Source organism: Scleropages formosus, chromosome 8, assembly GCF_900964775.1.
Source record: "Scleropages formosus chromosome 8, fSclFor1.1, whole genome shotgun sequence".
NCBI classification, from domain to species: domain Eukaryota; kingdom Metazoa; phylum Chordata; class Actinopteri; order Osteoglossiformes; family Osteoglossidae; genus Scleropages; species Scleropages formosus.
Genome location: NC_041813.1, coordinates 30,947,282 through 31,018,331, shown reverse-complemented (window position 1 = coordinate 31,018,331; position 71,050 = coordinate 30,947,282). Strand labels below are relative to the sequence as shown.

General features: G+C 47.0%; 3 protein-coding genes across 4 annotated transcripts; 1 reads left to right on the top strand and 2 right to left on the bottom strand.

Moving 5' to 3' along the window:
- Positions 1–16,282: 16,282 nt before the first annotated feature.
- On the bottom strand, positions 16,283–32,693 carry LOC108941604 (mucin-5AC-like). Its single transcript, XM_029254340.1, has 11 exons — positions 32,490–32,693; positions 23,497–25,089; positions 23,133–23,321; positions 22,322–22,435; positions 21,143–21,252; positions 20,992–21,050; positions 20,642–20,784; positions 19,909–20,046; positions 18,299–18,386; positions 17,909–18,095; positions 16,283–16,774 (listed from the first exon to the last, which is right to left on the bottom strand). The coding sequence occupies exons 1-11, from the start codon at positions 32,551–32,553 to the stop codon at positions 16,646–16,648; spliced, it is 2,814 nt and encodes a 937-aa protein (XP_029110173.1). The 5' UTR covers positions 32,554–32,693; the 3' UTR covers positions 16,283–16,645.
- Positions 32,694–39,597: 6,904 nt separating this feature from the next.
- On the bottom strand, positions 39,598–49,752 carry LOC108941730 (zinc finger protein 281-like). Of its 2 annotated transcripts, none has more exons than XM_018764527.2 (7): positions 49,645–49,752; positions 45,969–46,380; positions 44,298–44,402; positions 43,622–43,745; positions 43,002–43,085; positions 41,987–42,105; positions 39,598–41,274 (listed from the first exon to the last, which is right to left on the bottom strand). In XM_018764527.2, exons 2-7 carry the CDS (start codon positions 46,329–46,331, stop codon positions 39,784–39,786), a joined length of 2,286 nt encoding a protein of 761 aa, XP_018620043.1. In that variant the 5' UTR covers positions 46,332–46,380; positions 49,645–49,752; the 3' UTR covers positions 39,598–39,783. The 2 variants fall into 2 exon arrangements, with proteins under 2 accessions (XP_018620043.1, XP_018620044.1); XM_018764528.2 differs by having other exon boundaries at positions 46,071–46,380.
- Positions 49,753–54,863: 5,111 nt separating this feature from the next.
- LOC108941603 (G protein-activated inward rectifier potassium channel 1-like) lies at positions 54,864–68,971 on the top strand. The gene is made up of 3 exons (XM_029254237.1): positions 54,864–55,880; positions 63,489–63,705; positions 66,862–68,971. The coding sequence occupies exons 1-3, from the start codon at positions 55,215–55,217 to the stop codon at positions 67,458–67,460; spliced, it is 1,482 nt and encodes a 493-aa protein (XP_029110070.1). The 5' UTR covers positions 54,864–55,214; the 3' UTR covers positions 67,461–68,971.
- The last annotated feature ends 2,079 nt before the right edge of the window (positions 68,972–71,050 follow it).

Here is a 71,050-nt window from a genome sequence, read left to right as displayed (position 1 = left end):
CGACATAAATTCATCATTAGTAATGGTAGTAGAAATACATTGTTTATCTTTGTGTTTACCAGTTAAGTAAGCGATGGTACTAAAACAGGAAGCGAGGGTTCTTGTGATTTTCATCAATTTAACTTTGCGTAGTATATTCGGATCTGGCATGAAAAAGTGCCTTTTTATATATTTTTTTTTTTTTAGACAATCGAACCAGGCTACATAATAAACGTTTACTTGAGCGCCATTTACGCTCTAATTTACGACATTCTAACTTTATTGCGCGAGTTGATTCGTTGAACCACGGCGAGTTTCTTACAGTTCGAATAAGTTTAGTTTTTGGCGGAGCCGCAGAGTCTAGAGCGAATTTTACCACCGAATTATGATCTAAAGCCATTCGATCAATATCTACGCTCGTTCCAAAATCAGAGCTTCTGATATAATCAACAGTTTTAGCAGTAGTATTTATTTTCATCAATATGCCGCACGATTTTGGTCTTACTATTGTCCGACGGCAGGGGCAGGTATAGATCGAAGGTTACTAAATGATGATCAGAAATGGCCTCGTTTAAAGGAATAATATTAACACGATGAACATCTACGCCGTAGGTTATGACGAGATCGAGCGTATGGTTACGGGAATGAGTAGGACCAGTAACAACTTGGGTAAAACCAACGGAGCTTAGAGACAGAAAACTATTAGCGAGACTACCCCCGACGACACGTCTACATGAATATTGAAATCACGCATCAGGATTATTTTGTCATGATTAATGCCTAATTCGGTTATAAAGTTACTAAATTCCTCAAGAAAAGAGGAGTACGATCCAGGTGGACGATAGATAAGGAATATAATTATATTGGGTTTTGACTTGAAATCTAACTGTAGAACGTCAAACGAGGTAAAATGATCACTATTTCTCAGTGTTATTTGTAATCTATTATCGGAAAGAATGCTGACGCCACCTCCACGACGTAGAGAACGAGATTTATGGAAATAATCATATCCGTCCGGGGCGGCTTCTATCAGCGGAATCGTACGACAGACCTTAACATTTCCGCTCCCTTTTCTCTCTTTTCTTATAAAGTCCATTAACATCACCCGAAATATCAGTGTACATAGTCTTTTTAAGTACTGAGGTGTCTCTACTATTCAACCAGCCCTTGTGACAACAGTTGACTGTGTTGTCAGTCTGCATGGCTCTCTGCATCTGCTTGGCCATGGATGTAGTGACTGCTGGTTTGCAGACTAACATCTGTGTGTTCGGTACCATCCGAAGTGACGGCTTCTGTGCTCATAGTCACCGTAGGGGTCCCGCCGTGCGCTTTCCTGAGGTGTCTATGGTTTCTCCCGATAACACCACCAGAGTCAAACTGGATTCTATATGATCTCGCGTCGATCGGATGCACCCCGGTGCCCTTCCTCCGGGTCGTACGAGGCTCAAATGGTTGTATTCTGACCGACTAAGTCACCTTGTCGTAATATGTCCAAGTCCTTAGCTGATATGTTAAAGTAGGTCTGTTGTCGATGCTGCTTGGCTTTCAACTCTCCCAGTGAACGTTGAGCTTTTGGTTGCAGAAGACCGGTTTTATTTTGTAGGTAACAATGTTCTAGTCCGACAGCTAAGCAGTCTCTGGGCTGGGCTAGGCGATGGTCCTTGCGTTGGCGTGTTGGCTAAATAAGGATCCTGTTTTGCCGCCTGTGCTTTAAACATCAGTCTCTTGGCAGTTTCAACAGCTGATTCCGCCTTGACGTTGCTCTGTGGATAGCCCGGTGATGAAGTCTTATGTCAAAATTTCCAGCAATGACTGAATTTCTGAAATTCCCGGGATGTGAACTGTGGGCCGTTCTCTGAAATGACAGCGTCTGCGATGCCCTGTCGCGCAACACGAGCCTTCGGGTTCCTGATCACAGTGGCCGATTTGGTGTCGGGCAAAAATCTATTTCCCAGAAATTAGAATAGTAGTCTACTGTAATAAGCTAATCCTTATTATCAAAGGTAAAGAAGTCGGTGCCTGCCTTGGCCCATGGCCTCTTCGGAATTTCGTGTGGCTTCAACGTTTCCCTCTGTTGGTTACAGTCCACCGACAGGCAGGTGTCCCATTTTTGTATACATGTCTTGATTTGGTCATTCATTTCCTGCCAGTAGACACACTCTCTGGCCCTCCTGAGGCATCCTTCCACACCTACATGAGACAAATGGATGCGCTGGGTTATCTCTTCCCTTAGCTCATCAGGAATAACAGCCCTTTCACCCCTGAAGATGATTCCATCCTGGTAACTCAGCTGGTCTGGTTTGTGACCACTTTGTACAGTTACTCTACATCCATACGTGTATTGATTAAACTTTTCCATACTGAAAACTAGAGCCAAGAATTCTTTCTCTATTTGGGCGTAACCCCGTTCTGTTTGCGTTAACGCTCTGCTTGCGAATGCTACTGGCATACCTGCCCTGCATGAGTGCTGCACCAAGACCTGTGTCAGAGGCATCACGCTGGATTGTAACTTCCTCATCTGCACTGTAGTATTTCAGCACTGGCGCAGTTGTGATGAGTTCTTTTATTTTGCGTAGTTCCTCTTCTGAAACATACTGCAGCATACTGAAGCATCTGACGATGTGGAAGCTCCCCGAAGATGCTTCCAACAAGGGAAGCGAAACCTTGGAACCAGTTTCCGACACGACGCGGTCTCATCCAGAAGACTTGAAACCCCAGTCACTTGTCTGGGTCCATCTTCAGGCCATCTAATGTCAGGAGGTGTCCGATGTAGGCGTCTCACACACACACACACACACACACACACACACACACACACACACACACACACACACACACACACACACACACACACACACACACACACACACACACACACACACACACACACACGCCAAAACATTAAAACCCATCTGGCTGATGTTGCGTAGCAGCAGATCCTTCAAGTCCTGCAAGTTGCGAGGTGTGACCTCCATGGATCGGCGGTGTCTTTTTCCAGCAGGTCCCACAGATGCGGAACCGGATTTGGGGAACGTGGAGGTCGAGTTAACATCTTGAACTCTGTCATGTTCCTCAAACCATTCCTGAGCAATTTTTTGCAGTGGCAAGGCTACTGCCATCAGGGAATAACATTACCACGAAGGGGTGTACATGGTTTGTACCACGGACCATAATCTTTAGGTAGGTGGTACGTATCAAAGCGACAGCCACGCGAACCCAAGATTTCCCAGCGGAAAATCATCCAGAGCATCACGCTCTCTCCGCCGACTTGCCTTCTTCCCATAGTGCATCCTGCCGCAATCTCTTCCCCAGGCGAAGGACGCGCACGCGCCCGAGCGTCCATGCGATCTAAAAGAAAACGCGATTCAGCAGACCAGGTCGGAGCACACCTCGACACCTTCCAATTTCGAGATGCTTTGACCCACTCGTCCAGCCCTCACACTTTGGCCCCTCTCAAAGTCACTCAGATTCTCACTCTACCCACTTCTCCTGCTTCCAACACCTCAAACTGAAGAAGCAACTGCTCGCTCGCTGCCCAATATATCCCAGCCCCGACGACAGGTGACATTGTAACGACATCATCAAGTGTCATTCGCTTCAGCTGTCAGAGGTTTGAATGTTCTGCCTCATCGGTGTATTTACATCACTTGTAATTGATGAAACTGTTTGAGGGATAGGAGGACAGAGAGTTTAAAATGAAAAACATCGCTGGTGAAACAAAGAAAAGTTGAGGTAATTATGGTGAAGAATGCAGGAGTTAATGTTTGAGTTCCAGCTGCGACTGAAGTTCCCGATCCCTCCGTTCGCAGCTCTCCGCTCCTTTACCTCCTCGATAATGTATTTCATCTCTTCTTTTTGTTCCTTTTTGTTTTAAGGCAAAGTGACTCTTACCTTTGGCTGCGGGTGTAATGCGGAGCAGAGAGCTTCGGTAGCACGATGCTGGCTTACGAGTGCCTCCCCTCTGAGGGTCGCGTGTTCGAGCCCTGCCTCGTTCCCTTGTGGGTAGGGTGTTTTTTTTTTTTCAGTCATGTGGCTCCTGTTCTTCTCCATAAGTACAAAGCCAGAGAAAGGAAAAATCCACCAGAGCTCTGTAGAGTGGTGTGTAAGCACAGGCGGGTTCCCTTCTGACGTTGTTGGTTCAAATCTCAGGAGTTTGTTTCTTTAAGTCCGAGACGCCCTGACATACCTTTCTTTCCGTTTAACGCTTGGAGCTGTGGAGGAACAACAGGGATATTAGAAGGTCTAACTTCCGGGCAGTGGTGTGGCGTAACAGGTAAGGAGCTTGACTCCTAACTGCGAGGTCCTTGGTTCGGTTCCCCGGGGAAGGTAAGTATGGACCGTACACCTGAGTCGGCCACTGCCCGCGGCGCCAGCGCTTGAGGATCCGTTGGTGTGAGTGATGGAGGTGTGAGGTGTTTTGGAGTGAATGTGTGAAGGAAAAAAAAAAAAAAAACTGCCCTTGTGGTGGGGGCCTTGTTACATCATTTATAATTAAATGACTACTTATTCAAGTTTCTTTTTATGAACTTTGTGTTACAGTTTCTTCTTGTACCTGATGTCTTGTTCTTCAGGCATTTTGCTCACACTTCACATGCCATCATTCATGTGTAGGCAGGATGGATTTGTTGCACTTACCTTAAATATACCGTCTCTTGCTGGCTGGCTGGCTGGCGCGCAGGATTCGAACCGTGGGTCTCCTTCATTTGAACGCAGTGCTTTACCTCCTGGACCACAGAGCTTCTCCACTTCTTTCTTGTACTTTGTTTAGCACTTATGTTGTTAACCACGACTCTGTTGCAGGGCTGTAGAAAAAGTGTGACATCGTTACATGGGATTTGATACCGTGAGTCGAGCACCATGAGAGCAGTGCAGTAACCACTCTGCCACATCTCTACTGCTCGTTTTGTTGAAGCCTTTGAACACCTTGTGCGTCTTTGACACTCATTTCATTGAGGTTAAAAAGCACAAAGCCCTGGAAAGATGGTTTCGAACCCTAGACTTCTTCAACTGAAGGCTGTGCCTTTAACCCCTCGACTAAAGAGTCGACGGCCCCCAAAAAGCTGAAGTCTTGTATTTCAAGTAGGCATTTTCTTCCAGAAACGGCAAGAACACATCCCCCGCCCGGCCTCAAACCCCACACTTTCTGGGGGTAAAGCTAACAACTCAACCGCTGCCCCACGGGAGCCATTAGGCTTGTTGGGGCTCAATTTATATGTATTGGAAGTGAAGCAGGTCTCCTTTACTTGAACAGAGTACTTTAACTGTTTTGCCATGAGCCCAACGCTGCTAGTACAGCTCTTCGTTAAGCAGCTGGACCATTAAGGCGCATCGTCGCACCACATGCGTTTGAGCTCGAGCCAAAAGGGCACCTTCAGCGACCGCAAGGAACACCGAACAACACGCACCCACCTCGTTGCCCGTTTTTTTGCGGTGACCTTGAACGCTCAACCTCTGGCACCAAAGACAGGACCTTTAACCACTAAGCCACACACTTGGCGACATCTCTTCCCCCCCCCCCCTCACCTCTTTACCTCAGCTGTTGACTGTAACATTACCTTCCACTGCCACACTTAGATCTGTTCATGAACATCGCGAACTACAGCTACCTCATTTTACCCTGTTACTGGACTAATTAATATCTTCTAAGCATATTGTGGGAGTGATGATAATGTTGATTTTGACTTTAAAAGTATTTCAAGTGACACATGAAGCATAGTGTTTTCTCGTTCTCCCTCCCTCTCTTTCCTGTCACTGTGTGGACAAAGAAAGTTACTGCAGTTCCTTATTCACTTAAAAAAAACCACACAAAACCAACTGCAGTATCACGAGTGACCAGAAGGTGGCATAAAAAACTCCGCCGCCAAACGAAGAACATTTTGTAGCGATTTTTCGGAAAGATGAAAGAGTCCTGTAACTTTTTCGGTGTCAGCAGCAAAATGGGAATTTGTATGTCGATGTGTAAATGCCCCAAAGACCTCTGGGTAATTTTTTCCCACTATGTTTGATAAGTTATTCTTGTTTGAATTTCATATTGACACTCGTGAACAGTTACTGGATGCTTACGGAAGGGAGGAGGATGAGGCGCAGACGATGACAGAAGAGGAAAGAAATCTCCCACGAGTCGAAAGACGGTGGCACTTCTAGTGGCGCAAACTCCTCGCTTCCGCTTCTTCCGTTACCGATGCCGTCATGCGGCAGCGGCCTTAACGCTGGTCACTTTCGTCACCATTTATATTCTTTAATACGCACCGTTCACTTGGATGGGAAAAGTACTTTTGTCTCCATCTTTTTGGGTGCCGCTCATTTTGTTTGGTTCTCCAGTATTTGTTCACCGTTCCCGTGTGACTGGAGAAACGCTTCTCTTGGTTCCAACAGCCGGTAAGTTCCGAAGACGTTTGTCCCTCGTTCTTGGTACTCCGGCAGATGAGGCACAGCTCTCGCAATAAGTTGGTGTGGGTTTGAAAGTGTTTCCCTTCAACTACTCTGCTGAGTTTCCTGCAGCTGTTTGTTTAGGGCAGGTGTGCATCATGAGCCCTGGTAGTGTGTTTGTTGTGTTATGGGGACAGCCGGTAGCATAGTGATTAGAGCTGCTGCTATTGGACCCAAAGGTTGTAGTTTTTATTCCCACCTCCAGTACACTTGATCAAGGTATACACACACATTGGCTGAAGCCCCTTATCCCAATCAGGGTCACAGCAAAGTGAAGCCTAACCCAGCATCACAAGGCATGCACCCATATGTCATAAGGCACCCCAACCAGGATTTGAACCCCAGACTCCCCAGAGAGCAGGATCCTGCCAAACCTGCTGTGCCACTATGCCACTGCTCTTTTGCTTCAGCAAGGTACTTACCCTCAAACATAAATGAATACATGTATATTGCTGGTTCAAATCCCTGTATTTTTTATGGATGTTGCCTTCAATTTTCAAAGCAAGGCTGGAAACAGAGAACATTGTAAAGATCTGGAACTCTGTGTGGAAGTTCATGTCCTTGCTGTCAGGGATGTGTAATGTTTTGATGCTTTACCTTTGGGTTGTGGTGGGGCATAACGGGTGTGGAGTATGACTCCTTACTAGATGGTTGCTGCTTTGGTTGCCAGGGAAGGTCGGTATGGAGCGTATGCCCGAGTTTGCCGGTGGCCGTGGCGCCGGTGCTTGAGGATACGTTGGTGCAAGTGATGGAGCTGTGAGGACGTGATGGGACCTTTCTAGTTCTTACATTTGTCCAGTGCCTGAAAAGCACAGTTGTAGTATCCAGATGGGAAGTCACCATGGCCTGGACAAGTAGTTGAACAGAGTCAGTAGTGAGGTAGGGATGGATCCTACGAATATTATATAGGATATATCTGCAGGACCGGGTTCTGGCTTCAATGTGCTGAGAGAAAGACAGACTCACGTCAATTGTTACTCCCAGACTCTTAGCCAAGGAGGTAGGCGAAATGAGTGAGTTGTCCAGTTTGATCGACAGATCGTGACAGGAGGACGGACCAGCTGGGAGATAAAGAACCTCTGTTTTGGAGAGGTTGAGTTGGAGGTGGTGATCAGACATCCATGAAGAGATGTCTGCCAGGCAGGCAGCAATGCGTGCCGAGATACCTGACGCACCAGGTAGAAAGGAGAGGAAGAGGAGCTGGGTATCATAAGCATAGAAGTATTTGAATCCATGGGAGGCTATGACCAGACCAAGGGAGGAGAAAACAAGAAAAGAAGAGGACCCAATACCGAGCCCTGCGGAACACCGGTTGAGAGAGGTAGAGGAGAAGAACGAGAGCTCCACCAGACCACTTGATAGGATCTGTCAGATAGGTAGGACTCAAACCATCTTAGTGCTGCACCTTTGATCCCAAGCTGGCTAAGAGAGGACAGTAGAATCTGGTGGTTGACAGTGTCGAATGCTGCAGACAGATCGAGGATGATGAGGACCGAGGAGAGGGAGGCAGCTCTAGCAGCTTGGAGAGCGTCAGATACTGCCAGAAGGGCCGTCTCAGTGGAGTGACAAACTTTGAAACCAGACTGATAACCATCGAGGAGACCGTTCCGGGTGAGGAAATCAGACACTTGATCACAGGTTGCCTGCTCAAGGGTTTTGGACAGGAAGGAGAGGAGAGAGACCGGTCTGTAATTTTCAACCAGATTGGGGTCCAGGGAGGATTTTTTTTAACAGAGGTGAGATTAGAGCAGTTTTGAAGGCAGCTGGGAAACAGCCAGAGGAGAGTAAAGAGTTGATGATAGAAGAGATGAAGGAGGAGAGTTGCGGGGAAATGTTCTGAAGGAGCGATGACGGGATCAGATCAAGCGAGCAGGTGATGGCTCTGTGCAATATCAAGAGGTCAGCGACTCCAGATTCGGAGAGTGGCTTGAAGTTGGAGAGGATAGTTTTGCAGGAAGGTCCAGCGCGAACCGGGCAGGTTGGTGGTGAGAATTTATCAGTGATCACTTTGACTTTGTCTCTGAAAAACAAAACAAAGTCTTCAGCAGTGAGAGAAGAGGGAGGAGGAGGCGACGGGGGACGCAGAAGGGATGAGAAGGTGGCAAAGAGTCTGTGTGGTTTTTTAGATGCAGACTATTTTTCTGTGGTAGAAGGAGGTTTTAGCTGTTAGACAGCAGACTGAAAAGAAGCTAAAAGTGACTGATAGGCATCCTGGTCCGATGGAGTTTTGGATTTACACCATCTTCGCTCTGCAGCCCGCAGTTTGGCCCTGTTAGCACGTAACTTATCAGACAGCCATGGGGTAGCAATGGGGCATGCTGGTCTAGAAGACAGATGACAGAGAGAGTCAAGGGAGGAAGATGGGGCAGAGAGGAAAGTGTTAGTGGCATCATCTGTAGATAGATCTGAAAATTGTAGAGCAGAAGGGAGAGTGGCCAGAGTAGCAGAGGCAAAGCTGGAAGGTGAGAGAGATTTTAAGTTGCCGCGAAAGGTGACAACGGGTGCAGAAAGAGACGAGCGGTTAGCGGTGAGGGAGGATTGAAAGGAAATGAAGAAGTGGTCAGAGACATGCAGCGGCGTGACAAAGAGGACAGGACAGCCACAGTTGCGGGAAAATACAAGGTCAAGATAGTTGCCCGCTTTGTGAGTAGCAGGGGATTGGGACAGAGAGAGATCGAAGGACTGTAGGAGCAACAGAAGGCTGCTTGAATGAATGTCATCGCATGCAGGTTGAAGTCACCCAGGAGAATCAGCAAGTTAAAAACATTTGCAAAATAAAACAGAACTGGAATTAGTACTAATAACTATAAAGTAAACTACTTAATAAAAACCCAATGAGTTGTTGAAATTGGATGCTGCTTGACTTCAGCAATCACTAAGCAAATCACTCTTGATCCAAGGACATCTTTTCCTCAAGGACCTGCCCTTCAAAACAGTCTTCTTAGCATCTCTCAGACTTTCTTCCTCTTTCACTGGCCAACACACTCACCCCCGTATGTTCCATGTGTGAGATCCTACAGCGGTTGAACACTTAATTCCATTTTACCCACAATTCAACTCTTTACAATACGCCTGTTTTCCCGCTCAAACATAACACTCCCCGGTAATGCGGCTCATTACAAAATCCATTATAGAGTTTGCTGGCAGTCATTTTGTTTGGTTGTCAAATCTGTCCACCCTTCCTGTGTAACACCAATTTAGGAATACTGAAAAACGGGATTTCTTGACTCGCGAAACAGGTAACTTCCAAAGATGTCTGTCAAACGTGCCCGGTAGCCCAGTGGTTGAAACATAGCTCTTGCAATAATTTGGGACTGGGTTCAGAAGTGTCTTCTGTCAACTGCTATTTTGAATCTCTGCAGTAGTTTGATACTCTGGCACTAAAGTCCCAATTTGTGTATTTGAGAAACCATCACATGAATGTCTCACACCTCAAACTTCTGAAAGACAAGGCAAACCTCCGTACCACCCAAGCAATCACTCAGAGCCAAGCTCAGTTCATATGTATTGGAAGTGAAACAGAGCTCCTTTATTTGAACATCGTGCTTTAAAAGCTGCACCACGGAGCCAAGAGTACAACTGCTCCTCTTTGTTACATGAATCTGTTCCACTGCTGGGGAGGTGAGGGGACATTTCTTTCCTTACATGCTTCTTTATGGATAACCTCTTTAAGCAGTCAACCACCTTGCCAGTACTGCAGAACAGAGAACTTTGAACATCTTGTGTGTCTTTGACAGACCTTAGTGTTTGCAGAGGCCAAAAACTGAGGAGCCTCTGAAATAACCGTTGAGACCCAGACCTCTATAGTGCAATGCCACAACCTTAACCCCAGACCAGAATAACTGGCTGTGTCCACTCCACATTTTCACAATGTGTTTCACTGGAGCAGAAAAGTAGCCTTCCAAGAATTTGGGACAGGCCAACAAGGAGTGCGAAGCCAGCCAGGAGGCGAACCTAGAATCTACTGATCCACTGTCAGATGCATTATCCATTGCACCACTGGCCCCTGTGGCTTTAGTGTTATCTTGAAACTGCAGGTTAGCTGTGCTGAAAACAACAAGCCATTGTTTTGATTTTGTCTCAACGTGAGCTTGCCAAACAAGAAGAACAAAGTGCGAAGAGGCAGCGGCGTAGGAGTACGGTTGTACTTAGGCAGCCATTTAAAAGGGCTCCCACCGAAGCAAGAAACTCTTGCACAAGAAGATGCATGCTGAAGTGAAGCATTTTCGGCCAGATGTGGGGAAAGTTAAGCACTTGGTTACCACACCTTCCCATAGGGTGAAAACCAAGAATCCTAACCACATGGTGTTCTTTTCTCCTTTGTTGCACTTATCTTAAGTTTACTACACCTTTGAGGGTGGCACAGGATTTGAACCATGGGTCTTCTTTACTTAAGCAGAGCGCTTTACTCCCTACGCCACACAGCCTCTCCACATTTGGTTCTTCTTTGTTTGGCACTTATTTTGTTAACCATGACTCTGTTGCAGGGCTGTAGAAAAAGTGTCACGTTTTTGGATGGGATTCAATACCAGGAGAGCGGTGCACTAACCGCTCTGCCGCTCATGCAATGAAGCCTTTGAATACCTTGTGCACCTTTGATACTCGTTTCATTGAGGTTAAAAACCTAGAAGCCCTCGAAAGATGGATTCGAAGCGCAGTTTTCTTTAACTGAAAGCCGTGCTGTTAACCGCTTGACTAAAGAGCAGAGCGCTCACAGGGGCTGCTAAAAGCTAAAGTCTTGTATTTTAGGAAGGCATTTTCTTCCGGGAAGTCCAAAAAACACAACCCCACAGACTCTTATCCCAGACTTCTTAGGGGTAAAGCTTACAATTTAACTGCTGCCCCACCAGAGCCATCAGGCATGTTTGGGCTCAATTTATATGTATTGGAAGTGAAGCAGGTCTCCTTTACTTGAACACACTATTTTAACCGCTATGAGTGCAGCTCTTCGTTAAGTGGCTGTACTCTGAAGGTGTGGCACCGCCTGTGTTTGAGCTCGAGCCGAATGGGCAAATTAAACAACTGCGCAGAACATCGGACCCCATCTCATTGCCCGTTTACCATGTTTTCACACCGAACCTTTGACACCAAAAGCGGGAACTTCAACCACTAGGCCACACACTTGGCCACGCCCCTCACCTCTCTTCAATGTTCAATAGTAGTTTTAATGACTCTGCAGTGCTGGCTGTTGACTGTAACACTACCTTCCACTGTCACACACACATCTGTTCATGAACATCATGAACTCCAGCGACCTTATTTCACCCTGTTGCTGGACTAACAAATATCTTCTAAGCATTTTGTGGGCATGACAAAAAAGTTGACTTTGACTTTAAAAGTATTTCGAGTGACACATCATGGAAAAAATAACATTTTCTCTCTCTCTCTCTCTCTCTCTCTCTCTCTCTCTCTCTCTCTCTCTCTCTCTCTCTCTCTCTCTCCCTCCCTCCCTCCTCCCAGCCTCTCTCCTGACACCGTGTGGACAAATAGTTACTGCAGTTCCTTATTCACTTAAAAAAACCCATAGAACCAACTGCAGTATCACGAGTGACCAGAAGGTGACCAGAAAAAACTCCGTCGCCAAATGAAGAACATTTTCTAGCGATTTTTCGGAAAGATGAAAGAGTCCTGTAACTTTTTCGGTGTCAGCAACAAAAAGGGAATTTGTTTGTCAATCTGTGAATGCCCCAGAGACCTCTGGGTAATTTTTTCCCAGTATGTTTGATAAGTTATTCTTGTTTGAATTTCATATTGACACTTGTGAACAGTTACTGGACACTTATGGAAGGGAGGAGGATGAGTTGCAGACGATGACAGAAGGGGGAAAAAAAATCATCCACGAGTCAAAAGACGGTGGCACTGCTAGTGGCGCAAACTCCACGTTTCTGCTCCTTTTCCTACCGACGCCGTTATGTGGCAGTGGGCTTAATGTTGGTCACTTTCGTCACCATTTATATTCTTTAATATGCCCTGCTCATTGGGCTGGAAAAAGTACTTTTGTCTCCCTCTTTTTGGATACCACTCATTTTGTTTGGCTCGCCAGTATCTGTTCACTCTCTTGTGTTACACCGATTCAGTGTTACTGGAGAAACTCTTCTCTTGGCTCCAACAGCTGGTAAGTTCTGAAGATGTTTGTCCCTCATTCTTGGTACTCCTGCAGTTGAGGCCCAGCTCTCGCAATAAGTTAGTGTTGGGTTCGAAAGTGTTTTCTGTCAACCACTCGGCCGAGTCTCATACGGCTGCAACAGTTTGTTTAGGGCAGGTGTGTATCGTGAGCCGTGGTAGTGTGTTTGTTGTGTCATGGGGACAGCTGGTAGCGTAGTGATAAGAGCTGCTGCCATTGGACCTGCAGGTTGTAGTTTTTATTCCCACCTCCAGCTTTAGTCCCCTTGAGCAAGGTATTTACCCTCAAGTGCTCCGGTAAAATTACCCAGCTGTGTAAATAATTGTGACTTTAACTCTGTAAATCGCTTTGGAGAAAAGCATCAGATAAATAGATACATGTATATTGCTGGTTTAAATCCTTGTTCTTTATTATGGCTGTTGCTCTCAATTGTTAAAAGAAAGCTGGAAATACAGACCACTGGAAAGGTCTGGGATTCTGTGGGGAAGTTCATGTACTTCCTATGTCAGGGATGGGGGTTCAAGTTCCCTGAAGGTTTTTAATCCTTTGCCGACTTCACAATGTCTGTGTCCGTCATCGAGCTGTCGTGACGTAGCAGCAATGTTTTGGCGCTTTACTTTTGGGTGGTGGTGGAGCATAAGGGCTGTGGCGTTCAACTCCTAACCAGATGGTTGCCGTTCTGGTTGCCAGGGAAGGTCGGTATGGAGCGTATGCCCGAGTCTGCCGGTGGCCGTGGTGCCGGTGCTTGAGGATCCGTTGGTGCGAGTGATGGAGCTGTGAGGATGCGACGGGACCTTTCTAGTTCTTACATTTGTCCAGTGCCTGAAAAACATACCTTTCTTTCTACTTTGCGACTCACCTTTGGACGTCTAACTCGTCCGCATCCCCGACCCGATTTGAACCCGAGCGCAGCGCCGCAGAACCGCTAACTAACCGGCGTCTCTTGTTCAGTACTTGTACGATGAAAGTTAAACTGCAGCAAAGTTGGTAAAAGCTTCTAATGACACAGGATTCAACGTGCAGCTCCTCACACAAGGAAGCCAGTCTTCTCAGCACTGGACCCCATACCCAGCTGTACATGGCTAAACTGACCTTCTCGTGTTAACAGACCACAAGCATTTCAACAAGTGTGATTTTTCTTTTTTTTTTTCCCCCCCTGAGTGTTTATTTAAATATGTCCCAGATTTCACCATTGTGTCATCAGACTTTTTTTTAGTGTTTTTGTTTGTTTCCATGAGATCCCAGAAGGTGAAATTGCCTTGTTGGTGAGTCTTTCATTAGAAAAAAAGCTCTGGAAGTAGGTAAGGAAACTGTTCCGGTATTTTCTTGGTACAAACCAAGTATGTTTTTGGCCACTGCGGTCCTTTAAGATGCACACGCACCACATGCTGCACTTGATGCCCCAACAGAATAAACTCTGTGGTTTTTATGTAGCGAATCTCATGTTTGTATGTTAGATGGAACATGGATAACAAGGCTGTAAGCGGTGTAAAACTTACCCTGCGACTGAGGAAAACACCTCAGTGAAAAATGGGAAAAATTAATTTCTTACACTTGTCGACTCCTTTAGTTCTGCAAAGTTTTATTTCTTTATTCAAACCTTTCAGTCACAAAGGGCTGAATAAAACAAAGAAACTGGAATAAACTTCATGAAGAAAAGTATAAAAATTCATGCAATTCAAATACCTGCAACACATGTAACGTTCATGTATGTCATAAAATGTATATTGCTATAAAATTCCAGCTATTTATAACATTTTGAAAAATACAATCTGCAGCATAGATTTCAGATAAGAAAAAAAAATCAACAATTTTTACTGGATAATTAATTCTTAAAGTCATTCCAGTTCTGTGACATACAATATTTTATTTCTCACTAGGTAATAAATGCATTGACTTTTTTTTTTTTTTAAACCTTGTTTAAATACATATCACCTACATGGCTGATTTACCCATTCATCAACGTTAATGGAAACTTTGGAATTTTACTTCAGAAACTTTTGTGCCATTAAAGTGCAAATTCCCAAATTTAAGAGCAAAAGAGGAAATCTTGCAGTAGAGTGTTGAAGGCCTGCAGTCTGTCGAGTTGGGAAACTGGAGCGCGTTTAACAGGACAAGGACTGAATATTGCAAAGCTGAACAACTTGGGACCATCAGTATGTAGAGCGACTGAAATGGTTGCAGAACGAAGTCAGAAACGGACACCTGAAAATCAGCTCAAGTTCGGCCTTTATTTATTCCCTTTCCCCAAAAAACTCTGAATGTACATTTTAGAAAAGAGCAGCACGGTGGGGGAAGGAACACAGCGGAGGCGACACTAATTCACTTATTACATTCACTTTGGATGTTGGCACATTCAGAGGAACAGCTTCACGAGAAGCTTTTTGGAGAGAACTTCCAACCCGTTTCTCTTCCGGAAACAAAGTACGAAAAGAGGCACATGGCGATATTGCTCCAGTGTGGAATTTTGAGCCGCTTTGCTGGAGCGAGAGACAGAACCGCTTTGAATCACAAGCCTTCTATCCTCCACCTTCTCTTTCCACGGGCGCAGAGATCGGAGGAAAATGAACACGTTACAGGTGACTGAGAGACGTCGCTCATCCGGTCCGTCGTTCCTCAGTCGTCTTGCTCAGCACCAGTCCACCGCAGAGCGAAAGTTCGTGGCTCCAATATAAAACGATTATTTTTGAAGGATAGACAAGGAAGGGGGGCACGGTGGGTTGAACCAGGTCCTGCTCTCCGGTAAGTCTGGGGTTCGAGTCCCGCTTGGGGTGCCTTGTGATGGACTGGCGTCCCGTCCTGGGTGCGTCCCCTCCAGACTTGCGCCCTGTGTTGTTGGGTTAGGCTCTGGTTCCCCGCGACCCCGTATGGGACAAGCGGTTCAGATGGTGTGTGTGTGTGTGTGTGTGTGTGTGTGTGTGTGTGTGTGGATAAACAAGGACACAGTACAGCTGACACTTAGAAATTATATATATTTTTAAATACGTAACAATAGTGTGTGTGCAGAGCAAGAAACACAAACTGATCAAATCTGGAAAAAAGCATCTATGTTTTTACTCACCCTCCGCTGCCAGTTTTCAAGGTACATGTGACATATTTAATTTCTCACTACAGATTTATTGAGGTGTGAAGAAAATTAAAACTGAATGGGACACCAAGTTGGCACTCATCTAGAACGTTGTTATTACTTGTAGATAGACGTTAAAATTCTTTTTTCAATCTAAAATGTCCAGGTGGGATGGGGTGTGGTGGGGGAGACCCCTGGCACTTGGACCCCAGAGGGTTTTTTTTTTTTTTTTTTTCCCTCCCTTGTCTTTTAGTTGGGAGTTTTTTTTTTTTTTGGTTCCTTTCCTCCACGGCCAGTAGGGAACTTAGAGCTTTAATAAATTCACGGATGCAGTATTACTCTGGTAAAAAGCCAACTGTCTTATTTGTTTCTCTGTTTTCTTCCTTTGTTACATTCCCTTCCTATTCCTTTGTTCAACCCTCTATAAACATAAATGGAATTAAACATGAAGGGCTCCCCAATTAAGAAATAAGTTTTGAAATGGGGGGGGGGAGTACACAGTGGCACAGTGTGTTGGACTGGGTCCTCCTCTCTGGTGGGTCTAGGGTTCGAGTCCCGCTTGGGGTGCCTTGTGGCAGACTGGTGTCCCGTCCTCGGTGTGTGCCCCCCCATGCCCCGAGTTGCCAGGTAGGCTCCGGTTCCCCGCGACCCCGTCTGGGACAAGCGGTTCAGAAAGAGTGTGTGTGTTTGTTTGTTTGTTTGTTTGTTTCATTTGCTCATTTCAAAAGAAACAATCTTCAGGCCAACTGATATTTTTGGGATTTTTCTCCGAAATCCAGCCTCCGTTACGAATTACTAGTAATGCCGAGCGGGTCAGTTTGTTCCTCGAGTTTGCAGACGGTGCTTCTGACTTTGGTAGGAAATAAAGCACAGATTTTACAGTCGTGCGGTACATTTTGCAGGCTTGCTTTTCCACTGCACTCTTTCACAAAAAAAGAAAAAAAAAAAAAAAAAAAAAGTTTTCACCTGCAGGATGCTGTACAAAATGGGCCCGGGAGCAAAGTCTCTGTTCTCCCACTTCTCCAAACTCCACGTTACGAGGCGTTTCATTTGGTCCTGCGATCTTCCGCGAGGAAGTACGGGTTCTCGTGGCCCTGGATCAGGTAGGAGTATCGCGTCGTGTTTTTCCCTTTGAAGGTCCTCATGTCCTCTGGGGAGACTTCATAGGGTTCCACCTGCGAGGAAGGAGAGCAAAGCTGATGGACGCACACGAAGGCGGGCCTCGCGCCGCCCTCGCACCCGGCCACTGACGGGTAACGAAAGCCCATAAGACGACGCCGCACAAACGGACCACGAAGGACAATAACTTTGAAAAGCAGCAAATACATTTTTGAGCAGTCATAATTTTAGACTTTATGGCTGCAATGTAACTTTACAGAGCGTTCTGGGCATTTTTACAGCTACATTTTATATATTTAGCAGCCACTTTTTTCCAAAGCGACTTCCAATGACCTCTATGTAGTGTTATGAGCCCACACACCTTATTCACCGCGGTGACTTACACTGCTGGACCCACTCCTTACACTGGGTCACTCATCCGTACATCAGTGGAACACACACACACACTCTCTCTCTGTCACTCACACACTATGGGTGAACCTGAACAGCATGTCTTTGGACTGTAGGAGGAAACCAGAGCACTCGGAGGAAACCCACGCAGACACAGGGACAAGATGCAAACTCCACACAGACTGAGCGGGGATCGAACCCACGTCCTCCCGTACCACCCAGGCGCCGTGAGACAGCAGCGCTACTCACGGCAGGTCTTCGGACGTTTCAAATTTAAAAGGAAACCCGTCGTTCTCGCTTGCTGTATCAGCAACCAAGTTCGGAATTGCTTTGCCACGAAGAGCAAAGTGTAAATAAACATCCATCTTCGTGGGGGGTCTAGTGATCCTGTTCTTCTCGGATGATGGAGCTGTTCGCAAAGCTCATATTTTAAGAGTCCTAAGTTGATAATACTTATAATAAAGCTTTTTTTTTTTTTTTTTTTTTTTATTATTTAGCTTTTATTAGTCCTTTTATCCAACATGAATTATTACTGACCCGTTTGCACAGTTCGGTATTTTTACTGTATCGATTCAGGTTCAGTACCGTGATGAAAGGCTCCTGCTCCAAACGGCAGCGGGATTCAAACCACAGCTCATCACATAAGCGAATAAGCGAACGGCGCTGCTTGCTGCACCAGCAGCGTCGAAGGTCTCAGGTTTCCCACCGGACACTTTGTGCTCCACAATCTCTAAGTGTGACGCGACAGAGGAGGGAGACGGTGAAGCGGGGTGGGGGTGGGGGTGGGGGCTGTTTCTCACCAAGCCGTTGCTGTGCCACTTCTTGTCGAGCTCAGAACCAAGGTGGCTGTTCTCTACCATCTCCATCGGGGCGGGATCCCAGTTGGTAGCGGCACGCGGGATGTGGGTGAATTCCTGGCTTGGCCACGTCGCCCGGAGCTCCTCGCCAGGCGGCGGGCTGCTGTATCCGGCCTTTCTCGGCGGCCCCCTGCAAACAGGCAGCGCTTGTTAACGCCACAAACGAGAGACTCGCCTGAGCTGGACGTGCCCTGGAGGGGGGGGGGGGCTGGACGGTGCCGAAAGGGCCGACGTTACGCGCGGATCCCCGCAGGGCGGGAGCCCGCCGTTCCCGCTTCGGCACCGCTGCGAGACCTACTGGGAGGAAATCCACGGAACCTCTTTCGCTCCCACCTCCGGCAGTAGACGACGAAGGCGAGCAGCACGACGAGCAGCAGGGGAGCCAGAACGCAGGAGACGACCACCAGAGCCAGCAGGGACGCTGCGGGACGAGAGGCACAGCAAGGTCAGTCCTCCCAGCAGCGGCTTCACCTCGCAGGGGGTCACGGCTTCGCCTCTTTTTTGGCGCGCGAGCAGAGTACGGGCTATTCCGGATCACACGCGCACGGGGGTACAAATACTTGTTTCCCACGTCCTGTGACCTGAGGTTCTATGAAGAGGCACCAAAGTTTGGAGCGAAAAGGCTGGACTTGCATGAGAAACTTACAGTCGTCACAGTTAAATCCTGCATATCCAAAGGGGCACCTGCAGTGGAAATAAAGAGGAAATTGACGCCACTTTGTACAGTAACTCAATGCCCCACGTGGACAAGACAACAGAGGGGGCAACGGCACACTTTTTAAAGCCATCGAAGGTTAAAATACGCCACGAGGCGAAGAAGAACCAAACGGGGTAAAGAACCTTACTGTTGGAGTAATGGTCCGTAGCAGAAAGCAGCAGAGGCAGGGGCTCGAGTGAGAGCGCGGCCGAAACCCGCTGACTGACATCTCGTAACTATGGGCTTCATATTTCCTTTTCTCCCACGTAACACACACGTTTACGCTGAGGTGGAGCCCTAGAAGGCCGACGCTACGCTTTCTAACAATTTAGCAATTTAAAGAGAATTGAGGAATCGCACACTCACGGCACGCAGCTCCCTCCCTCGGCTCGCTCTCCGCTGGCGCAAGCTGTGGAGGTGAAACCCAGGGTGAGACTGTGACACTGGGGTCGAATCCCTCCGTACGCTGAGCCCGGAAATGTCCGAGAGGCTCCAAATTTCATTCGCTTGAGCTGCCCTTCGGAAAGGGGCGTGAGCGCAATGCAGCTTCGTCTTTAGGTTCACAGCTTCCAGGTGTTACTTCAGACAACAGTTTCCTTCAGCATTGCTGGTCCTTATGGAAACGTACTGAGAGGCGGTTCTGTGTTCAAACCAACGCACACAGCAGCTCAGAGCAACTGCTCCCCTCACCGTCATTGTTCTCCTAAAGGCATCATTAAGATGCTTCGGCATTTTTGGGAAACATCTGTTTATTCATCAGACACGTTTCTCCAAAGCAACTTCCGATGAACTCTAATGTAGTGTTATGAGCCCACATACCTTATTCAGCAAGGTGACTTACACCACTAGATACACTACTTACACTGCGTCACTCATCCACACACACACTCTCTCTGTCACTCACACACTATGGGGGGAAACTTGAACAGCATGTCTTTGGACTGTGGGAGGAAACCAGGGCACCCCAAGGAAACCCACACAGATGAACAAACAAACTTCACACAGACTGAGCGGGGATCAAACCCACGTCCTCCCGTACCACCCAGGCGCCGTGAGACGGTGGCGCTACTTGCCGCCCCACCCGCGTACGCTACTAGATACGCTGCTTCACAACGAGTTACTCAATAAAGACACCAGTGAAACACTTTCTCACATACACACTACATGCTTTGTGATGCGTACAAGTCGAAGAGGGGTTAAAGTTGACAGCTGAAAGAACAAATAAATGGACGGCCGGTGAGATCACCTGTGCAGGTGCTGCTGGAATAGAAGGAGGGGACGTAGCCCTCCCGGCAGGTGCACGCGACGGTACCATTGATCGCGAACACGCAGGCGGTGGTCTTGATGTCGCAGGGAGCCGGCTGTTGATGGCAGAGGTCGGTAGCTGTGCGTGGGGAGAGGCATGAGAACAGAACACGAAGCTAAAGGCCGTAGAAGTGATCCCTGGGTCCAACTTCACCACGAAACGAACTTTGCATGCAGCAGGTAGCAAAGTGGGTGGAGCCACTGCCTTCCAGTCAAAAAGGGGTTAAATACAGCTTTCGATCAAGGTACTCTCCCTGAATTGATAGGGTAAAAATTGAAATTATCAGCGGATGCCGTCAAGGTCGAGCTTGGGTGCTCAAAGGCCCTTTTTACAGAAAAATTCGGAGGGAAGGGCGCGAGAGCACACTCAACCTTTCCAAAATCAATCAGTTTAATTCCACAAATAATAAAAGAAACATTTTGCACTTATTTCGCCAGCCAGTGTTTAAAAACCATGATATCTGCTATGTGAAGAAATGCAAAACACATGACGCTCAGCAGTGTGCTGGTTCTCAATGGAACCCAACCCTCAGCCTCAACAGCCTCAGTGATGTTTAGGCGTCGCACGTTCACGTATTTCAGCTTGCGCCTTCCTTGAAAGTCCATCATCCATAAATTTACATCACGAGCGGAGCACAAAGGTCTCGGGCAGGGACACCGGGTGCCGGACCGACCTCTGAACTGCGCGGCGGCCAGCAGGCCGCAGGTGCCATTGCAGTTCTGGATGGCGGCGCCGATGGCGGTGGCGGTGGACTGCTGGGTGGCGTTGGAGCCAAGTGCGAACACGTTGTTCACAGAGGCCACCACACTCCCCTTCCTGGAGGTCAAAGATTCACACGGGAGGAAGGTGGACACATCAGCTTCAAACTTTTGAAAACGTCTTCAAAGAACCAGCAAAGCTAATGCTCAATCATTTTGGGTTGGGTCAGTCCAAACACTTCCCCTCCCCCTTGTCAAAAACGGTTCTGAGCCATTTTCTAGGGCACATATTAAATAAAATAGAAAAAAATTCCAAATGACTCACCTTAGCTCCAGAACAGTGGATTTCACGTACCCTGGTTGATCTTTCAGAGCCTCTCTCAGCTAAAGAAATGTGAGAATCGCGGTCTTACAAAGACGGTCCAACAGCTTTACCGCGGCCTTGTAAGTTGCGAGACCACATCTCAACGACTTACTGCATCCGAAATGCGCTTTGCCGTGTCCCGGAACACTTGAGATGTCCTGTTGCTCATTTTGGGCTCAAACGTCAGATGTGTGACACGCAGATCTCCAGGAAAGACTCTGGCTGTGATGGAGAACCTCTGCATGAGATCACCTGCGCTCTAGTCGTTCACGTCTACCAACTAAAAACAAAACCAGCGCTTTTTTCAAGTTATTCACATAGAGCGATGAGTGAGAACCAGGCATCTACAACGATGTGGAAAAAATAAACCCGGTGGAAAGTTTAAGTTCTTAAAGTGAAACATGAAGACACGTGGATGTCTGGTCCTCACTGAAACACCTTCAACAGGGTGGCTGCCGGTGTCGCAGTTCGGGCCACTGCCTTGCGCCGAAGTTCCAGTCCTACCTCCTGCTGCAGTCCCCTTGAGCCAAACACTTTCCCAAATTAGCCTGGTGTAAAAATTTAACAAGTAACCCTAGAAATACTTCCGATTCTCTCTTTAGGAAGGGTCTCAAAAGTCACCTCTTTCGGATTCGCTTCTCCCCCAATCTTCCGAGGTCTTGATAAACGCGTCCGTCTTTGTTCGTCTTTAATCGCTTTAATGAGGATTCGTTTCATTATGGAAAAGCCTTTATGCAGCTACTCGTGTGACGTACACAGGTTTATACCGCGGTACGTGAGGAACGGACCCTGCCCAGACCATCCCTTCTGCTGATGCGCTTTTCGTTTTGTTCTCTGACGATCTGCGTCGTTTTGGTGTTAAATGAGCCAATGCAATTATTTACGCAACGAAATTAAAATGTATGCAATCTCCTGGGGTAGAAGAAGTGAGTAAAGCATTGGATTAAATACTCTGTTGCTTTTTTGCCAGAAATGACCTCATGTGATTGTTTTTTGCAGCTTTTGCATGTGTCCCTTGCGTTGACCGTGCAGAATTCGGCAACTCCCTCCGACACGGAACCTCTTCGAGCGCATGATGCTTGAAGGCCTTCCGACCTGCCTGGCTCACTAAGTCCCCCCCACAAATGTTGATTTGGAGGCGAACTTCCTCTACCCACATTACAATGTAGTTGTATGAAGAAGAAGCCTCGTGTACTTCTGCACACGTCAGTAAAACCAGCTGGTCGGAGCGATGGTACCAGTGGGTTTCGGAGGACCACGTGCGATCGACAGCGTGCCTTCAGCCCTCTACCTCGTTCACAGCGGCCCGTGGAATAGAAGAACCCGGGAAGACACTGGCAGGTGAAGTTCCCGCTGAGCTCCACACAGATGCTGCTGAACGGACACGGGTTCGAGCTGCAGAATCCTGGTGAAAATTAAGGAAGAACATGACGGTTATCCGCATATAGGCGACTCGCTGTTCCCACTTTTTAAGATCCGCGTCACCGGCTTCTTTCTGCATTTCATATCGAAAATAGCACTTCCTCCTATAACATGAACTCTGCTCACTGCTTCCTCTTTTATAAAGTCATTGTTTTTGTCCCGTACACACAGGGCAACAGTGTCACAGTTTTCAGTGACCAATGAATGCGCTGGTTAAAGACACAAATAGGTTGGGTTCCCGAAGGAGTCTTCCAGTGATCTATCAGCCTTTAAAGTAAATTAATAGGGTAAGTAAAATAATGTAGATGTGTAAGCACAGTGCTATGCATCAATTTAAAAATTCATTAATTCGTTAAATGAATAAAATCATCGGATTAAAGGCGGAATGGATTCGGCAGGCCGACTGATAACGACTTGATCCCTCCCGTGTAAGTTAAGCATGTTATCTTTATTATTTGCAACACACCTTATGCTGGTTAAATTTTAGCAGAACCATTTTTACAGCTATAAATGTACTGAGGGATACAGGTACTCTTGTTCAGGGATATTACACTGGCATGATTCAAACACCCTTCCTGTCGAATCATTAAGCCACTTTGGTGCTACATCAGAAAAGACCTTCAGAACTTACGTGTGAAAATGCTGCAGGTGGGACCCTGCAGCAGAACCCCGGAACTCACCTGCGGGTTTGACGGGAACCTCTGTAGTGCCGGGGTTGGTGGTTGATGCGGTACTGGGCTCGACCGGGGCAGAACTGCTGTTCTGCTTTGGGGATGTTGTACTGGAGTCTGTCCACCATACTGTGGTGGAAGTGATGCCAGGGGATGGTGTTGAGATGCTGTTTCCAACGGTCGTGACTTGAGTGGAGCCTATTAGTCAAAAGTCAAGAGTTAAAAACTTAACTTGATATCAAGCGCTTTCAAAGATAGACATACAAGAAAGTTCAACAGCCATGAAGGCAGCTCAGAATCCTTTTCCATTTACTTTGAGATTATAAATGGAACCTCATTTGTTCAAGAATCAAAAATACTGGAAAGCATGTACCTTCATCAGACTCCGTGGGTATGGCAGAGGAAGGACTTGTTGTCAGTGTGAGCTTTGTTCCTGTATCTGGTGTTGTCATACTTTCAGGGGTACCAGACGTCTGTTCAGTAGTGTCATTTTCTTCAGGGCTACTGGTGCCACTTGAGGTGTTTTCTGATTCTGGAAGTGTATTGCGACTTTCAGAGGAAGTTGTGTAGATGTGTGTTGGTGCACTGTTTGAGCTTCTCACAAGTACACTTGTGGTGGGGGAGGTAAACATTGTAGAACTGTTAGAAGGGGATGTGCCTAACTCTGCTGTGGTACTGCTGAGGTTGGTTAAGTCCTTTGCTGGTAAGGAATGGGATGATGTGGTCTTCAAATCAGAGGTTGTGACTGTGTCCATAGTGGTATGAGCAGAAGTAGTCATGTGGTTAGTGGAGTTTTGAGGTGGTGCACCAGAGGTGATCAAGTTAGCGGTAGTGACAGAAGCAGTGGTGGTAAAGTAATTTCCTGCATATGTAGAGGAATGGAAGGGGCTGCTGGTAGGAGTTATGACTTTTTCTGTGGTGACATGGTCAGAGGTACTCGAGTGAATTTCAGGAACATTTCCTGGAAATGTCGCAGATGCCATGGAGTTATGATTAGTAGTTGAAAGCATTTCTGTAAAATAGTCTGACTCGGTCACAGGGGCCGTCTGTTCATTTCCTGAAGATGTATGGGAAGCAGTAGGGTTATAGGTAGGATTTGTGGTCATTTCTGTGGTGACTTTGTCTGAATGAGTCACATGACTGGTCGAGTAACTTTCTGGAAACGTTGGAGATGCTGTCTGGTTATGGACTAGGACTTGACTGGAGGATGTCACAAGAATCGTGGTGTCTAGTTTTGAAGATGTAGTGGATGCTGTTGGAGTTTGAGTAGCGTCTGAGACCATTTCCATTGTGACTTTGCTAGAGGTGACCATAAGATTGGTAGAGTCACTTCCTGGAGATGCTGTTTGGGTTTGGGCTGGAGTTGTGATAGTTTCCATTTGTATCTGAGTGGAGGTAGACACAATGGTAGTGGAATTCTTTTCTGAAGATGTAGTGGATGCTGTTGGTGTATGGGTAGGACTTGAGACCATTTCTGTTTTAACTTCAGTAGATGTTGTTACAGGATTGGTGGAGTCACTTTCTGGAGATGCTACTGGGTCATGCATCGGAGTTGTCACCATTTCCATAGCGACTTGACTGAAGGTGGAAACGAGGGTGGAGATGTACTTCTCTGAAGATGCAGACGACGCTACTGGGTTAGCAGCATATGTGACAGTTTCCATAGTGACTCGATCAGAGGTAGACACAGAGGTCGTCGAGTCGGTTTCTGAAGGTGCTTGTGGCGATATTGTTGTCTCTGCAGTAGTCCAGCTGGTTTCTATACCATAATTGTGGGAGGTTGTTGTAAGGGTGACTGGGACTTCTGAGACACTGGCATCCTCTACAGAAGAGGTGGCACTCGTATCTGTGGTAGGGGACCTTTCACCTCTAGAAGAAACAGAATCCACAGGCACTGCTGTAAATGTGGACGGAGTGGTTTCACTGGTGCCCTCAGATCGCATGGAAACGTCCTCAGCCAGTACACCTAGACAAAAATAAGAGGCACAGGCAGAGACTAGCGTTATACGCAGTACCATCACAACATAAGAGTCAAAATGCAAGAGAATCAGAAGAGCCCTAAGAGATCCCATTGAACTGATCCTATTGACCCATTGCTTATCTATACTATATAATCAACACTATATCTATACACTATATAATCACAGCTCTAAGCCGTTCAAAAATAATTGTACCTGTCTGCGTGCGATTCACGAGAAAGTTACTGCTACAAACACAAATGTGAGGAACACCAGAAAGGACACAAGCTGCTGAAGTATGTGCCCTTAGAGAAGCACCCAATAGTTCATACTCAGGTCTCTTGAGTGCTTTTCCGCTCCTCCCAGCCCTATCTGGAGATAAGATTACCATCACCCGAAATGCCGAGCTCGCACTGCCCGCAGAAGTCCTCCAAACCAAACTATATGTGAGAGGCCACCTCACGGATAACTGTTAAAACAGAGCAGTCCCAAAGGCATTACGGTATTTTGACCATAATTCAGCAGAAAGTTACTGACCTTAAGATCATAATAAATAGTAAATACTGACCTTAAAATTGTAATAATAAATAATATTTTATGCAGCAGGACTGATTATTATGCCGAAGAGGATTGATGTAGCTGACGCTTATTTGGAGCTCATTACTTTTATGTATTTAACAGTAAGGCATATATCCCGGGAGATCCATGCAGTGTTATGGACCTCTGACCACACATCGGCTAAGGCCACAGAAAGCAATCAATCCAAGACCCATCATTTTTGCATGCAAAGTATTAATTATCAATCCATTCATTCCCAATAACCCCCTGCCCAATCGTGGTGATCCACAGCCTATCCCAGAAGCGCAGGGCGTGAGGTACGGCGCGGTCACACCCTCGCATACATTTACTTACACGTACACAAACTAATGGCAATTTAGTCGTCATTTCAGCTGGCAGATGTTTTTGGACTGGGGGAGGAAACCAGAGCACCTGGAGGAAACCCACGCCAACGAGCAAATTCCACACAGACTGAGCCGGAATCAAACCCATATCTGAACCCGCAGCCCCGTGAGGCGCCAGGGATACCTGCTACACCACTGTAACCTATTGACATAAGATATAAATGCCCCTCCAGATTATGGTTTCAAGTGTGCCAGATTCCATGGGGGAAAATGATGTGGGCCAATCCGTTTAAATATCATAATATCCGCTTTGACCAACAACCCAGGTCTGCAAAGCTTTCACTAGTTAACTCTTATTGTTGGCGCCATGATGACTAGGGGACTACCTGTGATTTGACACATCGGAGCAGTTTCAAGAGAACATGTTTCCTAGGTACTGCCACTTCCTATTTCGTTCTTATTCTTTACTCTGAGGGTTGCTGGGGTGAAGCTAGAGACCATAGGTCGCGAACCTGTGGCATACGCCAAGCCCTTCAATGTTCTCATCCCCAGCCACTTACTCTAAAGCATCGAAGCCTAGCGATGGTCACCATGGAAACTGAGATATAGAAGCTAGGATGTTACAGTGCTGTTATCAGCGTAATGATAAACATCTCGGCAGTAGTATGCGGTGTTGACCCATCACCTCCACTTCGCTTTTCACTTCGCTCTCGCTGCGGTTGTTCAGTAACGAAAAGCAGACGCCGTTGCACGAGGTGAGCGCGTGACTCCAACACAGTGAGCAGAACGGGTCAGACGCACTACTAATACAGTAAATTTGGATCTCACGCCTCAGTACGTCGGCGACGCGTGAAAAATATTCAACGAAACGTCATCAGAAAGTGCTTGTTCAGCGTAAGGTCCTGAAGGTCTGGAGACATGGGGCTCGAAGCAGGGCGTGATGTTGGGCGCGTCAGCGCTACCTGCTCTGCCGCTGTGCTGCCCAACAACATTTCAATTATTTTAAAAAGTCACTTGCTTGTAACAATGGTCTTGTATTCCACTGTGGGTGGTCTAGGTAGTAAAGGCACACTTGTGCTAGAGAAGCACAGAAAGGCTGCAAAAAGTTATTTTTGACCTGGAGGACGCCACCAGTTTGCAAAATCATGCCTTGTATTCGAGACCCATTTCTATATCCAAATGCCTCTCCAGTGGAGGTTCTGCTGTCTTGTATCTCGGCAACGTTAAGACAACGTTGCACACTTGCCTCGGCGAACACGCTGGCCATGAACCGAATGTGTAGGTGGCGACGGACCCCAGCCTCCCCAACGCAGAGCAACTCCAGCGAGCCTCCGTCGCCGTGGCAACACAATGCTTCATCAGCGCTGCGTGACGGTGTGATGTGCTTCGTCACGGCACAGTCACCGTGGTCACCTCACAGAGTTTATTTCTGGGTATTCTGAGTATTCTGGGAACGACACACCAAACATTTCACACAGTGTATCTGGCGTGAGAAAGAATTAATCACGGGTCGGGCGTGTCCGTTCGCAAGGGTGCTCATTTTGCTGGAAAAAACCAGCAAAACATAATCAGAATTCCTCACAATGATGTATTTTTAATTCGTACTGTCATTTTTTTTGTGTATTTTCTCACGTGAACTCCGTTTCCAAAGAATACTGATACAGCGTGTTTGTTCTTGAATGGAGCGTCAGGGCAAAAGCTCATTCATCCCTGTTAAACTGTGTGCTCTTACAAAGAAAAAGGCAAAGAAAGCTCTTCTTCCCAAGTCCACGAGTCAAGAAATACACACAGACCTCTATTATTTTCACCAACTTACCAAGAAGCACATTTCTTGTTTTTTTTGTTGTAGCATTGAGGAGAGTTAATTACTCCACCAGAAGGGTGTTGGTTCGAATCACAAGACATTATGTAAATGCTATTTGTTACGAACATTGATAATGAACAAGCATTATTAGCAGCATGCTCTTTACACTTGGGACATGGAACGAAAGCACAACTGTGCCACTTTTAGGTCATTATATGATCACAATGTTTGTGTGAGAGTAACCAGCATAGCAGCTCATTAATATTCTACAACTAAGGAGAGAGGTTTGATTACTGTTACATGTTTGGCAAGGAACTATAGTGCGTAGTTATGATTGACACCTTAAGTTTCCAATAATACAGTCTACGGATGACCAAAGGGGTCAATGTTTTTCTACCGCTAGGGAAATTAACGTCTGCGCGACAATTCGGAGGAATTCTCATATGTGCGTGCTCCTTTTCGGGTTGTGTAACTCTTACAACATAGTATGTGATTGCCCCTCTCAAGTACTGCAATCTTTTGCCCTTGTCTTACATATTTGGATGTATCCTCAGCTTCTCAGGGTGCTCTGTACTCTGCGTAGTGTCTATGTGTATGAATTAAATTAATTCTTTGAAAGGACTGCATTTATGGATGAATTCTGTGCTAACCCTCCTCCACACACACACACACACACAAGTGCCCGCTCTTTTGTGCCAGCAGGAAGCTGTGAAGCCGCGTGACTCATGCTGACGCCGTCTATTCGGAGCCTTTTCTTTGGACTCTGATGAACGCCGCTCATTCTGAGGCCCCCGTGCGCAAATTCCTGCGACGGCCAAAGAAAAGGAGCGACCTTGCTACTCCTCTTCCCTTCCGTCAGGGGTGCGCTGGGGGTGGGGGTTCATCGAGGAGCCGAGAGCGTACGGGATGCGGTGGACACCTTCTGGAGTTGCCAAGGAAACATCTCCAGATTACTTGGGATTAGAGAGCATTCCCGAAATAGTCTGTCTCGCATCAAGCAGTGCGGAAGCCTTGATTAAGGGCTGCGCTGCGACACGAGCGCGTGAACCTTCAGCGCCATCGCCGAAACCCGTATTCCGGAGAGCGATCCATGGCAGCGCTCGTTGCATCAGCATCGTCGTCCCTTAAACGTGTTCCCGAGGTGTGTGACCTAACAAGGTTCGGCGGGTTGCCGATCTGTTCACAAGTGGTGGCCTCCAACAGAACACCTATTCTCACACTTGCTGTTGCTCATGCCGTTTACCACAGTACAAGCGAGCTGGCTCTCTTTCCCAACATCTCAGACGGACAGCTGAAAGACTGAAGGCTTGCTCTCCTCCGCTCCCCCGTCAGGAGATGCTTCCTTCCCTGGCTGTGGAAACGCACCCGTAGGGCTTCTATACGCATCAGAGCGGGCCATCCTGACGCGAGCTCGCCGGGGGGCACCTCGTCAATACAGGCCCGCCCTTCGTTTTTACCACCTACACGGCCGATCCCCCTACGTGGGACTTCCTCGTTCGGCCGCTGCAGGTTGGCGGCAAGTCCCTTATCGGCCCGTCGATCTCCAAATCCTCCTCTAGTTCCCTTGACAGCTGCAGACGGCTCAGAGGGAAGTAGCCGGAGATGCCACTTCTGCTCACGGAAGGGAATTCCGTGCCGACAGGGGGATCTGGATCTTATCTCGAGCCTTCAAGGTACGGACGCAAAAAGAGAACACGGCTAAATTAAGAAGTGGAGAACAATCCTCGGTCACAGATCCTACAAACCTGCACCGAGCCGAAAGCAGAGCCAGGGGTTTATTCGCTCACTCGTGTCCTCGGTGCCTTACTACCCTGAATACCCAGGGAGACAGGATCCCCCCCAGCCCACAAACACCCCATCGCACTCTAGGGACTTGAATGTGGGGTCTGCAGAAAGGTACCCGATGCAAACGAGCAGCGGCTCTTACGGGCTCCGATGTCTCACGCCGCTGCCGAGGCCCAGCGGGCGGAAACCTGTTGCTTCTCAAGGAAGCTACTCTCCCTCGAGCTTTTATAAGACCCTTAATACCTAAGCAACAGATGGCTGACAGGAGCAGTGACTGTTATGTATGTCCCTGGACCAAGACATCCTATTTATCCTCCGCCAACAAGTGCTTTTCAATTACCGTCCCAGATTAAGAGTAACTTCTAATCCTGTATAGTGGGGGAAGTGGAGGTTTCTACAATTAACGACTCGAATAAGAGTCATTGTAACAGATGTCATCATGCAAATCGGGCATTATTCATGGAGAGGGCTTATCATCGCGACGCCCACTCATTCATTGGGATTAGCTGGGGTTATGATAATGAGCAGTTGGGTCCTCGCTTCTCCACAGGCTGGCGGAGAGGGCCGGAAAGTGCCGGTCAGGTCCAGAGGGACTGTTTAGAATGACGGTTTTCCCCCCTCATTTTCGGGATCTGTCCCCCGAGCGGACCGTAGAAGACCCCAGCCGCAGGTCACAGGTTGAGATGCTGTGGATGAAAACCCGGGTGCTACGGAGGAAATTTAACAAATGTCAGCTCACCCTTGGGATGTGCTCCTTATGGTCACCCCCGGCCGAAGCAGCAGGCCATGACCGTATGCTGAATTTCAAGGCAAGGACATGACCTGCATTTCACGACCTCCAATCCACATTTCCCAGCTGGCAAAAGCACCGGAAGCAAAAAGAGCTTTTAGCAGTATTTGTCCCGAGGCTCAAGACAGCGAAGCAAAGTAATAAAAAGGACCCAAAAGAGTCCCTTTTGAAAATAAGTATGGTTCATGAATATTGCTCTCAGGTGCTCAAAGGACATACAATCTTTGAGGACCAGACATTTACTCCGAACACAGCCTTCATCCACCAGTTGCTCCAAGACTTCCTCCTGAAACTGCCATCAGTGACCAGCATCCCGGGCCACGGGACAGACTCTGTGCCTCGGAGTCATCTCGGGCCATCAAGACCGACTCGGCCTTTTGAATCGACTTGTCAAGTCGCCATGTCCATCACCTGGCTGGAGCACCTCAGCCACAGAGCGACAGCTGTGCCACAGCATCAGGGCGTGATAACGAGGGGCAGGATGGAGAGGCCTAGAGGTACACTACAACTCACCCAACAGAGTGCGGTACGGAAGAAGGGATGGGATACGGCTGGATCATTTGCCCAGAATAAAAAGGAGAGGAAAAACACCGAAGCAGAACAAGGAGGGAATTACCAGCTTTATTATTGGGAAAGGGGTAATAGGGTCATTTGAGGTGCCCTCATCTCTTCCATTGGATATGTGAACTTGCTGCGGTAGCACAAATTTACCACATTTACCTCCTAATCTGGACATATAACTGCTCCCCACCACTCGGTCAATCAAATCCATGCTTCTACACACTAACTCATCCTACAAGCACCAATTTCTTGCACGGCTGCAGGGGGCAAATTCCTCGCTCAGAAGTACTTCATACACGCTGTTATTAGTAGCGTGAACGACACCGGTCGCAATAACGTGCGTTTGGTTTCAGTCTTCTGGAAAGCAGCTGACAGAACCCACTCCCCTCACCGGTATTTTGCGAAAGAACAATCAAAAAGTGTGTTTGTGCTCTTTTATTCCATCGTGGGAAGCAGAGACAGATGGAAATAGTGCACCTCCCCAAATATTATACTTACATAGATAATGTGATTTGCCACTGGAAAGGAGAGCACCTGCTCCCTTGGATCGGCATTAAATCTCATCAGCCACACAGATCACGAAACTGTCTTGTCCAATCCTCTTGTTACACCTTATCCCCAGGGTCTGCTGATTCACACACTCGGTGCACAGCAGCGTACGAGTTTCCCCATTTTCTTTGAAATTTTGCTCTGCTATTGTTTAAACTGTCATCTTCCTTTGAAGGCCGTTTACTTGCGTCCAAGTTTTACTGCAAAATGTCACCTTGTTTAAGTCCTCCTCGGGGCTCGGCCTGCGTGTCCCCCTACGATGGGGACTTCCACCACAAGCGGTTTTTCGGAACACACGCTTACCTGACTGTCATTCTTTCATGCCTTTTCACTCCATTTAAGGCCACAAAACTAAAGTGGCAAAATTATTTAGGCTTGATGAAAATTAAACATGTCCAGCAGTTCATCATTGCTACAGTACCATCTTACCTCAAAGTGGGAATACAATGTCCACGTAATATTTACATAATTATCTCTACTATTTACTGGAAAACAATTTATTTGTGCATCAGGCCAAATTCCTATTAGAAAGTTATCATTTTGAAATCACCGATATCAGATGCACACATGAATTGAGTACTTTCTGATTCCAAGCAGCACGTTAAACTGTCACTTTGATTCATCTAAATAAACCATGATTTGCAGTAATTCCGTTGCCATGAAAACTACACTTCAAAACCACACAGAAGTTATAAAAATAGAAATATCACATTAGTCATACAATGAGTAAGTAAACAGCGCATTGATTTACTCACAGCTCTGCAAACAGCCTCAATACAAAATAAATCTGTATCCTATGTATTTTATAACAAATATATAAGTAAACAGATACATCTGTTTCTGAGCAATAATTATTAGGACAGGATGAAAACACATTTTAACCATTGCTGAGCAGCTCGAGACATGATGATATTTTAAACATTTCTGAAGCTTCAAACCCGTCACGTGGACCAGCAGAAGCCCTCTGCACGGAGACATTATGAAAAATTAAGAAATATAATACGTGCACTTACTTACCAGGTGCGGAAAGGGCATGATGAAGAACGCAAAAGAGGACACATTTATGCAAGAACGTCTGCATGTTAAAGTGAATAAAATGTAAATGTCCTTTTCGGAAAAAAAAAGGTACCTAGAAAATAAGGCAGCTTGCAGGTTTGTGCTGTTATTTCTACTATTTTTCCTATTTCTCATATATAATGACTAAGTAATAAAGCGGATCCCCAGCCCCTCACTCTATTAATGCGGCTCAGGTGTGGAGCTTCGCGCGAACTTAACGGCTCGGAGGCGCAGAGCACACGCCCACTGAGAGGGGCTTTTCTGCTACGCCACGCCCAGGGGCGGGGCTTCAGCGGTAACCACGCCCCCACAGGCCAAACACACGTTGCGCAACCGCCGGGAGAAAGGTGACCGAACCTCATCCACCAGGACTATATTTAGAAACTCGGACCACGTCTCCAGCTACGTTTTAATTACACGCATCTCACATATTTCGTCTTAAGAACAATATGACAACGAGCCGAGTTACATGACTTTCACACTTTGTCGGTCATGTTCCGCATTTATTATAATTATTGCACTTTGCTTTTCTCAGTTGTCTTATCGGATCCAAAACAAGGGGACAACACTAAATACATTACGTCATGTGCGTTTCATACATGAATTACTGTCCAAAACTCTCACTCCAGTAGATCCACAGTACAAATTTGTCAACTTCTTCCCCCTAAGTAGACGGTTACAAGCATAGCAAAAACCTTGAGACATTCAAAAGGTGTGCATAAAGAAAGATGGCAAGAGCTGGCCTGTGAACAAAGGATTTAGTGGCAGAGGACTTGGCAAGGTTGCCATGATTCTGACTGGACCCTTTTGTACTTCAGCTACCAGAGAACGTGGTAACTGATAGCCATAAACTTGCATAAACAAAAACAGGATTTGTGAAGTGAAAATGGAACTTAAATGTAATTTCATCAACCGATGCGCATTCTGGGCTTGGGCCACCTTTGCTTCTCGTGACGGGACGGGCAGGTCTGGTGCATTTCCCAGTTTTTCAAACCACAAGAAAGAAATCAGCATGTCCTCAGTGTCACCTGCATTCTTACATTGATATACAACAAATTTAAAATAAAATAAATAAAAAAAAAAAACCCTTAATGAAACAGAGTAAAACAGCACATGGTATGACAATTTTTGGGGTGAATTAATTCATCTTTAAAATGTGCTCACAATGATTTGATGATTTAATAAGCTTTACCTGCCTTTTAATCAGCACACCTCAAGAAATAAAGGCAAAAAAAATAAATGCAATTGTAGCATATTGTGAAAGAGGCAGAAAAACAGGAGTCTGTTTGCTAGCACAGGAAAAATGAACAGTCCCCTGAAATGTCTTCATCCCTTCAGGTGGAGACACATCCCACAGCGCTGCACAGAAAGGTCATGTTTTCCCACGTTGTTTTGCAACAATTTTTCATCCTCATCTAAGTTATGTCCCGCTCTATATCGCACCTGCCTATCGATCCTATGACGCATGAGGTCAATTTAACCAAACAGCTCAGTCAACTACTAGCCCGGATTCCAGCTAACTGAGTCCTCGGGATTACAGTGGTACAGTACATAGTTACCATGAATCAACATATTGAGGCAAATCGCATCACGCAGCAGACTGAAGAATACTTTTATACAAAAAAACGTAAAGGTGAAAGTCATTCTGTTGAGTGGATTAGCAAATTTTGGGATTCTCGGTTCAGTTGGAACCAAAAATGTATTCCTTATTCAATGTGTAAATCGAGTCACTTATTAATGTATAATTAAAAATTAACCTCCAGTTACACGAAAAGAAATTAAAAATGACAAAAAATGCACGGGCACAAAATTATTTAATTTGCCTCGTTGAGCGATTCATCCAGCGAACACGTGCCGTTTTGGTCACGCTGCCATTCATGAAGGACACAAAACCAGGGATGAGCTGTAAACACTGGAGAAGTGAGCTGAATGACTATGATCACAAACTTCTGAACGGTTTTGGTGCATTTCACTCGCTGGTGAGAAAGAAGTGAAGAAAGTGCCATTAAAAATAAATATCCTGAAAACACATCTTCACAAACTCGTGTGACCGTTTACTTTTGTCTATAGACACAAATGGACATTGAAGGACAGCTCAACAGTGCTGCACTAACAACGGTTGATACCATGAGATGAGCGATGAAAGTTACAGCTGAGCTTCATAGAATAAGGAACCGTCTTCTTGTTCACAGTGCCATCGGTCTCCTGCATTCAAACAGCCTTCCACGTCACTGCCTTTACCTGTCCATTTCACTTCTTCCAGCCCTTTCAACCTCGATGGTCACGTTTCATTATTTCCACCAAACTAACTGCATCCCGGCACATTTTTACTGAACTACGGCACCTAACGCCGCCCTGTTATGACCTCCGAGCATAATGCAGAAGTTTGTTCGTACCCGTTTACACGAAAGAGCTGAACAATGAGAGCTATGTTGTGACGCGCACAAACTCAAATGTGTTTATCACACCCAACTGTTCAAAGTGAACAGAAGTGAAGAAAACTCATTTTACAACTTGTACACGATCAGTGCCAAAAACAGTAACTATCACACCTAAATGCTTTATAAACACCAGGGCTTCTGGGGGTCCTTGAAGTGCAGTTGCTTTAAAAAAATTCTATTAGTAAGATGTTATTCCAGTGATTTTAGCAGTTAATTGAAGTTCCAGTATGAAACTTGTTTGCTCAAAAACTTAAGTATTTGCTCACATTTTATCTACGAACATTCTCCAGGAGGGCTCTAACTTTCATCAGATTCTTCAAGGCATCTGCTGCGCGGAAGCGGTTAAGAATCTCTAGTTTATGGTGAATAATTTAATGAGGAGGGTTAAAAATAAAAATTCTAACGAAAGCACCTGTCGAAGGCAAAGGGAGATGGCAGGGCATTGGCCTGCAGGATACAGACAAGTTCAGTTAATTGAGGAAAGTGTGTTAAAAAAATGAACATCCAGGAAGTGTAGGAGACCAGAGCTGGGCAATACGCTTTAAGCAACATGCACTGATACGAAAGAGGGAGCAGCAGTAGTCTTGTTTCACCGAAATTCTACCAGCGTCATGTATGCAAATCTCAGAAAGGCTCCAGTTCATAGACTCATTTATGACTAATCTTACTATGGTACGAGTACACTAAGGAGTTCTGTTCAGCTACTGGAAATATTACACAGTGTAGAGTACACATGTACGAACATTAACAGGGAGGTACTCCAAGTCTTGAAGGGCACAAGTCTTCATGTCCTTTGATATTTAATCAACTTTACCTAAACCGGTGGGGCTGTTATGGAAATCTGACCCCAGCAGCTTGTCTGAAGGATGACCCAAGACACATTGCCTAATAAAAACAGAGCGAGGAAAGAATAGTGCAATCCATCACCAAACCAGGCAACAAATCCGTGCCAAACACACCAACTTAGGAGGAAGGATTGTGGTTCTCTTTGGTACGACCTGTGAGCGAAAAGAAAGGCTTCAGAAAATGTTAACATATAAACTGCCGGGGGGGGGGGGGGGGGGGGGGGGGGGGAGGAAAAAAGATTACGGTTTACAAAGCACAGATTGCGCACTTACAGCAAACATTTGTCATCATGGCAGTACGTACAAATTCAGATTAATCATATTTTACTGGAGCAAAACAAATGTAGATCTTATCAAACGTGATTAAGGGGGCCCATTCTCCAGACAAATTTAACCAAGACACGCAGTCATTTATTAGAATGCTCGGCCTGCCACCTTCTCCTCAAACTTTCAGCTGTAGCTCTAGTGACTCAAATCAAACACGGCACTTGGGACTGAAGTTGAACAATTTCTGTTGTTATGGCAGACTTGCGAAAAAGGAAGAAGGAATCATTTCTCAGAAGAGTCCTGGAACCAGTCAAGCTTGGATAAATAAAACAAGATAAGAGCACCTCAAGGCTTGCTACCACCTCATTACGATGCTGAGAACATTGTTACTGTAACCATCAGGTAAGAAAGCCAACTCTTGCGAGAACAGGGCTGGATTTTATGAGATCAACATCATGATAAATTTAGGACAGCTCCATTTAAGAACCTGATTTCGTTAACGTCTGTAGCTCGAATTTCAAATTTTCAAGACAACATCTACGGAAGTTCAAAACAGATGTGATGCTAACAAATGACACATCCTGGATCTTCACAGCTCCTCTTGTCTAGCAGGTCTTGGGTATGCTAGGAAATTACAAAAAGATCAAACGCTGTGCAGAGACATGACACAGACTGCATTCAGTGAGAAAAGTAAAGTACTCACCCAGGAAGATACTTCAACTGGACCAAGTCTGGAAAGACTTTCAAGATGAGCATTACACTGGGGATGAAGGAACAAGAGCAAAGATACACAAAACACTGACATTTCAGAGCAAACAGGGCCAATGTTTCGGATCCAGTTTGGATGAGGTGTCCTTCCAGGTGCAGTGAGCAAACCATAGGAGAACCACAGAAGGCCGTAAAGGAATCAAGCCATTCATGCTGCAGATGGTGTAGGTACAGCAGTACCATGAAGTGAGAGGAGGAAGAGGTGGACAAGTCACCTTTCTCAGTCAAAGAATAGCACCTTGTGGTCTCAGGTTCTTCATTTGACAACAATGGCAAATTGACCAACCCCGGACAGGGGTCAAGTTTGAATGAGGTAGTTTCAGGTGAATGTAACGTTCCGTATTTACCAACCTGTGCCAACATTCTCCAACAGCATAAACAAACCTTGAAACCAAGGGGCAGCTCACCATGAATCAAGTAAATCAAATTAACAGTGACACATAAACAATAAAGAGCTGATGGTGTGTCAGCTGCTATACGACTTGCCTAAGCCCGTGCTCCTTCCTTATCAAACAAGTCTGACAAAAGGTGATGCTGATAACAGAATTTTTATTGGGTTTTTTTGCTAGTCAATTATAAAGTCATTTAACAGGTACAGCCCTGCAACTCATATCACAATAATCCAGAATAAGCAAATGACAAAAATTAGAGAAAAGGAAAAACTTCTGCTACAAATTTGGTGTTGTGATGATAAGACAAAAAAAGTTTATAAAAATTCATATCATGCGGGTTTGAGAAAATACATGTAGTGTTTTTTGTACTTTTTGTAAACAATATGTCTACCTCAATAAAAACACAATATGGCAAGTAACAGAAAAAAACACAAACAAGAAATTCAAGGTGGCAATGACGGACTAAAACACTGCATGGCATTTAATGCTTTACTAAGCCAAAAAATAAACATATGTTGAATTAACCCATTTCTTTCCATAGTTGTAAACACTGTTTACATACAGATGTAATATGGTTATACCATGTTTAATACACACTACAGTTTAGCCGCTACATACATGAACACATGTCCCTGGCTATGCTTGAACAGTGATATGAGGTATTTAAAAGGGCAATTTTTTTCCCCCCATGTTTATATTCCAAAAAAAGAAAAAGAAATAAAGAAAGAAAATAAAAGAAGTAAAACTGGTTGGAGTGGTCTGTCCTTACTCTCTATGACATCGAGAGCTTTGCCATTCTTAGCTAGGAGTTGGGACCAAAATGGAGAAGGGTCGGGGGGGGGGCAAACAAACTACTGAATTTCCAGTAAAGAGCACCAGTAGCAATGGAAGACTAATTGTTCGTATTTAAAACCAAAACAGATTCACGCTAAAACATCTTTAAATCCAGTTTGAAATGTAATCACTCCAAATTGTGATTAACTGAAACTTGTATTTTTTCCTCATCTTCCTTTATTGCAGAAAAAAATTGCATAAACTATGAAGTAATGCGTCAGTGTGAACTGTGTTAGCCCGGAGACCGAGTTTGCCAAGTCGAACCGTTAGAACACTGAGCGGTGAAGTTCTTTTCACCCACTAAGTCTATTTTAGCAAAACATCACTAACATCCCAGAATCCCCTTCCCTGTGCCAGAACCACCAATCACATCAGATCGCCTTACGCAAGGCTATTCCGAACATGCCTTTAATTAAAAAAAAAAAAAAAAGTCAGTTTTCACGTTTAATTCATCCATAATCTGACTGGGTTACAGACACAAGGGGGAGAAAGTTCAAAAAGTGCTTGTTGTATTCTTTAAGGGAAGACTGCAAGGTGGAGGAAGAGGAGCTGGAGGAAGAACAAAGTTGAAAGGTCAGCCACCGAAGCCATGGTGCTCGCCACCTGCCCCTGGCCTCACCGCCGATGGTACAAGGGCATTTCCTACAAAGGCACCCCCAAAGAGAGGGGGCTGACTACAAGGAAGGGCTTGGGAAGGAAGGGAAAGCGTGGGAGCAATAAGTAGAGTTTGCACTATTGACCCCAGTCCATTCTGGTACAAATGAAGAAATCCACATGCACTTGAGTGTGTCACACAAACAGCCCTCAAGGGTCTGCCGCAATGCTGCTCAAGCACAACCGAACAGGGCCCACTGGATAGCTCGAGTGGCCCTTCTTCAACGCACACTCTTCTACCTCTCGTATCACAGCACCCCTTCCCCCACACTACATGTTCTACATACTCATAAATGTATATGGCCTTTACTGAACTTATTTCACATTGACATTTAAAAGTACCGTAATCTCTCTCTGTAAGTGGAAAAGTGTTATCAGTGTTACTGAGAAGGCAGCAGTTCCCCAACTAGCTGCACACATTTGTGAAGAAATTCAAAAAAAAAAAAAAAAAAAAACACAACAAAACAAAATTAAAAAAAAGCTTTGTGGTTGCAAACTTACACCTCTGAGGAGTGTTCTCTGCATCTCTTTAAACACCTTGCTCTTTTTTCCTGAGTAATACTTTTTAAACCTTGTAACAGACAATATCTTTTTTGCCATTTCAAATCTGGGCTATTCCCTGCCATTATCCTTAATCATTATCATCATTATTTTACAATGGTAAAGATGATTGCTAAAACACACAGGCTCATAGGAAATAACATCAACAGTAACAACAATAATAAAAAAAAAAAAAATAAAAAAAAGCCAGTCCTTTACTATGCACTAATTTTGCTTAAAAAGTACTTCTCCATCTACCATTCAACAATCAGACCTAATATTACACTATTATGAATAAAAGCCACTAAATTACAGATAAAAATGAATTTAAAAATTGCATTTAAGGGAGGACTTTACTGACCTCTTCTGGTTGGATTTCGAATAAACATTATGGCAGTGTAATAATTAAAACACAACCTTACTTAAAAAAAAAAAAAAAAAAAAAATTAAAAAAAAAAAAAAGTAATACAATGAGAAAACCAAACAAACCTGCAAAGAGGTCTGATTTCAGACCTTACCTGTAGCTTTGGCTCGTTGGGGTCTTAGATCCTGTACTAACTGGCTCATTGACGTCAGCTAACAAACTAGTGTACCCTGAGAATTCTGACACAGGAGTCCGTATTCTGTGGTCAACCTCCCCGCTGGAGTCAGTGCCGTAGAGTCGACCGCTTGACTTGAACTGTGAGCCGAAGGCTTGGGCGAAGTTCTCGATCTGGTAGGAGGCCCGGAGATCAGGGCCCTTGGAGGGGGTCATCGTGGGCAGGTCCTGCGAGGCCAGCTGATAGCCGGAGCCGTTCTTAGCCTGCGGGTCCTTGGGGCCGCCCCCGGAGAGCTGGTAGGTGCCCGGAGAGTGCGACTTGTCAATCTGCTCGGTGAGCTCCTGGGAGGGCGTCAACTGCTGGTGGGTGGGTTCCAGGGCACCCAGGTGGAAGTTGGACTGGGGTGAGCCCAGGAGCATTCCAAAGTGGGGCTTGGGCAAGGTGCCGGGGGGCGCTGAGGTAACCGGCGGGCCGAAGGTGCACTCCAGGGGTGATGTAGTGTAGGGCAGCGTGGTGCCAGGGCCGAGCGGGAAGCCGCTGCCGTGGCTGGTGCGCTCCAGTGCCTGCAGGAGGAAGCGCGAGTACTCGTGCATGATAACGGCCTTGTCGCCAGCGGTGCCAGGCGATCCGTCATCTGTGCCGAGTTCAGGGCCGTCAGTAGGCGGGTGAAGGTCCACGTGCTGGTCTCCCATGTCGAAGGGGACGTCGTGGTGCCCCTCAGGCTTCTGGGTGTAGTGATCCAGCAGGCTTTGAAGCACCTCATCTGGGATGCCTGACTTATCATGTTTGACATCCACACCGAGGGGTGGGGTGTCCAGGAGCGCCAAGGACGCCTCTCCGTCCATGACTCCGGCCCCCGTGGCCTGCACCACGGCAGGTTGGGAGGACAGCTGTCCCACGTCGTACTCGCCACTGTTGGCCGCGTGCAGGTACCGCCGCTTCTTCAAAAACTGCATGGCATCATCATAGTTGCTACTAGTGGCACCCTGTTTGGCCCCCGGTGCTTGCATGAGCCCCAGGCCATCTCCGGTCAGTTCTCCAGGGCCCGCTTTGTCCGAGAGCAGCTTCTGCCCATGAAGGTCAGCGGTGCCTTCGTCCAAACCAAGTCCACCTTTCTCCAGGCCCTTACGGCCAACCTTCTTGAAGACCAGCTTGGGGGCACGGCTGTGCATGCTAGGGCCGGCCAGACCGCTGGCGGGACCCTCAACAGTGTAATCCTGTAAGCCGAGGGCCCCGACCACCTGCATGTTGGGGCTTTTCTTCTTCTTGCGCTCACCAGCCTCACCCGATGCCTTGGACTTGCCCCTTTTTCGGCTGGAAGCACTTGCGTTTCCCTGAGTGATTGAATAGCTGCCCTGCTCCATATCGCCGCCCCCCTGATCTGACGTGCCAGGGTCCATTCCTTTCTTCAAGGTGTCTCCACAGGTCCTCTTGTGCTTTAGCAATCGGTCTGTCCTGGAAAAGTACTGCAAGGCACGACACAGGCATGATAAATCAGGTATCTCTTGGCTTAGAAACTGGCATCACCAATGCTTCAGATTAATCTTTAATCCAGGGCCACTTTTCTACATTTACACTGGGGGGGGTCAGGGTTATGATGGGTTTCATTCAACAAACTCGCCATCAGTCGCAAACCCCCTTAGGTTCTATAAATATAAACTATACGTATATATATATATATATATATATATATATATATACACACACACACACACACACACACACACACATAACCATTAGGATTTAAACATTATGCACAAATGCTAAACTGAATAACAGGGCTTTGTTATATTTCACACATTAATGACAATGTAATTATGATGTACTACTTTCATTGTCATTTCTTAATCTTTTCTGCACCACCACAATACTCACATTTTTGCTTGCTAGCCGTATTAAATAAAAATTTACAGGAACCACTAACACATTTTTCTGTAGATAAAACATTTTTGTAAATAAAACACAATTGCTGATAGATAACAAGACTGAGTCAATAAGAAATATGGGGCCTTGCGGCAGTGCAGCCAACCAGTGTTATTGTTCAGCTGATAGATGCCGTTAGAGGTTACAACTAAATTTGAGGCCCATCGTAAGTCCAGGGACTTGACCCAACAAACTTCATGCTCCAAGTACATGGTCTTCACTGCTAAACAGATATGGCTGGGCTTCCCCACTGACCTGCTGGCACGTGTCACACTTGTATGGCTTTTCTCCGCTGTGAGTCCTCTTGTGCCTCTCCATGTGGTACTTCTGGATGAAGCGCATGTTGCACTGGTCACAGCTGAATGGCTTCTCACCTGCAGGGGACAGAGCTACACGTTCTCACGGCGGCATCTTCACGCTACACTGCGCATATTACTGAGTCATCAAATCTGCTGACCCGAGACCCAGATTTTTAAGTATTTTTTAACAATGGTCAGAAGCACTTGCAAAACCAGGTGCACCTTAATTATCACCATTCCCAACAAAGATATTCAGTTCTCCTACATAAGAGGAGGCTGATTGTTATTCAAGGGGTTGTTCTCAATAACACAACTAAAACACCACAGATATGCTGCCTCCAGATCCTAGCACAGTATTATTATTTTTCATACAACCTTTTACAGACAGTAACTTACAACAGCAGTTACAGCACTGGCAGTATTGAGAAGAGAAAGCCATCAAAAATTTAGAGTTGAGGCTCTAATAGCCAAATACTATGAATTTCCATATTTTTGGGGGTAGACCACAACAGGAAATCCATCCAAGGGTTCCAAAGCAAACAGATAAAGGGAGAATGTCAAAGAAACCCCCTAAAGTCAGGGAGATGAGCAGTCATATGTCAAGGATCATTTATGGCACATCAAGAATGCTGCTCCTCTTATGGGAATCAAGGCAGCCATTAGTAATCAAGCCAACAGCTCATTCATTTGCGTCAGTGAAAAGAGGGAGAATCTGCAGCTACTCATTTCCGTCTAACCACCAGGCATGAGGTCAGCGCACCTGAAAAAGGTGGTAGACATCTGCTTTCCTTTGACAAACCTGACAGATGTGATTTAAAAAAAAAAAAAAAAAGACCAATAGCTGTGATGACATTATTTCAATGTAGCAGAAAGGTGACTTTGTTCGGTATTTTGAGAAACAACTCCAGGTTGAACTTGAACAACTCTTTTTCATTTACACACCAGAATGAAGGGGCACACCAAGGACTCACCGCTGTGGATCTTCTCGTGCCGCTGCAGAAGGTACTTCTGGATGAAGCTCATGTTGCACTGGCTGCATCTGAAAGGCCTCTCTCCTGAGTCAGATGGGGCAGAGCAAAGCGCTATCACAACCACACCGACAATATTGCTGCCCTACCAACAAAATGTCAATGAGCAATATGAAAGTTAAGGGTGATACAGCCAATTCTGGGAGAGCCATCACTGTCTATTGTATAGTGTATACTCACAAGACACAAAACAAAGCAATCACAGAAAGACAGAAGAGCTACACTTTACTACCCCACTGCGAGTTTGTGGGAACCTCTAATAAATCTCATGGTGTTAAAGTGTCTTGTACAGATTTCAGATGCTCACACATCCTTATTAATAATAACCCTGAAGTCACAAGAAACAATAAGATCTGAAGTTATCTTTCCCTATAATGCTCACTTTCTCGTGGGAGCCCAGTGCTCTATAAAAAGGACCTGCTGAAGAACCATTGAGCTGACACTCCTCTGTAGAAGGATGGGGCCTGGCCGTGCCCACTCCCCCTAGCACCCCGAGAAATGGTGCTTTAACAAACAAGAAGCAGCACATGAGCCCTGGAAGGTGAGAAGTGGAGTGCTCCTACCTGTGTGGATTAGTACATGTCGGCGCAAGTGGTAGGAGCTACGGAAGGCTGCGTTGCAATGCTCGCAGATGTGGGGCTTGGAGCTGGGAGATAGACTGGCCCCATCACCATCCAGCAGGTCGGTCTACAGGGGGAAAAAAAAAGTTGTCATAAAGGGACTGGCCTTTGCAAACCAAATGTGAATGTAAAAGTATAAATGTAAGAAAAAACTTTAAAGATGCACAGCCCTCTGGCTCATAACCTCCAAGCATGAAGCATACAATATAGCATATACACACACACAGTCTGAAACTGCTTGTCAAAAGCAGGGTCGCGGCGAACTGGAGGCTGAAGGGGGAGGGGACACACTCCAGATGGGACACCAGTCCACCGCAGGGCACCAACCCCAGACCCGCTAGAGGGCAGGCTCCGGCCAAACCCACTGCGCCCCCGTACCCCCATGTATACCACATACAATTAAGTGCAATATTCAGTGGTTTGTAAACTTAACACAAGGAATTAAACCTGACCAAAAAGTATTCAAACTCAAAACAAAACTAATAAACATTTATATCTGAACAGCGTGAAAATTATTGCACTGTCTCTAAAACAATGTCATAGCGCTATACAACAGACGTAGTGGGGCTGCACAAGGCTTATATGAGGACACACACAAAGCTCAGTGTTCAGGGAGTACCTTTGATTCACTACCCCTTTTTCTCCTGGGCTTGCCTTCTTGTCCGTCGCCGTTTGACCTCCGACCTCTTCTCCCCGAGGACTCCTTCACTAGCCTGCCTGACAGCTGCAGGGAACGAAGGAGACGGGGGTGCAAAATGAACGCCTGGTGTGCAGCCTTAGGATATTGAAATTGGGGTGGGGTGATGCTAGATGATGTCAGTCAAACAGAACTGCTCCACTGATTTATGGAAGCCTCAGGAGAGTAATAAACACATATTTATGATCCAGTGTCTCTTTCCTCGGGGGTCAAGCAGCCATTCAAAGTGTCTGATAAATCCCACAGAGGCTGCAGGAGGACAATCACCATGCACCATTGTACAGGTTAGCATGTACCGACAAGGATGGTCCTGGGCCGTCATAACCTCACCTGATTTTTGCATGTTTTGTATCGTTCCCTCCACCAAATATAGTTGGGCTATCACAAAATCGTCTACCTGCTCCAAAAGCCAGCTTATAGAGGAAAAGCCTGTTCTCAGTATAAATTCATTAGAAACACACTTCTAGTTATAGTGTAGGAAAAGACTTTAAAGCAAACCTCATTAAATTGTTTCAGGCCTTTTAAATGTCTGCATGGTTCTTTGAGTAAGATCTGGTCGTTAAAAAAAATACATAAAATATAGCTTCATGTATACTATTCGGCAAAAGTTTGCTGCAAGACATCAAGTAGACAAACTGAAAAGCATTAAGGGCTCCGCTCATGCTGACAAAAGCACAATGACATCATGACACAGGCAGGAGAGATTTATATTTCTCCAACCCTCGGCAGATTTATACCATAGTTATGCCTTCTGCTGGCGTGAAAGGGAGAAGGGGGCGGCAGAGCATTCGGGGTGCCCCCCAGCTCAGTCTGCAGAACCTTTAGATTGTCCTTTATGCCATCATCCCTCCTAATACTGGGCATTTTAAATGTGCGACTTTGCTCCATCCTTTCTAACCACATGGTGCTAAACTGATGTTCGGTATTAGAAAATACACCTGATGACTTGCTTCTGTAATTTTAATCAGGACTTTTTTTTTTAAACTTGATCTGCCAGTCATTGTGAGGATCAAAGTGGCCATACAGCAAGAAGACAGTTTAATTTACCAACAAGCACCTGATCATTTAATTATCTGTAGCTGCTCTGAAGGTCACCTCCACAGCATACCATTTTTAGTTTCAAAATTTTTCAGGCCATCTTCAGTAAAAACAACAGGGCACTTGCAGGAATATGAACCTACAACCTCCTATTCAATGAACACCAGAGGCATTTTGTGTCCATATTATTCTCTTCAGGAGTTTGCACTAGTAGACCTTAGGTGTGTGTATCACCTAAGTGCTTGGTATATGATCCATGTAGGGCTCAGAGTCCGCTGGATGGCTCGCACCTGTCGGCGAGTGCAGGGCAAAGGTGGAGATGGGGAGGTAGTGGGTTGCATGATGCAATGTAGCAGAAGTGTTGAGGTTTGTGGTTCTGTTTATTACTTTTCTTATGAGTGTCAGGTGCATGTCGGATGTGTCGGTGTAATATTTGCCTCCCAAAATGATGTTTAACACACTTCAATTACAGTGGCGTTGATCGGAGCAATCCTGCTGCATCGATTCCCACCCACGTGCCACCCCCGACCTTGCCCCCTTTGGCGGGGGCCTTACGTTGCCCAGGCTGAGGTCATGCACCAGCAGGTTCTGGTGACCGCTGAGTGACACCTCCACGGCGCCCGGGTAAAGCGGCAGCCGATAGTCGTGCTCCGTCACCTTCTCCTGTTTGATGGCCGCGGCATGGGCATATCCGCCGGTGCCACACTCGGGCGAGTCGCGCTCCTTCTTCAGCACCACATCCTGCGGTGGCAATGGCAGTGGCAGTGATGGATCGTGCAGAGCAGACTGCGCAGCCAAGCGCGTGAAGCTGGTTACGGGTGGCAGGTGGCTGAACATGATCATGCCCTGGGCAAAGTTGGGCTCCATGGCTCCGTTACGCAGGAACTCGTTGCCAATCTTATCTTGAATGATGCTCATGGTGATGATCGCCTGGCCGGGAAGTTAACTGGAATAAGCCGGTAACATCCTGGAGCAGGGAAAGAGAAGTATGGCAGTCAAGGGGCATCCCAGACTGAGACATCACCTGTAACCAAGAAAACAGAAATTTTCAAGATTGCATGAACAGCAACATCATTGGTCTTTCAGCACCCGTGTATCAAATTTCCATTTAACTGATTCATTAGCGCTTCAAGTATTTGTACACTTACATGAAACAACACAGGGGGTCATCTATCCTTACATTACGACAGTACAAGCATTTTTTTTTTTTTTTTTTTTTAAACACACTACTTTCATCATTACAGGCTCTAAGCCTACATTTATTTCTTACTATCATCATCTCAGGTCAACTCTTCTTTTTGACGTCTAAAGTTTTACTCCCCTCACACAAAACTACAGTTCAGGCAAATGCACAAGGCTTTCATTTCCAGCACCATATCAGACTAGTAAAGGAAGTCCTTGACAGATGATACATCACCTCTGTGCTCACCACAACACACATCACCCGCTGTTCTGCTGCACCATGAAATCAAGAGCTTGAGCTGTTGTGACTTCCGCCTGCACCCCACTCTATCACCAAAGACCTCTTAAAGCAGTTAGACTGAAGCTCTTACGTGGCTGACCAAATGAACAAACACAGCAGCAGAGATCTGACAGCCACAGACCACCCCTTAGAAGTCTGTGCTACAGATGCACAAAATTACACATCAGCTCACGTACTGGAAGACAGTGCTAAAATGGTAGAATGAAGGTAAAATTACATACAATGTGAACACTAATAAAGATCCAGCTTTACCCCTCTAAGACTATGTGAAAAAGCTGCCGTAGCAAGGATGGACACAGCATCAAGCGAGTCAGTGAAGTAGTGTCATACTAACCTGGGTAAAAGGGAGTCTATTTCCGGACATATAATGTCAAGACGACACTATGTCTTCCAGCACCATGATCATAACTGCTGCGCGCAACAAGGATTCAAAGCAGTTACACTCAGTGATATGCTACATTAATGACTGAGTTAGTCATCTTTTTGGAAAAACGAACACACCCATTAATCCGCTTTCCAAGGCAGTAATGATCCAGTCTAGTTCTTCGTGGTCAGTCTGTAAATTACTTCAGTGCCACTGAGCTATTAGGGTTCACCACCAGTTTTGTTTTGCAGAGGTTTTAATATTGGTTGACGGGTAATTAAGCGATTACATCCTTTAGCATATGCTCAAGCCACTTTGAAGGAAACTTAGCATTTAGCTCCAAACAACAGGGCTAATTGTTTAATACAACTTGTACTTGCGGAAACTCCATAGTATATACTAGAAACAGCATGCTTTGAATCCCTAATCTGGCCTGTTAGACACAGATTTACTTTTTCGAAAAATCACACACACACACTTTATTAGAAGTTTTCAGTTGTCCCCATATATGTAGTATTTTTATATTTCATGGATCTCCTGTCAGTGCTACGTTGACTACATAATGATATAATATTTCGTCAAACAGTAGTTTATACATTCTTAAAGCACTTGTAACCTTAATAAAAACCAGAGTAATTAAATCCAAATTTTATACTAACAGCAGTTGAGTATGGTAACATCTGTACTGCAAATGTTCCTCCAGTTCCTAATCAAATTTTGAAAGCTTCTTGCATTGCAAACACTGCGCACCAAGCAGCAATTCTGGATGATTCAGCAGTGTTTATATACAGATGAGAATCCTGATTACCACTCGATGCAAATTCAAGGAAGTGCAGAATTAAGACTGATTAAAATTCAAATTGGTTCATGATTGCATTTCTTCTCAGGGCCAAACATACTTGACTGAAGCACCAGAAATGGAATTTAATAGTGCAAACTGAGATGAAAATACAAATCTCCAGGAAACCTATCAGTACAGAGCTGCTTAGTTGATTTCTCAGAAATTAATCACAATAAAGGGGTGGGGGATCACAAAAAACACAGACAAAAGGTCATATGTTTGTGCTCAGTTTACCCACACAGTGTGGATTCACAGCATCACCAGTCAGTCATTCAGGACAAGTTCGCAGACAAGATAAATCTCACTTTCCAGGATTCAAGATGAACTGGGACAGATTTACAAAGATACAGGACAGAATACAGAAAAATTCAAGCTTCACCCTTGCATTCTCAAGGTTCGTGGTTCAGACCCCAGCACTACCGTTGTACCCTTGATCAAGGTGCTTACCCCGAATTGATACAGTCAGAATACTTTGCTGTATACATGGAGGAATCATTAAAACCACTTTGGACAAAGGTCTGGCGTAAACAAAGGATACTGACAATAAAACACACTGGTGTGGGGTACGATAAATGCCCAGATTCAGTGGGTTAGTCTCTTTTCAAAAGCTGACATGAGTGTTTGCTGCAGATCCCAGCATAGATCAGCTGAGCACATCAAGCCCCATTTCGACCAGCCATTTGCTCCATTATCATGTATTACTATGCATGATCATCGGGGCACAGGGGATGCTCTTTTGTTCGCCCATCTTCCACAAGAATGGAGCCTCAAGGATCCGCGTCATTTTCTTTCAAAATCACACCATTTTATAAGCTAAACGAAGAAGGCCTTTGTGTCCTGAATTAAGTAAGGAGGAATAACCACCACTGATGATAATACCAAGACACAGTACACAGATTTTCAGAAATAAGTGTAAGTTGCATTAGTCAATTAAAAAAACGTTCTAAAAAGGCGAAAATATAATATTAGTAAAATTGGTAGATGAGCTCATAAAAATACAACAATGATTAATGAACCGTTATGAATATTTACCGTACCGTTTTTGCTGACAAAAAAGACCCGGGTTAGTGTTCACCTAACCGTAATATTCCGCGTGGAAGGGCAGTATTTCTTTAGATTTCATTATAAAATGACTTCAGGAAAATCACCTCAGCAAGTGAAGTACTCGGCGGTACCGGCGTATTTGTGCCGGGCGGAACGGAGGTCGATTAATGTTTCAAACCAACGGGTGAAGGACCTCCGCACAATATTAAAAAAAAAAAAATGCGCAAAGGAAATTAACGAGCGAACAACAGTGAGTGAGCATAATGCAAAAAAAACGTGAATAACGGCTGAAAACGGCTATCGCCATAGCTGCAAATGGGCCGAGCGACGAGAGCGAACAATTGATGCTGAGGCGAAGCTAAGCTAACATACCCTAAGCTAACCTAAAATAAGCTAAGCTAACTGCGGCTAGCTCGCACGTCCCCGCGTCTCCGTCGCTCCTCCTCCCCCGAAAACCAGACCTCGCTGCCGCTGAACACGAGCTATCGCCCCCGCTCACCAGCGCATGACCATCACCCTCCCGGGTCCTCTCACGCCGTATTTTCGCGTCCGCCGTCGGGTCCTCCGCGCGTCTTCAGAGCCCAAACATTGTTCTCCTGCAGCTGCCGCCGTCCTCCATCTTGACTCAGCGCAGGGGGTTGTGGGAATGCGGCGGACGGGTCCCGCGAGGAGACACGGCGGCTTGCAGTGATCCGGGGCACGAGAGCGGTGGCCCGCGGTGAGCTGCGACCACGTGACCGCCCTCGCGGACAGCAATGGCTAAAACAGAAGAAACAACGAGTTCTCCCACATTTTTAAAATTGATGTGAATTTCCCCTTATTCCTTCCCCCCCATCTAGATGAAGATTTAATGTGACTTTTACACCTTCCAAAATGGCTTCTCGTTATTACCGACAGTAAAATGTTTCCTGTGGCTTCTCGAACCGCATTCGAAGAGATGTTGGTTAATGAATAAATGGGGCGAGTCACGTCACGTCTTCCACAAAGTCCGCATGATTTTGTCTGGCAAATTCAACCAAATTAGCTGCTGAAATAGTTCCACTCCCAATTAGCGCACCGCAGGCCTCAAGCGAATAGAGGCCTAAGCCTGTTTCCAGGCTAATCTTTTTAAAATAGCGGCGGTTAAAAATAGCGGATGGAGTGGAAACCTTTTGAGGAGGAGCCCGAGCGGTGTGAAAATACACTCGCGTGGAGCACAATGAGGCGAGGCCTCCCGATCCCCTGCGTGACGGCTTAATGTATTCAGCCGTCGGCCGGACACCGTGGCGCCGGTGTCACGAGGTCAGCCTGCCTTCCACACAGGCTTTTTCATCGCCTTTCATTGCCCAGACCGATGCCAGCGGCACCATGAAATCACTTCCCTCCTTCCAGCACGCTCAGCCGCTCCACGCGAGCATGCGAGAGGCGACATGAGAAAACACATCTCTCAGAAACCATTATTAGCGCCCCCGTCGATGTCTTTGTCCTCTGCGCTTTACAGTAGCAGGTGATCATCTTTACACCGATTTCACCCGTCTGTACATCGGGGAGTTGTTAGTGCATGACTTGAGGGTAAGTACCTTGATCGAGGGTACTGCTGCAGGAAAGCGACCGCACCGAGACAATTCGCATTACAAGGAGGCTCCTCGAACCCTACACCACGTGGTGCCGTGTCGGTTGCGGGAGTTCAAGCAGAGCAACGACATAAACGCGCACGAACTGACGAATCGTTCCGTCTTTTTACTGTGCAAGTGCAGACGAAAAATGCAAAAAAACCCAAATCGTTGACATTGCAGTTGAGTGGCACCCCATCTAAGGTTTATTCTTGCTAGATGAACAACCTATGCTTCCAGGATAGGGTCCAGACCAATGCGGCCCTGCAGTTATTAAGAAGCGTTATTAGTAGTGACTGAATAATTCCTGGCAAAAATCACTCTAAGGCTCAATCATGGCAGGTTTCAGCGCTGTCGACTGAAACGCAAAATAATCGTCTTTTGCACCAAAACTCTCACACCCATTTCAGACTTAAAAATCGTAAACTTTTGCACCGATTCCTACATTTGTCTTTTTTCATATATTGGGAGCAGGCAGCACAGTTCATTGTGTGCGTGAGCATAGATTAGCGTGAGATTTCTCGATTTATTTAGACATTTTTAAAAGACCCGAAAATAAATATTCGTGATACAATTGCTAACGAGTACAACCAAAACCTTTAAATTCCTTTTAAAGCATTTCTACGATTTTCATTCATATGGAAACTGCTGAAATGAGCATTAAGCCGTCGGTTCAGTTTCAAAATGTTCTTGCGTACCCTATCTGTTCAGCTGAGTAATGCAAGTAGCTCCTAACCAAATGTGTAACCCTATAAGTGAAATAATAATAATAATAATTATATAAACAGTGGAGGTTTTGTTTGAGAACATCTCAGATCTTTTGATTCACTGAAACACGTGGACATCCTTTGTGTATCAACCTGTATGTTGGGCAGACAGGGGGCCCATCCACATACTGGTGTAAAAACCCGGCCTGTTTACATCCCCCCCTTGCCCCTGTGGTTCCCGTCACCTGGCTTCATCTACAATTCATGAGCCTGCGGAATTATAAAGTCCTTCCCCTCAGGACAACTCACGCAGTCATGAAATTTTCAGTGTTTCATTGTGTTGTTTGTTTATAACTGGGAACCAGAGGTGAGATGATCGATGCCTCAATCTGTGGCCTTCAGTCCTCACAGCTACAAGATCTCAGGTTTGAAGACTCCAGGTTTGCGATCGCTGGCATCGGCAACGGCATAAATATGAGCAGAGCTGCGTTTCTCGTCCAACGGATGCAAATCAGACCTCCGGAGCTGCAGGACGCGAGTCGGAGAAGCGTTTTCTTTTGCAATTATTAACTAACAACAGCACTGGGTCATAGCAAAGTAATCAGAAAGAACACAGAGAAACAGCAAGTGCAAGCGTGACAATGATCATTCCGGGGTCCTCTTTTTTAAAATTACAAAGGGAAAACGAAAAGTTAAAATTGCTCACAGGCACTTTAAATATTTCACTGATATTGTGTTTGTAAAAAATGTATGCTGTACCTTACCTGAAGCTGAAACTGCTCTATTTGGTGGAGCTTGTATTCATCTTTTTTATGAATTCCACAGTCACTGAATTTGTGAACAAATGATAGTGAATTAGATATTCTCTTTGCTATTGATTACCAAGAAAACAAAGACTGGGTCACAGCAACACAGGCATTCAAACAGCGACAGATTGCGAATACACCCCCAAATACAAAGCAAGCACAAAACATGGTCATATTTCAAAACGGTGATCAAAATGGGACAATGGAGCATTGTCCAACAAGTCCGCTATCCGAAAAGATGTCCAAAGTTTACACGAATTATCACGCAGATAAGAAGTAACTTTTTCCATATATTGTACATGCACACAGAGAGGGAACTTGTAGACCACGATAAAATGTTTCAATGGAATTACTCAACTAGATTTTCTGAATGCAGATTTGGATTTTTTGAATCCCATGACTGGAAAACATCCCAAATGGCAAGTTGTGTTTTCCGGCCACTGCCACGTCTCCTCTGTCAACATTTCAAAGCTGGTTTCTGAGCAGAAGTCAGATTTTGCTGAACCGCAGCGGCGATCCAGGGAGCTGCCAGCGTGTCCGGCCGCGTCGCGTCTTTGGCGGTCTTCCTCACTCATTTACACCTCCTTTCTGCAGGCTCTGCGTCGCCTTGGCGTACCACAGCACACAGCGGGCAGCGCCCGTGGGCTGCATTGTGCGCCGGTGGTGAATACACTCGAACCGCCACCTGCAGAGCGAGCCACCAACTCTCGGTGCAAACGGCTTCATAGCCTCAGCATCCACAGGCTACAAGCAGAAAATATTGTATTAAACACTGCAGGTGGTCCCGCTCAGTACACAAATATTGGGGAAAGGTGCTGTTATTACCTGTGGGACGTCAAAGAGAGAGATGCTTCCGGTCAAATTTCCTCCTAAAGTTTTCACTTCAGCAAATCAAACAAACGAGAAGTGCAAAAAGCACTCGGAGAAGGTGTTTTCTCTGATGGATTGAAAAAAACGTTTCCGAATGAAAATGAATAGTATTGTAAACGATTTTCTGCTTGCATTAATTCCAAATTGTTGATTAAATGCTGCCAGTCCAGATGTGATAGGATAAGATAAGATAAGATACTTTGTTATTGTATGCAATACAATGAAATTTTGTGTGGCAACCCTTAGAACAACAGCAGCAGAAAGAACACTTAAATAAGAAATAAATAAATACATGAATAAGAATTAGATTAAAACTTTGAAGTCCTCAGTCCTTAGCAGCCGTGGATGTGGGGGGGGGTAATAGAGGCAGCAGCTGGCTTTTGTGATCAGTTTTCTCTGGTTGGGCAGGGAATGTGTGATGGAGGCCACAGCTCCGGGAAAGAAGCTGTTCCTCAGTCTGTTGCTGCGGGATTGTACTGTCCTGAACCGTTTGCCGGACGGCAGCGGTCCAAACAGGGAGTGACCCGGGTATTCGGTGTCCTGGATGATACTGCCAGCCTTCTTCCCCAGTCTATTGGTGATGACTATTATTTGTGAGAGTTGTGCTTTGCCCAAACTATTCTTATTTTCTTGATGGTGGAAACTGAGATCTCACTTCATTGAGACGGAACAGACTGGAGAAGGTTGGCTGTCTAAATTAGGTCAGTTAAAACCGATCAAATGAACACAGCCTGACCTGTATCGGGAGACGTCACTTACAGTCCCTCATCAGGCCTTTTTCTTTCTTCGGTTCAGCCGCTGAAAGGTGCACTTGGCAGTCCGAGTCCATCACGGCGATCCTTTATGCGATCGGCCCCCGCCGGAGTCCGCGTGACACTGCATCCACACGGTCGCCCACAGGCGAGATCTCCACATCTGCATGGAGTGCGGCCATGTGTAGGATGTCATCTCGCTTGGCCGGCGTCCTCGAGCGTGCTCACTTCGCTCACCGCGTTCTTAGCCTACATATCGCGGTGCTTTTGGGAGGCCTGAAGTTCTGAGGAATCTTGCGTCCTCAGGCTTGGCTTGGTGATGTCTCCGACGAAGGTGCGAATGACAACCTTCAAGAGAGCCCTGTTAAAGTGCGCTTATTAGGGGAACTCATTTCACTGCTATGATGGCACTCATGCGTCGAGGGCCCCAGTTATTCAGAAGGAGTAAACAGCAGAGCGCTGCTGCTCCGACTGCGTTATTTGAAGGCATGAGAAAACGAGGTGCTTACACGGTGTGCTCGACAGATGGCAGCATTTCCCCCCTTATCACCCCCCACGCGCGGACATTTACGTGTTTATTCCCACAATTGGATGCCTACTTTATATGGCAAGCGGGCGTTTTTTGACAATCACTTATAATTATACATGTACATATATGGCGAGTAAAAAAATTATTCGACTGAGCCACGGAGAGTATCTTTGTTTGGGGGAACGAAACAAAACAGCATTTTAAATAATAGTATTAGTGTTACCCACACTTCCACTGTAAATAAGTACGACGATGGTGGTGATGATGATGATGATGATGATGATGATATGGTAAAGGAACTCCCTTAACTTACTCTCCTGCAATCCCCCCCCACCACGTCCACCGCCACGCAGATGATGTAAAGCCAAACCCCTGGAACCCTGGAAATAGTATTTCGAGTGGAATCTCCCAGAGCTACACCCCCCCCCCCCAACCGCCACCCCTCGCAAAAACAGGCTCCGTCGGCATGCGCGAGCACAGTGCGAGCGCGCGGAGAGCCCCGTGCGGCGCGAGAGGCACCTGAGCGCTGCGCTGCTCTGCGCTGCTCTGCGCTTCGCTCGGCTCTGCGGCGCGAGACGGGACCCCCAGCGCACGGACGACAAAAAGCGCCCTTTCCTCCCTCCGATGCAAGCGCCGTTTTCCCGACGCGCTTCTCGTCCCCGAGCAACTTGTGAGTCGCGTCGCCACCGGATTCCTGCGCTTCTTACGCGCCGACAGCTGCGGTCCGTCGCGAGCGGCGGCGCGCGCCCGATGGAGTGAGGAGGCGCGCGAGCGCTCGGAGCCGCTCCCGTTCGTCGCCGCGCCGGAGAAGCGATGTCGGCGCTGCGCAGGAAGTTTGGAGAGGACTACCAGGTGGTGAACACGGAGCGCGGATGCGCGTTCGCGGCGCCCGCCAAGAAGAAGCGGCAGCGCTTCGTGGAGAAGAACGGGCGCTGCAACGTGCAGCACGGCAACCTGGGCGGCGAGACGAGCCGCTACCTGTCGGACCTCTTCACCACCCTCGTGGACCTCAAGTGGCGCTGGAACCTGCTTATCTTCATCCTCACCTACACGGTGGCCTGGCTCGTCATGGCCTCCATGTGGTGGATCATCGCCTACATCCGCGGAGACCTGAACCAGGGCCACGACCCGTCCTACACGCCGTGCGTGGCCAACGTCTACAACTTCCCGTCCGCCTTCCTCTTCTTCATCGAGACGGAGGCCACCATCGGCTACGGCTACCGCTACATCACCGAGAAGTGTCCGGAGGGCATCATCCTCTTCCTCTTCCAGTCGCTGCTGGGCTCCATCGTGGACGCCTTCCTCATCGGCTGCATGTTCATCAAGATGTCGCAGCCCAAGAAGCGGGCCGAGACGCTCATGTTCAGCCAGGACGCGGTCATCTCGCAGCGCGACGGCAGGCTCTGCCTCATGTTCAGGGTGGGCAACCTGAGGAACAGCCACATGGTGTCGGCGCAGATCCGCTGCAAACTCATCAAGGTAAGGCGCTCCTCGTTGTTGCGGAAGGTCCACCTGAACCGCTCATCCTCATCATCGCCATCATCACCGCCATCATCTGAAGGACATCACCCGGAAGACCCGAGGATGACCGCATTGCGCAGCTTCTGGGTATTTTAGGCCAATCCTCTAGCATCCTTCTGCAAAGCAAGTAACATGGAGCAATACAGTAAGAATACCTTGCTATATAAAAGGTAAATCAGAGGAAAGGTGTCAAGAGCCCTGGAGAAAAGTGGCAGACAAAGTGGTGAAGCCACTGAGGCATGTAATCTAAATAGAATCCCACAAAAAATGAGCGTCTCAATGTGGTCAAAGCAGGAAAAGTAGTTGAGGCACCTCTAGTATCATGAGTTATCAGGGTTAAAAAAAAAAAAAGTTCAAAGTGCTGCAGAAATCTGTCCGTCTGACCAGTGGTTGTGATGCAAATTCAACAATGCGAGGGGTTCTTCTGAGAAGAATTACCTTCTCTGGCAATTTTAATGATAATTAATCTCTAACGATAACGCGGTAAGGACTGATCTAGAATGGTAAATTCAAAATATGACTCAGTTGACTGTGCTGTGGAGCCTCAGCTGAGCAAGTTCCTTTCATTAGAATAAAACAGACTAATAATATCCATATAATAATCCTGTATGACGTTTGACAGATAATATTGAGTGAGACAAATCACTGCATGTTACTGGTTTGGGGATCAACAGTTAAATGTCATAACTCTTTAGACAGTGATGCCTCGACACTTTTGGAAGCAGTAGGGGGCGCAGTGGTTAGGGCTACTGCTTTGCAATCGAATGGTCCATGGTTCAAAGATGCACTCCTGCTGCAGTACAGTTGATCAAGGCACTTACCCTGAACAGCTGTGGTAAAAATTACCTAGCTGTAAAAAAAAAAAATCATTGTAATATCACACACACACACACACATTTTCAGAACCGCTTGTCCTATACGGGGTCACGGGGAACCGGAGCCTACCCGGTAACACAGGGCGTAAGGCCGGAGGGGGAGGGGACACACCCAGGACGGGACGCCAGTCCGCCGCAAGGCACCCCAAGCGGGACTCGAACCCCAGACCCACCGGAGAGCAGGACTGTGGTCTAACCCACTGCGCCACCACGCCCCTCATTGTAATATCGATTATTTAAAATTATGTCGGCTGTCCGAAGTATAGTAATAATAATAATAATAATGTGCATTTATGGGTCACTTTATACATAATTATGCTTGTGGGACATCTCAAAGATTTTTACAGTTTAATATGTAAAAAAGAAGCAGGAAAATATGCAGCTGATGAATTGCTCAGAGAAATTAATTAGAGCTCATTATGGAAAGCATGGAAATCACAAAGCGTGTACAGGTAAGTGGTGAGGCCATGGAAACCACTGCATGTACTCGTATAAATATATTTAAAATAAAAAGATATAAATATGTTTGAAACTTCCGGTGAAGCTCAATAACCAAGTACATAATTACATGAATTATATAGACTGACCAGACAGCCATTTTCTTAATGGAAAAATACTGTAGTAAATTCTCCGTTGCAGAAAAAATGTCTCTTTTTTTTCTGCCCCCCAACACATACCGAAGCTGTAAGAGGTGGCAGATGTAAGAGACAGTGTGCATCGCCCTTGCAGAGCAAATCTGTCAAACTTGTCAGAGGCCAAGCCGGGCTGCAGATCTCGTTTCCTCCGTCAGCGGCGTCTTGGGTCGACTCCAGTTCCGTCTGAGTCACATCGTACCTGAGTCGGAGTCTCGTCCGCACCGCCGCGGCACGCTGAGCGAACGGGGGCCCGAAGGAAAGATGTGTGATCGGGAAGGAAACGGGGCCGTACCTCGAGGCAGCATTTCGGGTTTCTGCTGACCTCCGCCTCTCTCGTGGGAAAAAGACGACAGTAACCCCTCGGAGCCGTTAATGACCAAAATCCAGGTCTCAGCTCCAGTCCCAGATCCTCACCGACGTTAGCGAAACGATCACAAGGAAGGACATCGCAATACACCGCATTTATTTAATGCTTCGACGAGTGGTGGCTCAGTGCTCAACTCAATGGCTCAGTGGTTGACACAGTAGCTCAGTGGTCAACGCAGTGGTCAACACAGTGGCTCAGTGGTCAACACAGTGGCTCAGTGGTCAATTCAATGGCTCAGTGGTCAACACAGTGGCTCAGTGGTCAACTCAATGGCTCAGTGGTCAACACGGTAATCAACACAGTGGCTCAGTGGTTAGCGCAGTGGTCAACACAGTGGCTCAGTGGTCAACACAGTAATCGACACAGTGGCTCAGTGGTCAACACAGTGGTCATCACAGTGGCTCAGTGGTCAACACAGTGGCTCAGTGGTGAACACAGTAATCGACACAGTGGCTCAGTGGTGAACACAAACGTGAAACACAAGTAGTTGTGGTGCCGAATGTGGGGGTGCACATATCGCACTGTGTATGTCGAGCTCCACAGATTCAACGGGAATCAGGAATTACAACAGGCTTCTTAGGGCCGCTGAATTCGAACTCGACCGCCCCCCACCCCCCGCCAACCATGCACACCGCTCTCCCTCGCTTCGCATCACCCTCGTAATTGCACGACTAATTTGATTTTCAAAGGTCTTCCCCACTCCTACGCGGACTGGCACAAACAAAGCGGCGCAGAGTGCGAACAAACAGGTGGCAATCGTGCGGCTCGCGCTCTGGCCCGGAGAACTGAAGTCTGTGCCCAGGTGACCCCCGCGGGACTTCAGAAGCGGCCTTTCAGGAACGAGCAGGGTTTTCGGCTGAGAAGGTGAAGTGGCGCCTCCTTGGAACCCGGGACCGAATTTTCATCGAAAATGAGAGCGAGTGAGAGAGAGGGGAGCTTCGGCGGCGGCCGTGAATTAGCTGTCAGAATCATTTCCCTGCCAAGATGTCATCGGATCCCCGTCAGGCTGCAAACAGAGGAGGCGGGATCTGTGTCGATGTTGTTTTTGTTTTTCTTCTTTGTGTCTTGGGCTTACAAAAGGAAGCGGAGCAGAGGCGGCAGGCGCGACTCCTGTCTCGTTTAATTACGGGGCCACGCGTCCCATTTATCGGCGAGCCGCCGCGATCGTGTTTATCCGATCCGTCCGGGAGGCACGCGGCGCACGCCGGCTTTTCATTCGACACCCATGGGCGGTGCGTGTCGCAGCGGGCCGCCGGTGTCACAGACCATTGGGCGGCGTCCGTCCTGCGGCGCTTCTTGCAAAGAAGGAACGGGATCCTCCGCTTCTGTGCGCTGCATCGTGCGAGGAACGGCGAAAATGAATCCCGAGGCTCGCAGCCTCAATGGCGGGAGCGAGGAAGGGCTTCGCTGCGTAGACTTTTGATCGAAAAGGCCGTTAAGAGCATCCTGATTACACTGACAGTCAGCGCCCCGAGGCCGTGCAGATAGCCTTCGTCGGGGGCGTTTGGGGAAATGCTGTGCACCGAGACCTTTTTTTTTTTTTTTTTGTTTTAAACAAACCTTGCAAAGGCTTTTCCAGAAAAAGTGATGAGATGCGTAGCGGAGAAGGGCGAGGGGTGCAGCGTGCTGACAAGAAGATTGATTTCCGTGCCTTCCTTAACACGAGGACAAATGCAATTATGGGCGAAGGCTCAGGCAGACTTGGAAATGCCCTCGCTGCCATTGATGAGATGGTCCCGCTGTTAGACCTGTCACAAGTGCTACTGTTCTTAGGCCCTGGACGCCCTTGGGCCAAAGACGCGGTGCTACACGCTCGGCAGCTTCCCTCACATGACCCAAGCGCATTAGCTGGAATATGGATGAGTCTCTGCGCTTGTAGCGAACGAAACCCATCGATACATGGCTGGCTGATGGGGTTCACATACAAGCCAGGACCAGGAACCCCCTAAAAGCCCCATATGGTGGGATAATGGGCCTTTTTTGGAAGAGACAACCAACACCATCTGGGCTACCTTGTAGAGTAGGAGCCAAGAGCTTTGTGGCACAGGTGGGTTAATGGCCACTTCTGCTGTTGTCAAGAGGCACATACTGGGGGGGGTGCGCTGTGATGTCCAAACTGCGTGGCACACGGGAAAGTCGGATATATTAGGTGTTTGGTTATGCCAGCACACATTCATAGCTTCGTCTTAACGAAAAAATAGCTGTGCTGCATGTCAACGGAACAACTGCAGCAACCGAAGAGGTAAAGATCGCGTCTTTAGTCCAAGTGCACACTGCATATCGAAGTGTGGTCACCAAGGCTAGGTGAACATAAATGGTCTTACACCCCCTTTCTCTTCATTGCAAATCCCACAGAGCAAAGGGAAGTGGGGGGGGGGCTAAGAGCCCCATTGGGCTCATCCTCATGCAGGTCGGTGTCTTGGTCGCGAATCGTCAACGCTGTTTGCTTGGGCACAACGGCGATCGGTTGACGGATTAGTCATGCTTTATCGTGACAGCACTCTGGGATCATGGGGGTTACTCACATTAACGTCTCTCCGGCAGAGGGTGCGCAAGACATCCCCGAATACACACACATACACACACAAATGCACCGTGGTTGTGCCAGTATTGTGCCATCTGGTCTTGCGTGCTGCTCTATCATATTTGGACCAGTACAGCACCGGCATCTGGGACATGTGCCACTTTGTGCAAGTCTCAACGCCTTGATGGATTTCGGAGGCTGCTGGAACACTGTGGAGATTGATGGTGTAATGCGTGTAAGAGCAGGGCCTCGTGCTGCACTCAGGAAGAGCCCGAGGATTTGTGTAAGAAGCTTGTTTCCACTGCTGATAAAGCCATCTTTCTTCCTGTGTCACAAAGAAAAAAAACGGGCTTTGATAAAACATGGCTTTGCCCACAGCGATCAAGCGAACTTCCTCAGATGAACCGCAGAGGAATATTAAACATACGGTTTGAACTGAAAGTGACAATGACAATGAATCATTGCACGACAGTTGTGGATTTGAAACGTTTTAGGAGAGGACGGTGACGTTTTCAGAGCGGAGCTGAGGAGCGTAACAGTTGCGAAGAACTTTGTGATCGGTGGTTGGGACAAATGCTCAAAATTTAAGGCTGGGGCAGGATAATAATTCGCCGCGGTGAGCGGCTGCATTTGGTGGTTGGAAGAAACAAAGTGTAGAGCTTGAGTTTCACAGTCACTGGTGGTTTGGAAAACCACTCCAAGTGTAGAGCTGGAGCTACATGGTCACTGCTGGTTTGGGGAACCACTTAAAATGTAGAGTTGGAGCTACATGGTCACTGGAGGTTTGGGGAACTACTCAAAGTGTAGGGCTGGAGTTTCACGGTCACTGGTGGTTTGAAGAACTACTCAAAGTGTAGAGCTGGAGCTACATGGTCACTGGTGGTTTGGAAAACCACTTAAAGGATAGAACAATGAAGCTTCATGTCGACTGGTGGTCGTGATGAAGTGAACTGAGATCATTGGTTTGGAGAAAGATTAAAACACGGAGCTGGATTTTCATGAATTTTAGTGATCAACTACATGGTGACTAATGTTAGGAGGAAACTCTCGTGGCAGTTTCAGAAAGGTGGATATGGTGGCTTCAGTGTCAACCCCCTACTCTGCACAGCTGGAGGAAGAAACCTGTGCCTTGGTACCTGGGAGGATCAACAACAAACACAACAACAAAAAACATCAAAGGGAAGAGAGCTGCTATCATCTCCTTTGTTTCTCCTCCAAAACGGTTGAGGGAGAAGAGCGCGATGGCAGAGTTCGGGTTCAGTAAGGCACGAAAGGCACCCAGCTGGCTGATTTAAATAAATAAATAAATAAATAAATAAATAACTGCCCTGTTTTTTTCAGGTGCTTTCTCCCATGTCAACTGTGCTGAAATCTTCCAGGAGCAAAGACATGTTTCTGCCTTTTGTCAAAGGAATAACATTCGCCGTTATACACAAGTTATACTATACCCTCAAAATAATATTTTTTACAATTTCCTGAGTTTCAGAGGACTTTTGGAACACGCAGTCAGTACACTTGGGGATGTCCCAGCACCAAGATCAGCTGGGGGTCATGACACTACTTGAGATATGCACATTTTGTCTGGGATAAAGGAGGATAGTTATCTGTACCATACAACACTACCTTTGGGTCTCATAAAAGTGAGTCACTGATCCATCCATCCATCCATCCATCCATCATTAGTCGCTACTTGTCCAGTGTAGGATTGTGGTGATCCAGAACCTATCGTGGAAGGGTGTGCCCCAGATGGGACATCGGTCCATTGCAGAACCGAGTCACTATGCGTTATGAAAAGTAATTACGAATAACTACACAGAAGTACGTCACACTACTGTAAATGGACTGCTTCCGTCCCATATTTTATTTATTTATTTTTTTAAATTTCTGGTGAATTTTATTTTGCTGTATTACGATATTCAGGCTTTGACTGAAACCCAGAAGATCTGCTGTTGCAGTCTCCGCACTGGAAGGTCTCTGTGTATTTGTCACGCGGAACAGAGGACGCGGGGAAGGTTGGAGCCAAGTGCAGGAGAGGTTATCAGAAATCGAGGGATCGGGCGAGTTCTCGTTGTCGGGGACGGGCGAAGAGTCGGTCAATCAGCGGTCAGAGTGGAAGCGGAGATCGAAGATGAAGCCAGGGAACGAGGAACAGGAATCAGGGATGAGGGATGACGGAGAGCAGGACATAAGCGCAAGGAGGACAGCTGTCTCTACGAGATTCCGCACTAGGTCAATCGGCACGGCGTCTTTTCATTCCTGCTGCTCTGATTCAGAGCAGGTGCGGTCGTTTGTGTTGCGGGCGTGACAGTATTAACAGCTTCCCGGGATATCAGGAATAGCAGCTTTCCAACGTGGAGAGCAGCGATGCCAAGCCGTCTGGCTCTGAGCAGTTAAATACCTCGTCGTCCGTTGGCATTTTCTAAACTCCACTGCGAGTCAAACCTGTGCCAAACTGATCAACGATGCCCTGCAGTCCAGTTACTCCGAAAAACTACTAAGACTGATGTCTCGTCACGATCCCGCCTCCTTTTGCGAATTCCCTTGATGTGAACGTTAGATCGAACAATACTGAAGAATATTGCACATCCCGGACAGGTTCTTTTCAACTAGCCAATTAATTCTATTCATGTATTACGTATATTGACAGGGAATGGGTTCCAGGCAGTGGAGCTGGAATCACGCTTGGGCAATTCAGACTGATAAGTGAAAATCGACAACAAAGCAGATGATTATCATCATGATGTCGCCGTGTAGAAATCAGGCAAGAACACGCACCACTGGCACCCTTCTCAAAATACCGCCGTGAACATTTACAGTGCTGTGCAACAGGCAAGAGCTGCTGTCTGGGGACAGATCCACGAATGTTAGATCTGGAACCTCGAATCCCATGGGAGTGGAACGTTCGAGGGAAGAAAGGGTCACGGAACGCTGATCTCTGCAAGGAGACGCTTGCGTTAAAGCTCTTCGTATCACCGCTTTCAGACAGCGGTGTAGACAGCTGTCCAGTGAGGCGTAATGTTGCATAAGACACGGAACAAGGGTGGCTGACTCCGAACCGGTCGGGCCTTCGCTAGACCTTTCCTGGAACCTTTAAAAAAAGCTGCTTCGCCAGAACATTTCCAGCACCGTTCTTCACCTTTATGCGTCTCCCTTTGTGTATTTCAGTCCCGTCAAACCCCGGAGGGCGAGTTCCTACCCTTGGACCAATGTGAGCTGGACGTGGGCTTCGGCACTGGTGCCGACCAGCTCTTCCTGGTCTCGCCGCTCACCATCTGCCACGAGATCAACTCCAAGAGCCCCTTCTTCGACCTGTCCCAGCGATCGCTCACGAGCGAGCAGTTCGAGATCGTTGTCATCCTGGAGGGCATCGTGGAGACCACCGGTGAGAGCTCCACGGACCTCCTTCTCATTCTCTGGCCAAGAAAAGCCTCCGTTCCATAAACCGTGATGACAGTGTGGGACATGATTAAAAAAGATGACTCCAGCTTAAAAAGGGTCGCGCACATTTCACGCTTTTCCCTATTTAGCTGTACTTTTAAATAGCCGTCAAGGAGAAAGCGGGATGGAATTTGAAGACGTGATTTAATTACGCAAGGTATCCTGTTACTGAAAGGTACTCGATCATTTCTTAATACATTATGCAAGCATTTCATCATCATGTGCCCGTCACTTCGACAAATGGCGTGGAAGTTTCCTCCGGACTTCCGTGCCGCAAACGGAGCACGAGTCGCAGCGCCGCCGATGGTGGCGAAGCGCTCTCTCCACATGCCCCTGATCCCGCGTTCCCGACTTTGTTTTCTGCGCAGCAATCTGGGCTGAGGGCGGGGAGGGGCCCGGGCCGACTGCGCAGCCCTGATAATGCCTTTAGAGGCTGCGGGTGGGGGGTCGGGGGGTTCCGCCTTCCTTCATTTTCTCCTCCCCCACACGTTCACACGAGAAACGCCTTTCCTCGGGAGACACCTCCAGGCATGACAAAGGGCAAATCAAAGTAATCCTTGGCACGTATCAAAACGTTCACGGAGCCTAAACGCAGAGCCCTGGAATGCTTGTGGGGGGGGCACGCATTCGGTGTGCGTCGCCACAGGGGTTAATGCGGCTCCTTCAGCGAAGTGTCAGAGGTCAGTCGTACCGCGATGCCCGAGCTAAGGGCTCCGATTGTGATCCGGCCATCCATTATTCATGGGCTGTAATCAGAGGTGCGAGCGCAAGTGCTGAATGGTGTAAAAATCGCGGGACCACGAAACATGAGGAAAATTGCCTTTCGTGCAAAACAGGGCAGTGGAATAATACTGGACGAATGCGCTCGGGCCGATCTCATGTTTCACAGTGAAACCCTGCGCTCGGCATCGGCGCTGCGGTGCTAATGCTGGCCTCTGGGTGGCAGAGCAGTTAAAGAGCCACATCAAGAGGGGCAAATCGGTTGAGCGAAGATCCAGAGAGACACGTCCTCAAGTGCGTCGCTAAAAACCCAGCTTTGGAAATGGACCGTGAGTCTGTAGATGAGAGATGTTTTTTGGTTTAAGAAAATAACGTGCGCCTACAGCTCAGCGATCCTTAGGTGGCCTTTGTTTTCCACATCTAGTCCTCCCTCGACGCTTCTTCTGCCTTGGGCAGTAGAAATAACATCCCTGCCCTACCTGGTGAAATGTTGTGTGAAGAAAATCTGGATCCAAATTCTTTGTAGCAGAGATTTTGTCCTCCCTCGAGCCTCTGCTCTCCATGGCTTTAGCTGCGTATCTCCGCGCGGAACGTTCCGGAGAAAAATGAGATTGTCCCGAAGGTGTCCTGTCGAGCGATTAGGACCGTAACGCATCCCCCTAAATGCACAGAAAAGAGTGCACCGTCATGGCACCCTGGTTAGGAGAGGAATCTAGTGCCACAGGGCAGGCATGCAGCGTCGGTACTGCGCAGCCAGACTGCTCACTGAATATGGGGGTTTGGCTCCGTTGTGCATTAAAGGCGAAAAAAAGTTGACGTCAAACAGAATGAGCTAGAGAGGTCTAGAAGACAGGTCTTGCAAACTCATTCTGTCATTCCCTGTTATATGATGTGGAAAAGCAGCTATGTAATATATAATATATAATATATAATATATAATAACTATGCACCAAGGCAGCATCGTATAGGGTGAAGGACCTGGGTGCAAATCCTACCTCCTTCTTTAGTACCCCTCATTGAGGCACTTTCCCTGAACTCAAACAGTAAATAAACTACCAAGCTGCGTAAAGTTGGGTAAATCAAGGTAAGTAGCTTATTTGTAAGCCGTTTTAGAGACCAGCATCAGCGAGATGAATAAGTCAGTAAATACACTTGATAAATAAATAAATGTATAAGTAATAAATGAATCAATCTACTTTCATTCATTTAGCACACGCTTACCTTCAAGGCGACGCACAACTCGTGGTAAACCAAAGTGCATTTCACCGAGAGATGGCGAGAGAGCGATGCGGACACACGATTCTCGGAGTGCAGTCACTTAGTCCAGTACCGCGGTTTAACCAGCATACGGCTGCATATAGAACTGGTAGAGAGAACGATTCTTTAAAGCACATAATGCAGAACTAGTTCATGGAGACCACAGGGCCTCAGGAGAGAAGTGGGTTTGAAAGAGATGTGTTTTCAGACCCACCTTCATACCTCCTTCATTGCTGAGAGGGATTCAGCAGTTCTGAGGAACAGAGGGAGCGCTCCTCCACAGTCGAGACAGAGCCGAGAACCTTCGGCCTTTTCATTTTAGACCTCTTGGGCCTGGGACCACAAAATTATCATAAATACAATATATAATAATGAATAGTAATAATAAAATATTTAATAAATTACATTAAATTCAGTTCAATTCAATTCAATTCAATTGAAAATCCCAGCAGACCTGTCAGGACTTCCAGTGAATCTTCTTGTCTGTCAGAGAGGGTGCACAAAGTTCAGAGGGAGGACTAACTGGACGATATTAGACCCCTGCAGTCATTGTTAAGGAATGACGCAGTACACAGATTTACTGCGGTAAATAAGGCAAGACGATCCACCCTAACGGGCCTGTGGAAACTGGCCCCGCGGTGACGGCAGCGCCGATCTCGGCATCGGTAGACTGCGCTGCGCAGAGGGAGACGCGTTTTAAGAAGAAATTGTTCAGTGAGACGCTCGGGGGGGCAGGCACCGCTGTCGGCGGTGAGGAGCACGTCGGCTCACAGGCACCCACGCGGTATCAAACAGAGTAAAATAAAATTAACCGTTTCACGACTGCTTGGGGCAGAGAGACAGGAAACGAGATACGGATCATTGGTGCAAAGCGTACAAATGAACGACACATTACGATCGGAATTAAACGGAGTGGGTTCGGGGGACTACGCGCTGTGCCGACCAAAGCTGTTCAGGATGGGGGCTCTATTGTCCTTGTTTTTTTTTTTTTTTAATCACAGATCTACCGACACCGAATCCATTTGTTGACACTGTAGCACATATTGGAAACGGTACTCGAGCCAAGAACGTGGAGAAGAACCGCAAAGTGTGACCACTGCGTCCTCTCTTGCTCCTTTCTCAGGCATGACCTGCCAGGCGCGCACCTCCTACACGGAGGACGAGGTGCTGTGGGGCCACCGCTTCCTGCCCGTCATGTCCCTGGAGGAGGGCTTCTTCCGCGTGGACTACTCGCAGTTCCACAACACGTTCGAGGTGCCCACCCCGCCCTACAGCGTCAAGGAGCACGAGGAGAAGACCTCGCTGCCCTCGCCGCTGCTCACGCCCACGCTGACCGAGGGCCGAGTCCGGCAGGAGCGGGTCTTCTCGGCCGAGTGCCTGGACGTGGCGGAGGAGCGTCCGGCGGGCCGCCTGCCCAGCAAGCTGCAGCGCATGAGCTCGTCGGGCAAGGAGGACCTGCAGCGCAAGGTGTTGAAGCTGGGCTCGGCCCACCCCGAGAAGGCCTCCAGCACCGGAGACCTGCCGCTCAAGCTCCAGCGCCTGGGCTCGGGTCCCGGTCCGGGCGAGGCGGAGGAGCGCCTGCGGCTCCGGGCCCTGCGCGTCGACGCCGGCGCCGTGACCCAGTCCACCGGGGACCTCCAGCACCACCCGGTTCCCCCGGCGAGCGGGCGGCCCGAGGACAACCTGCCGGCCAAGCTGCGCAGGATGAACGCCGACCGCTGACATCGAGGGGGCCGAGTGTTTCCGCACGAGGACCGGAGGAGGGGGACGGCTTTTCAGATCCAAAACTGACACTACTGTGATTTTTCTCACGTGTTTGTATTCCATTTTCCAGCCCATCTCCTGCGTCAGTCCCGACAAGCATGTCTGAACACACGGACCCCCATGGCCATCACCCCCCACGACCTCACAGCCTCTTTCGGAGTTTTTCCGATGAACCACTTCATTAATAGTGTTAACACCTGTAAATGTATACATCTTTATATATTTAGCACTTTTTAATTATAAGACCCCTGATTATTCGAGTATCGCTTTTACAATAAATCACGGCGGGGGGGAATTAACAGTGTGTCCAGGCTCAGGAACGAAATGTGGATCGCAGGGAGCGGCCATAGCCGAACTCAGTGCCGACGAGCTGAGGAATGAGGAATCTCTGCCGTTACAGAGACGTTGCATTGTTCCCCCAGAAATAGAAAAGCTCGAGAGCACCAGCGAGCTACTTCCGCGGAACGAGAAGGTCACTGCTAACCCCGCTCGCCTCGAAAGACTCGTTTCCCTCCTTCTCCTCGTCGGCTTCCTTTCCTGCGACGCCCTCACGCGTCCATCCACAGACGACGAGCTCCCGCTCTTCCTCGTTCCGCAATTCCGTTCGTACGTCGGCTCATGTTGATCCACTTTTCCTTGGAGGGGGGAAGGAAAGGAGGCTGACATTTAGCCCAAGTAAGGAAAGATATACTGGAAAACACTTTTAGCGCCTAGGAGCGTCCATGCAAACCGCGAACTGCGTTCAGTAAACACCGGCACCTTGAAACGGGGCAAGACCCTCCGTTCTTTCGAAGCGTGACGCTCGTACCGTGGCTCGTCCCGTTGCCGAAGGAGCGCTGCCTCGGCACACGGGCCACACGTCCAACGTCGTACGCCCTTCTAGAAGCGTCCGTGCGGAGCTGCCCGTCCGCTTCGTTGAACACTTTAAGAGGGATGTCGGTACTTCGGCCTGAACCTCCTTCCTTTGGTAGCTCCCGGGCTTGAAAAGCACCTCCCGATCTAGTGATGGAGCCAAAATCCACATGGGTTCGACATTTTCCAAAAGAGAAACACGTCTCCTGCTTTAATGGCCACAACGGTCTGATCGACTCCCCCTGTGTATTAATATAGAAATATTGCTGGATCTTACTAACCATCATAGCTATATCTGGCCGTGCCAATGGTGGGTAACGAGGAGATGACAGCTGTTAATAAAATTATGTCCAATAAAATACAAATGTAAATGTTTCGTGGAATGTTTAAAAGAAAGAATTTGTCTTTTAGGATAAAATTATGTTTTTTTTGTTTTTTTTTTTGTACACCGCAGCACCTTGTCCTTACACCTATTGCATCACTGCAAAGTTCAGGACGTGTTTTGGCTGCTCTGACCCAATCAGAGAGCTGGACAGACCTGGACCTGGGACAGTCTCTTTAGTATTAGAAAGGCGATCGACACCTGTAGTCTGTTATCCATTGAAACCTCTCAGATCCACCTTTCATTTCCTTCTGAATTCCTCTGAAAAAGAAGAAAAAAATCAGATGATATCCTGAAAATATATAAGACATAAACACAAAAAGACTCCAAACCAGAATGACTCAGCTTTTGGTCCTGGAGCTTCTTGTTCATCATCATGACTTTAAATTATAGTCTAAATTAGCCAAAGTTAATTTCTCTTTGTGAGCCTGGAAGGAACCTGCAAGGCAAAGACTAAACGGCTCTGCTGTCAACGCTCTGACACATCACGTGTGTGTGCGTGCGTGCGTGTGTGTGAGAGAGAGACACAACTCCTAATGTTCTTGTTCAACTCACACCCACGTTATGAAATCATTATTGAAGAATTACACCTGAAAGCACAACTCAGAAGCAGCGCACACCACATTTTTAAAAGGCTCTGCATGAACGTAATAAATAGATTTGCACCCGAGTCTCCCCCCCCCCGCTAATAACATTCACCACCATCACAGGCCAATTACCAGCGCAGCTGGAGTTCTTAGACACGATTCCTCACAAGACCTCAATGAAAAATAAAACAAAAAAGAGTGAAAACTACTCTGAAATTAATACAAATGCTAAAAATCCCAGTTGCTGCTTTCAATTTGCTCCTTAATTTGTCAGTTTAACCTCCAACAAAGTTTTTTTCTTTTAAAAAGCACATTTCTGCATGTGCTGCAGCGGAAGTAAGAGGTGCGCTTATATACCTGCAGCGGCAAACCTGTAGGAAACAATGTAAAGAGAACAGGTGGGCATCGCCGCTCTCTCTCAATATTTGTGTGTCTGCCGTATCCATAGCAACACACTAAATGGCCTTATGTGAATAAGGAAGTCAGTTGGCCAGAGCAAACACACAGAGAAACACATTTGTGTGAACATCTGCTTTGAGCCCAGCTTTTTGTCCCTACTGATTAGGAGCACTTTTCTATGAAACACACCGTGTGTGTGTGTATGTGTGTGTGTGTGTGTGTGTGTGTGTGAGTGAGTGTTTCGCCCACCTGTCCACCTGGCCCACATCAATGACAGAAACGGCCGACTGTGTTTGGTCCACCACATTCTCCTGATAAACACACAGACACAGTCCCATGAACTCTTCGCTCTCTCTCAGCAGGAGCTCCAGGAAAAGAAAAGAGGAAGAAAGAGGCTGGACATCATTTGTCCACCGCGATGCCACTGAAAGGAACCCCGACGTAAACCTTTCAAGTCACGTCTTTATCGGAAAAAAGTTTTCAACTAATAATAACCGGTTGGCCCAGTTCTAAACGAGCAAGCTAAGTAATTCACAAAATTATTCCTCTGATATCCGCAGAAAAATGGGCGAGGATTATTAAAAAGGCAAGCTGCGCTCATGTCTCTGTCATGGTAGTTAAGGCATCACCTTCAAAATTTCCACGGACTGAATCCCCAGTTCGATTCCACCAAAGGTCACAAGAAGTGACTCCTCTAAGTTCCAGTCTTTCCGGCCGCCAATCCTGGAGCCGGCATCCGAGGACAAAAGCATTCGATAGGAGTCTGAGTGCAGGGTGACCCCATTTGACCTCAAGGTCACTCTTCGCAATGAGCGTATCCATGGCAACCTCGGTGATCTCAATACGGCGGTTAATTAACGGCGGTATCCCGAGACGAACGAACGTCTCGCTCCTGGTTCTCCAAACAAAGGGCTCATTAATGAGACGGATGCACACAAAGGAGTGTCAAGGTCTCAACAAGGTTCATCTCCATGAAGAGCTCCACCAAAGTAGCAGCTCAGGAGTTTGCTCGAAATTAGGTCATTAGAGACAGTCGGTTATACATTCTTTGCACCACGCAAAGCTGTAATGAAAGAAAAATAAGTAGATAACTGTTTGCTGGAAGAGTCTCTAAGAGCAGCTACCCCTGCAGACATTCAGGTTCTTGGCTAAAGCTCCACTTCCTGTTTCTTTGACTGCATAATTTTTTATGATGGGTTCCTGAGCGAGCGTGGCTTGGTCGGTCCCTCACAGCTCCGGGGCTGTGGTTTTGAGCTTGCGCTCAAATCTGGCTCGGTCTGTGTGGAGACGACATGTTTACCCTTTCCGCCACATGCTCTGGTTTCCTC

What these genes read in the sequence shown, in the direction of transcription:
- LOC108941604 (XM_029254340.1), bottom strand. Translation starts at nt 32,553, where the DNA reads ATGCAGACGTTCTTGCATAAATGTGTCCTCTTTTGCGTTCTTCATCAT. An exon ending in TTCGTCGTCTACTGCCGGAG is followed by an intron (nt 18,096 to 18,298) that starts GTGGGAGCGAAA and finishes GCCTGTTTGCAG; the next exon opens with GGGGCCGCCGAGAAAGGCCG. An exon ending in AGTGGCACAGCAACGGCTTG is followed by an intron (nt 16,775 to 17,908) that starts GTGAGAAACAGC and finishes CCTTCCTCGCAG; the next exon opens with GTGGAACCCTATGAAGTCTC.
- LOC108941730 (XM_018764527.2), bottom strand. Translation starts at nt 46,331, where the DNA reads ATGAGCATCATTCAAGATAAGATTGGCAACGAGTTCCTGCGTAACGGA. An exon ending in AAAGGGGTAGTGAATCAAAG is followed by an intron (nt 43,746 to 44,297) that starts GTACTCCCTGAA and finishes TTCCCCCTGTAG; the next exon opens with ACCGACCTGCTGGATGGTGA. An exon ending in GCACGAGAAGATCCACAGCG is followed by an intron (nt 42,106 to 43,001) that starts GTGAGTCCTTGG and finishes TGTCCCCTGCAG; the next exon opens with GTGAGAAGCCATTCAGCTGT.
- LOC108941603 (XM_029254237.1), top strand. Translation starts at nt 55,215, where the DNA reads ATGTCGGCGCTGCGCAGGAAGTTTGGAGAGGACTACCAGGTGGTGAAC. An exon ending in TCCGCTGCAAACTCATCAAG is followed by an intron (nt 55,881 to 63,488) that starts GTAAGGCGCTCC and finishes TGTGTATTTCAG; the next exon opens with TCCCGTCAAACCCCGGAGGG. An exon ending in GGGCATCGTGGAGACCACCG is followed by an intron (nt 63,706 to 66,861) that starts GTGAGAGCTCCA and finishes CTCCTTTCTCAG; the next exon opens with GCATGACCTGCCAGGCGCGC.